At 61.9% G+C, this 51,820-nt stretch overlaps 7 protein-coding genes across 7 annotated transcripts; 4 read left to right on the top strand and 3 right to left on the bottom strand.

Moving 5' to 3' along the window:
• The first annotated feature begins 158 nt into the window (after positions 1 to 158).
• On the top strand, positions 159 to 2,050 carry CHLRE_04g217977v5 (uncharacterized protein). Its single transcript, XM_043061814.1, has 4 exons — positions 159 to 531; positions 610 to 858; positions 974 to 1,456; positions 1,545 to 2,050. Exons 1-4 carry the CDS (start codon positions 298 to 300, stop codon positions 1,650 to 1,652), a joined length of 1,074 nt encoding a protein of 357 aa, XP_042925069.1. The 5' UTR covers positions 159 to 297; the 3' UTR covers positions 1,653 to 2,050.
• Positions 2,051 to 5,368: 3,318 nt separating this feature from the next.
• CHLRE_04g217978v5 (uncharacterized protein) lies at positions 5,369 to 10,860 on the top strand. Its single transcript, XM_043061815.1, has 2 exons — positions 5,369 to 7,569; positions 9,712 to 10,860. The coding sequence occupies exons 1-2, from the start codon at positions 5,930 to 5,932 to the stop codon at positions 10,667 to 10,669; spliced, it is 2,598 nt and encodes an 865-aa protein (XP_042925070.1). The 5' UTR covers positions 5,369 to 5,929; the 3' UTR covers positions 10,670 to 10,860.
• Positions 10,861 to 22,270: 11,410 nt separating this feature from the next.
• CHLRE_04g217979v5 (uncharacterized protein) lies at positions 22,271 to 26,088 on the bottom strand. Its single transcript, XM_043061816.1, has 3 exons — positions 24,280 to 26,088; positions 23,396 to 24,099; positions 22,271 to 22,822 (listed from the first exon to the last, which is right to left on the bottom strand). The coding sequence occupies exons 1-2, from the start codon at positions 25,987 to 25,989 to the stop codon at positions 23,644 to 23,646; spliced, it is 2,166 nt and encodes a 721-aa protein (XP_042925071.1). The 5' UTR covers positions 25,990 to 26,088; the 3' UTR covers positions 22,271 to 22,822; positions 23,396 to 23,643.
• A 112-nt stretch (positions 26,089 to 26,200) lies between these two features.
• CHLRE_04g217980v5 (uncharacterized protein) lies at positions 26,201 to 30,910 on the top strand. The gene is made up of 3 exons (XM_043061817.1): positions 26,201 to 26,373; positions 26,568 to 26,882; positions 27,851 to 30,910. Exons 1-3 carry the CDS (start codon positions 26,243 to 26,245, stop codon positions 28,050 to 28,052), a joined length of 648 nt encoding a protein of 215 aa, XP_042925072.1. The 5' UTR covers positions 26,201 to 26,242; the 3' UTR covers positions 28,053 to 30,910.
• Positions 30,911 to 30,968: 58 nt separating this feature from the next.
• On the bottom strand, positions 30,969 to 34,318 carry CHLRE_04g217981v5 (uncharacterized protein). Its single transcript, XM_043061818.1, has 3 exons — positions 33,787 to 34,318; positions 33,635 to 33,672; positions 30,969 to 33,405 (listed from the first exon to the last, which is right to left on the bottom strand). The coding sequence occupies exons 2-3, from the start codon at positions 33,652 to 33,654 to the stop codon at positions 33,204 to 33,206; spliced, it is 222 nt and encodes a 73-aa protein (XP_042925073.1). The 5' UTR covers positions 33,655 to 33,672; positions 33,787 to 34,318; the 3' UTR covers positions 30,969 to 33,203.
• Positions 34,319 to 34,438: 120 nt separating this feature from the next.
• Positions 34,439 to 36,633, top strand: CHLRE_04g217982v5 (uncharacterized protein). The gene has a single exon (XM_043061819.1). The coding sequence runs from the start codon at positions 34,779 to 34,781 to the stop codon at positions 35,091 to 35,093; it is 315 nt and encodes a 104-aa protein (XP_042925074.1). The 5' UTR covers positions 34,439 to 34,778; the 3' UTR covers positions 35,094 to 36,633.
• Positions 36,634 to 36,662: 29 nt separating this feature from the next.
• CHLRE_04g217983v5 (uncharacterized protein) lies at positions 36,663 to 41,188 on the bottom strand. Its single transcript, XM_043061820.1, has 2 exons — positions 40,363 to 41,188; positions 36,663 to 39,782 (listed from the first exon to the last, which is right to left on the bottom strand). The coding sequence occupies exons 1-2, from the start codon at positions 40,407 to 40,409 to the stop codon at positions 39,662 to 39,664; spliced, it is 168 nt and encodes a 55-aa protein (XP_042925075.1). The 5' UTR covers positions 40,410 to 41,188; the 3' UTR covers positions 36,663 to 39,661.
• Between the last annotated feature and the right edge of the window lie 10,632 nt (positions 41,189 to 51,820).

The following is a 51,820-nucleotide window of genomic DNA, read 5'->3' on the forward strand; positions in this document are numbered from 1 at the left end:
AGCTACTCGGCATTAGGTGAGGTGTGCGCATCAGGGGATAAAGAATTCGAGGTGTACGCGATGAACGGAAAACCCACCGGGGTCGATGGGTTTTTTTCGTTTCGCACACAAGCCGTATTCCTCAATTCTTATTGTCTGTACCACTTTATAGAGCCAAACTGTATTCGTTTGTCATCAACAATGCATCCAACACCAGCCGCAGACTGTGCGAGGAGGGATTGATTTCGAACTTAGCTGGCAGACCTCACTAGAATGACTGTCTTCTCCCAGTTCGGTTGCCTTGGGAACCCCACTCAAATGCTACATGAGCTTGGTCGGGCAGTGGAGCGTGCGCGGCATTGGAAGTCCACTTTCAAGCGGCAATTCTTCCTCGCGGCAGTTTCGCTGGGGAAGTGTGAGCTCGGCAGCCAGCTGGTGGTCTACAAGGATGGTGTGGAGTACATCGGCACCCTGCCCGCAACAGCAAAGCCGTTCCTGCTCTTCGGCATGACGTTTGTCCCCAGCAGGCCGCGGGGGGCGCCGGCGCCCGAGGTGGGCAGCAGAGGACACTGTGACCAGTCCAGCTGCAGACACTTAGGCACCCCCTTCAATGTACTGCTGTTTACGCAGAACCCCCCCGTGCCAGTGACCTTGATGGAGCTCACGGGGTCCAAGTCAAAGCCCGAGCGGGCATGCGACTACGTGCGGGTGCAGGAAATCATGGCGGGGCGAGAGGGGTGGCTGCAGGCAGACCTGAGCGGCAAGGCAAGAATGCTGCTGGAGATTGCCGCACTGGAGGGCGCTCCCACACCGGGCACCCTCGCAGCAAACAACCCCACGTACAACTACGCGGTCCGCGCTTTTGAGGATGCCGCACAGGTGCGAAAGGCTTCCCGGTGATTACAGGTGCTGCCCAACTACCGCCATGTTGTACTGCTCCTGACCCACGTCCTCCGATAGATTATAATGGCCACTCACACACTTAACCATGCAGGAGCTGACCAACAAGGCCGTGGCGCAGCAGCTGGCAGAGGCGCAGGCGCAGCAGCTGGCAGAGGCGCAGGCGCAGGCGCAGGCGCAGCAGCTGGCAGAGGCGCAGGCGCAGGCGCAGCAGCTGGCAGAGGCGCAGGCGCAGGCGCCGGTGGTACTGGGGTGGTCACCCGAAGACCAACAGCCTGGCGGCTCGGCTGGGCCCGCGGAGTACGTGCCGGCTACAGAGCTCACTGAGGCGGGCAGTGATGCCGGCACCGACACGACACAGGACACAAAGCAGCTCGGCGCCGCCAGTACCCGCACCAGCGAGCCGCCTGCACGTCGCGTACCTGCTTCTTTGACCCAGCAGCGTATGGCTGGGGAGGTCAGCAACAGCGGCGCAAGTGGTGACACATGTGGGCGCACGGTAGCAGTCAGCGGCATAGATGGCAGCTCGAGTGGGCGCGCAGGGGCCAGCAGCGGCGCAGCCAGTGGCTCGCTGCCAGTGAGTGGTCATATGATGTGTGGGTGCACGGGGCGAGGATCCGGTAGCATGCATGCACTAACTGCACGATCCGCTCTCATGCATACAGGCACCACCGGCCAGGGCAGCGCAGAGGAGCAGTGCGCGGTTGGCCGCACCGCGTGGTCAACGCAACGTAACTGGACCGGTGAGAGGGCATGCATCCCCTGACAGCTAGAACGGCGGGCGGGGCCGGGTGGCGGGGCGGCCACATTGGGAAGGTGAATATGCTTGTCAATTAGGTTGTGTGGGAAATAGAACAGGTTCATCAGTGTGGCGGCAAGACAAACCAAGTTGACACGCGCTGTCACTCGTCTGGGTTCTGTCTGTGTTGCACCCTAGCATTCTTACGGCTTCGTCCAGTCCAGAAGTTCCCGGTTCTAATTAAGCCTAATTTTTGATGGTAGTTGCGACATCATTATCTGACACCGTGCGGAAGTGAAGGTGGGGGTGGGTGGGGGCAGCAGTTGTTTGTTTGCTGCAATCGCACGTCCATTGACGCAACTCTAAACTGCTGGTTCTACGGACTGAGACTGTGTGAGAATCAAGAAGCCACTAGAAAAGCTTAAAGTTACAGGAATTACTATGTTGGCGGGCGGCCCTCCTTTGGGCCGGCCATCCGAATCAATCGGCCTGTCCGAAATGGGCCGCCCAGGCCTCTGGGCTGGGCGCCCAGACTGCCCCTCCCATCCGAACCTCCCGGTCCGAACTTTTCGGACCGGCTTCGGACGTCACCCCGGTTTCGGACGCCTTGGTTTTCCCCGAGTGACATTCGCAACCCAGACAAACGCGCTGAAAAAGCCCAACAACACCTGGAACTTAAGCAGATGCTGGAACAGGCGGGCTGGACAGTGCACTACTCCGCCGACGAGAGCCTAGCCCTGGGGGCCACGAGGGCCATCCCCAAGAACCTGACCCCAACCCTAACCAAACACCTGGGAGTAACCCCCGCTGCAGCCCGTGCCTGTGGAGAAAAGCTACACACCCACGCTGTCAGCAGCGCAGGCGGCATTATCAAAATGCGCCGGGTGGCGGAACGCGAGCTCCAACCGAGACGAGGGTAGGCACCTGCTGTCCACCCTCACACCCCTTGATTGGTGTGAGTGCGTGGTGAGATGGCAGCGTGAGGGGGGCGGGCCCCCTTGCCCTAGCCATCTTGCCCCGATAATCCACGCCAGGCCCTACGGGCCGGCGTTTGCTTATTATTATTGGTGGGATAGCCACCCGCCTGCAGCACCAAATCGGTGCGACCGTGGAAAGCACCCCACACAGGGCCCCCTACCATCTTGACCGTGACGGTGTAGGTGCCCGGAATGATGGGCCGGGTGTCCACTGGCACGTGAACCGTGAGAACAGCCTGACCGCGCTGGAGCGGTACCGCCAGCGGCGACTTGCGCATGAGCTCCGCTGTGAAGGCTGCTTTGCTGGCGCTGGTCGCGCGCCGGCTGAAGGCCAGCCCCGCAAACGTGCAGGAGGGGCGGCCTGTGCTGTGCAGAGAGTGGCCCTGCAAGAGCTGTGGCTGGTTGCCCTGCCGGCACATGGTGTCCAGCACTGACAGGGCAGCACTGGTCACTTCCCGGACGCCGGCTGAGGACAGCTGCTCGCCCTCTGGGAGCCCCGTGGTGGCACCCACCAGAAGGACTGGGTAGGTAGGCAGGCTGGGGCCCTGAGGCTGCGTTGTCAGGCCGCACCTCCGGCTCCGGCCCGCCCCGCAGCCATGCCGTGCCCGGCGCCAACACAGCAGGCGGGGGGTTCGGGGACCCAGCCGGCGGCACAGTCGCGGCTGGCGGAGTGGGAGGCGGCGTGGCAGCATGCAGCGGCGCAGCTGACCACCACGACGGCGCAGCATTTCCACAATAACCCGGTGGCTCTGGACCCCTGGCTCCACCGCACCTCTGCGGCAGCCGGGCTGCAGAACACGCCGGCGAGAGAACTGCAGTCGTATGCGTCCCCGTCCCCGTCCCAGCAGTCAGGTGAGGGGCCGCGGCGGTCCGCGCGGCTGCAGGAGCAGGCGGTGGGAGGGGCGGGACCTAGCACGGGGCCTGCCACGGCGGCGGCGGCAGCAGCGGCGGCGGTGGAGGGCGACCCTCGCATGCCGCCCCCGGATGCGTCCCTTCTGTGGGGTACGTGGCGGAGGCTGTGGGACAGCCACGCCAGTCGGGGGGCAAAGGTGCTGGTGTACTGGCTGCAACATGCTTACCTGCCTTGCGGGCTGTACAGGGCGGGCAAGGGCATTCGGCCACGGGTGACCACGGGGTGCGGGGGGTTGGGGGCGCACTGTCCTCACCCCGCCTGCGGGCCACCTGGCCCGCGGGCGTGGGCCAGCCTGACGCACATCTTCCTGGAGTGTCCAGCTTATGCGCAGGCGAGGACGTGGCTGCAGCAGCTGTGGGCCTGCGTTGCGCCCCAGGCAGCGGCGCCGCCAGTGATGGACGCAAGCTTCATGCTGGGGGACCGCATGGGTATGTGGGCCTCAGGCCCGCGGGGGGCGGGCGCGCTGCTGTGGAGCACTTTGCGGGCCACCTTCTTGTACGCCGTCTGGTGTGCGTACTGGTCCCGTGAGCCTGCTAAGCAGACGTCGGAGCATGTGGTTCGGGAGGTTGTCAGCGAGCTGCGCAGGGTGATGCAGCTGCGTTTCACTGCCGCCACGCTAACCCCTGAAACCCTGTCGGCTCTGCCCACTCAGCTTCTCACCGCTCAGCTCAAGGCGGCTAAGCTGGAGCACTTTGTTGCCATCTGGTCGGCGGGTGGCGCGCTTTGTGAAGTGGAGGAGGTTCAGGGTGGGTCACCGAAGTTGCTCCACCGCACCTTTTGAGGAATCATCCTTACAAGGTTGAACAGGGGCAGACGCGCTGCGCCCCTGCTGCCTGAAAGCAGCCTGGTCCCCGAGACCAGAACCCTGACAGGGCAAGAAGAGAAGAAAAGAGAAGAAAACAGAAAACAAACACCTTGAAAACCGCCACCAACCACCCCCATCCATCCCACCCCACCCCACCCCGACCCGGCAGACAGAGCAGGAGGCTGGCCCCCCCGCCCCCCGGGAGGGGTAGCAAAAAAACACCGCCAGACCTAACCCAAGCACCAACCTACACCACAGCCTAACCGCAAGAACCACCACCACCGCGCGCCAGAAAAGAAAACACCAGCGCTACGCACTCGCCCTGCCCAAACCCACCCCACCCCCACAAGTCGGTTGCTTAAGCAACACCCCAGGAGAACCGGCAGAGGAGACACAAGCAGAAAACTAAACGGGCCAGATGTGGCGCTGACTAATATAAGCGGGCTCCAGCCCGCTGCAAGACGCGCTGTGCAGGAACGCACGCCACGGCAGGGTGGGCAGCACCGCCTCACCACCGCTGTGGGTCATCCAGATGCAGCCACTGACGTCCTTTCTGCGGCGGCAGGTGGAGCAAGGGGCACTGTGCACGCCCCTGTTACCCAGCGGCGAGCAGGCGCCACCGGCTGCCCACCATGCTGACGACACGACCCTCACGGCGCGCGACCCAGCGGTGGACGGGCCGGTCCTGATGGCGGCAGTACAGCTGTTCTGCCGCACGTCCAATGCCTGTGTCCATCCGGACAAGAGCAAGGCCATGGGCCTTGGCAGGTTTGCGCACCTGACGGGCCCTTGCCCACACACGGGGGTGCCATTTACCACTGGCGCCGTGACGCACCTGGGTGTGCCCCTGTCGTGGGACTCAGATGCGGCTGCAGCTGACTTGTACACCCGGCGGGCTCGCGGCATGGCGTTTGTGGCGGCCGTGGCGGACAAGCCTGCTTTCTTTGCCGGGCTGCATCCCCACCTGGCCACGGACAGGGTGCTTGTTGTCGGTGGGGACTGGAACTGTGTCACCGATGCCACTTTACTCTCTTCTCTTGCTATTCTTGCATCCTATCTTCCTTCTGCACAGCTTTGAAACAGTCGACATCATTTCTCTCGCGCTGGTTGACTTGCTTCCTTTTGTTTTAGGCTTCTTAAGGCCTACGAACCACTGTGAAGCAGTTTGCATTTGTGGGCGTCCTCATTTTTCGTCAGTCCACTTTGCAGCTGTAGCGCGACACTCCCTCTCCAGCGCCCTTCAGCCTATGCCGGCTTGTGCTTTGGAACTCGACACTGCTATGGAATAGGATTCTGGCGGTTCAGGAGCGTCGCTGTGGAGTTGGCAACATTTTGCTTGTCGGCATTTTAACATCTCGGCGAGCACCACACCTTTTTTTTTGAGGAATCATCCTTACACCTCACCAGCTTGGAGCAGGCGGCGTATCAACCTTTGTGGTTGGTCATTTGCATCCGCGCGTGCAGCAGGGTGCTTTGGGTGTGGCAGTCGGGGGAGCCCTGCAGCACTTGGCTGTTTTTTTGGGGTGTGGCTCGTCTTTGTGCCCTTGTTGCCTGGTGCCTGGATGCCTGGCGCACGCCCTGCTGTGATGCCCTGTGAGTGCTGATCCTGGGTAGCTATGCAGTTGCTGGGTGATCCTGGTCGGTTCCGCCTGGTGTCTCAGCGCAGCCAAGACACCAGGGGCCAACACCAGCCATACAGCACACCCGCACACGGCGCGGCCACAGCAGCACATGCCGTGCCGTGTGGGGGGCCTGCATTTGGGCATCACCGCCCACTGCCAGGCTTGGCAGCGGACAGCACCCCTGCAGGTGGGGGCAACACTGCCAGCCCGTTCTTCAGCCCCGGGCTGCAGCTCCACCTTGCCCTGTCCACGCATAGCCTGGCGCACGGCGTGCAGGACCTGACGACGCAGCCTCAGGGCCCCAGCCTGCCTACCTACCCAGTCCTTCTGGTGGGTGCCACCACGGGGCTCCCAGAGGGCGAGCAGCTATCCTCAGCCGGCGTCCGGGAAGTGACCAGTGCTGCCCTGTCAGTGCTGGACACCATGTGCCGGCAGGGCAACCAGCCGCAGCTCTTGCAGGGCCACTCTCTGCACAGCACAGGCCGCCCCTCCTGCACGTTTGCGGGGCTGGCCTTCAGCCGGCGCGCGACCAGCACCAGCAAAGCAGCCTTCACAGTGGAGCTCATGTGCAAGTCGCCGCTGGCGGTACCACTCCAGCGCGGTCAGGCTGTCCTCACGGTTCACGTGCCAGTGGACACCCGGCCCATCATTCCGGGCACCTACACCGTCACGGTCAAGATGGTAGGGGGCCCTGTGTGGGGGGCTTTCCGCGGTCGCACCGATTTGGTGCTGCAGGCGGGTGGCTATCCCACCACCTCGGACCCCTCTAACCTGGCGTGTGCTTATGTGGTCTCAGAGCAGTGCGCCAAATCGGTGGGCCCCAAGGGGGAGCCCCAGGCCCCCGCAGGCCAGGGCATCACCAACCACATCTTTGCCTGTGTGCGGGGCCCAGTCTGGGACCCGCAGCTCTCTCACCTGCATTGTGCCAAGTTTGAGATGCCCGGTGAGGAGCCCATGCAGGTGGAGGTCCGTGGCGCCCCCCAGGCGGCTGAGACGGCCACGACAGCTGCGGCAGGCAGCCCTGCTCTGGCTGCAGCCGGGGTCGCCGACCTGGGTGGCAACACCTTGGGTGTGGCGAGGCCCATGGCTGCCATGGCGACCGCAGCGGACATTGTTGACCATGTGGGGGACGTGCAGATGCAGGAGGCGGCGGGTTTGGGTGACGCGGCGGCTGCAGCTGGTGGCGCCAGCGGGCCACACAGCGGGGCCCCGCCCCCGCTGCCAGTTCTGGTGGCGGGGGGAAGCAACCGTGCTGCTGCGGCTGCCCTGAGGGCCGAGCGACAGCAGCAGCCCTCTTCACAGCAGCGGGTGGCAGCGGGAGGGCTTAGCGGGGTCCAGCCGGCGGCAGGCGTGGGGGGGCCGCAGGCGGCCAGGCCTCGCCCTGCCGGTGCTGGGCCGGCTGGCGTGCAGCAGCAGCACAGTGGCGCTCCCGCGCCACGGCCGCCCTTGGATCAGCGGGCAGCCACCGGGCAGGATCAGGAGCAGACCGCTGTGATGCAGCGGTACTTGGCCGAGCTGGCGGACCTCAATCTCCAGCAGAAACGGCGGGTACAGCAACAGCAGCAGCAGGAGCTGCAGCGCCAGGGGCAGTCGCCCAGGACCCGGACCGGCTCCCAGGTTGTGGTCCTGGCCACGTGGGGGGGGCAGGACGGGGCGGGCGGTGGCACTGGCACGGCGGCGTCACGGCGTGGGCAACGTGTTGTATGGCATAGTTGACCACGTGGGGGACGTGCAGATGCAGGAGGCGGCGGGTGTGGGTGACACAGCGACTGCCGCTGGTGGCGCCAGCGGACCACCCGCCGTGGCCTCGCCCTCGCTGCCAGCTCTGGTGGCGGGGGGAAGCACCCGTGCTGCTGCAGATCCCCTGAGGGCCGAGCGACAGCAGCAGCCCTCTTCACAGCAGCGGGTGGCAGCGGGAGGGCTTAGCGGGGGGCAGCCATCGGCAGGCGTGGGGGGGCCACCGGCGGCCAGGCGTCCTACTGCCGGTGTTGGGCCGGCTGGCGCAAAGCAGCAGCCCAGTGGGGCTCCCGCGCCACAGCCGCCCTTTGATCAGCGGGCAGCCGCCAGGCAGGATAAGAAGCTGGCAGCGGTACTTGGCCTACATGGCGGACCTCCATCTCCAGCAGCAACGGCGGGTACAGCAACATCAGCAGCAGGAGCAGCAGCGCCAGGTGCAGCCACCCAGGCCCCAGACCGGCTCCCGGTTTGAGGTCCTGGCCACGCTGGGGGGACAGGACGGGCGGGCGATGGCGCTGCCACGGCGTTGTCCGGGCGTGGGCGACGGGTGCAACCAGCCGCGCACACACCGCCGCCACCGCCACAGCAACAAACCCGCTCCAAAGGGCGCGGTGGCCCCGCCCAGCTCCCGCAGCAGAGGGCAGGGCGCTTGGGCGGCGGGCTGCCTCCCCCGCAGGACGGTGCTAGCTTGCCGCCGCACGTGCCCACTGGGCGGCCGGCCGGGGGACAGCAGGCTGGTGGGGGCAGCGGGTTGGGGCGCCAGGGTGGAGGAGCGGGGCGGGCAGGGACCCAGCCGCCGCCCCAGGCGGGGCCGCCACGGCAGACGTCACAACCGGCGGGTGGTGGTAAGGGCAGGGGTAGGGGCCTGGGCGCGCCGGCTGGGGTTTTGGCCGACACGGCTGGGCGCGCTGGTGGGGGTGCGGGCAGTGAGGCGGAGTACGAGGCCGTTTGCCTGACCCGGGACACGTGTGTTGCCATCGGCTCTGACCTCGTGACGCACCAGATGTGCAGGGATTTGAGTGGGAGCAGCTGGGCCACGACGCGCTTGGTGTCCGCCTCCTCGCCTACCTCCGTGACCAGGGCGCCACCGTACCGGACTGGGCCGTCTGCCGCGTGCAGGCCGGCCGTACCGCCGTCCTGGCACAGCTGCGCAACGAGTTCACTGGCTGGTGGCGCCTATACTCAGCCCAGCCTGCAGACACGCCCCTGCCTTCCGACATGACGGAGCAGCTGCTAAAAAAAAAAGCTAGATGACGCCGCGCAGCAGGTGCAGACGGCCTACATGGACTACGTGCTCCTAGACGCCCGCACCCTGCGGTCCGCTAAGCGTGGGCCGCCGGACCCCGGCGGGGCCAGCGGGCCCAGCCGCCGGCAACGCCAGCACCGCAGCCGCAGTACCTCCAGCCTCATGAGCCTGGGCAGCACTCCATTGCACCCCGGCGGCGCCAGCTCAGGTGCCGCTAGAATGAGCACCAGCAGCGGCGGCGCGCCCCCCAGCCAGGGTGGCGCCCGCCACGGCAAACACCACAGCAGCAACAGCAACCGCAACTGCCACGGCGCTGCCGTGGCCGGCGGGGGCTCATAATGCGGCCACCAGTGGGAGCGGTGAACCTTCGGCTGCTGACAGTGAATGTCAATGGCCTGGGCTCGCCGTTCAAGGCGCGGGCGCTGGTCTCACACCTGCAGCAAGTTGGGGCGGATGTGGCGATGGTGCAGGAGACCCACGCTACTGACACGACGGTGCTGGAGTCTTGCCTCGGTGCCGCGCAGGGGGCGTGCCTTCCGTGGCGCCACTGCCTCGCTGCCAGCCCGGCAGCGTCGCCCCGCTCCTGTGGGACGGCTATCCTGGCGCGGAGTCGGCTGTCCCTTCCAGGCTGCGTACTGCAGCCGCCGTCAACGGATGCGGCGGGCCGTGTGGTATGTTGGGATTGGGACGTGGGTCACCTGCGCCTGCGCTTCGTGTGTGTGTATGCGCCCACGGCCGTGGCGGACAAGCCTGCTTTCTTTGCCGGGCTGCATCCCCACCTGGCCACGGACAGGGTGCTTGTTGTTGGTGGGGACTGGAACTGTGTCACCGATGCCAGTCAGGAGGCGGCCTCTAGCCCGTCACGTGCTGCAGGGGCCCCGCAACTGGCCAGCCTCCTCGCCCAGTTCAGTCTGGTGGACCCTTGGGCGAGCAAGTGTGGCGGCGCCAAGGGCTACACGCATCCGGCCACGCCCAAGCCGGCCACTCCCGCACGCCTGGATCGGTGGTATGTCAGTGCCACCGCGGCGCCGTGGGTGGTGGATGTCGCTCGCACGTATGGGGCGCCTGGGGACCACAACGGTGTGCTGCTCACCCTGTCCTTGCCCGACCTGCCACATGCGCACCGGGAGCAGTGGCGCTTGCCCACATACCTGCTGTTTCACCCCTCGCTGCGTTTGGAGCTCGAGCAGCGCTTGGAGGCGCACGTTGCCGCAAATCCCGTGGCCAGTACAGGTGACGGCGCTTGCACGCAATGGGAGGCGGACAAGTTCTTCTTGCGGGAGGCCGCCACCAGCATCCACCGTCGGCATGCACGCCAGACCCGGGACGGGCTGCATGGCGTGGTGCTGGCCGCAGACGCGGCCGCTGCCCTGGCCGACCGGCCGGGTGCCAGCGCCGCGCAGCATCAGGCTGCGGCCATGGCCAACTTGGCGGTGCGGGAGGAGCGGGCAGCTGCCGCAGCAGCCAGCCACAATGCCCGCGCTGCACTGATGGAGGAGCATGGGGAGCGGGGCACTCGCTGGTTCCATCGGCAGGCTGACGAACCAGCAGCCGGCGCGCAGGAGCCCATCACGCACTTGAAGGTGCCGGGGCAACCGGCACCTGTGGCGCTCACGGGGCCGGGCACGCGCAACACTGTCTCTGCAGCCGCCGCAGCCATGTACAGCAGCACCAGCCCCACCGGCCTGTTCCGCGTGCAGCCTGTCAACTCTGCCCACTCAGCTTCTCACCGCTCAGCTCAAGGCGGCTAAGCTGGAGCACTTTGTTGCCATCTGGTCGGCGGGTGGCGCGCTTTGTGAAGTGGAGGAGGTTCAGGGTGGGTCACCGAAGTTGAACTTGCGGCTGACGCTTGCATCACCTGTGCAGGCCCCCTAGGTTTCCTTTTGCGCGGCGGTTCTTTCCAGGCGCTGGTGTGGCGTATTATCGTCATCAGCTTATCTGGCGCCCATGTGTTTTAGCTCTGGCTGGCGTCGCAGCACCTGGGCGGCGTTTTTTTTTTGAGGAATCATCCTTACAAGGTTGAACAGGGGCAGACGCGCTGCCCCCCTGCTGCCTGAAAGCAGCCTGGTCCCCGAGACCAGAACCCTGACAGGGCAAGAAGAGAAGAAAAGAGAAGAAAAACAGAAAGCAAACACCTCGAAAACCGCCACCAAACACCCCCATCCATCCCACCCCACCCCACCCCGACCCGGCAGACAGAGCAGGAGGCTGGCCCCCCCGCCCCCCGGGAGGGGTTGCACAAAAACACCGCCAGACCTAACCCAAGCACCCACCTACACCACAGCCTAACCGCAAGAACCACCACCACCGCGCGCCAGAAAAGAAAACACCTGCGCTACGCACTCGCCCCGCCCAAACCCACCCCACCCCCACAAGTCGGTTGCTTAAGCAACACCCCAGGAGAACCCGCAGAGGAGACACAAGCAGAAAACTAAATGGGCCAGATGTGGCGCTGACTAAGCGGGCTCCAGTCCGCTGCAAGACGCGCTGTGCAGGAAGTCCCACAGCCGCCCAGGCGCTGCCACTCCAGCCAGAGCTAGTACTCATGGGCGCCAGATAGACAAGCTGATGACGATAATACGCCATGCCAGCGCCTGGAAAGAACCGCCGCCCAAAGGGAAATCTAGGGGGCCTGCACAGGTGAAGAAAGCGTCAGCCGCAAGTTCAACTTCGGTGACCCACCCTGAACCTCCTCCACTTCACAAAGCGCGCCACCCGTCGTCCAGATGGCAACAAAGTGCTCCAGCTTAGCCGCCTTGAGCTGTGCGGTGAGAAGCCATGCGGTCCCCCAGCATGAAGCCCGCGTCCGTCACTGGCGGCGCCGCTGCCTGGGGCGCAACGCAGGCCCACAGCTGCTGCAGCCACGTCCTCGCCTGTGAATAATAATAATATCTACGCAGGGCACAGGTGCCCGCGTGTCTTAAGGAGGAGTGAGGCAAGCTCACCCCACCATCGGAAAACTTGATTTCCCTACCCCGGCATCACCGGATCGCTAACTCAGTTAGCGATTTGACTCGTCCTTACGGCAGAAGGGACCCGGGTACGAACCCGGATAAAAGCCCAATTATGCAAAAGGCGAAAGATTGGTGCGAAACCGATTGGTGATCCCATGAACGATAGGTAATTGCCCTCAGTGGCAATTGCGGGCTTATGCCGGCTGCAACCTAGAAAGGTCGTGGTGCAGAAGTCCGATTTAGTGGCGAGGTCCAAGGTTCAAGACAAGGCTCAAGATCCAAGGCTCGAGGAGGAGCGCCATGGCTCCTCGGTTTGCACGAACTGGCAGTGCTCCACTACTATAACGCGGCGTTTCCCTAGCACGATATGTTAGGTGTGCAGGCTCGGATGTAGTGGACTTTGAAGAGCGGCCTAGGAATTGGAGGTTGTAGTTTCGGAGGTTGTGACTCTTTCGTGGTGAGGCGTCAGCGTGAGGGGGGTGGGCCCTCTCACCCTAGTCACCTTGCCCCGTTAATCCATGCCAGGCCCTATGGGCCGGCGTTGTAATTATTATTATTATTATTATTATTATTATTATTATTATTATTATCCCTACCCCGGCTCCCCTGCGCGGGGGCCGCCATTGGCGGTCCCCTGGGTGCGGCCTCCTGGGCGGCATCGGGTGTTGGCAATGCCCATCTCTCACCCTACCGTTCCAGCCCCCATTAAACCATCGGTAAATCACCGGTTACCTGGTGGTTATCCCCGTGAGAATGACGGCTTTGTCACCTCGGTTACCATCAGTCTAATTGGACTAGAGACGGCAGACCGACGGTCTATAGACCACTTCACTGGTTACCGTCGGTTAACAGAAGGCATGGTAACCAGCGGCTGACCGACCAGTTACCGTTCAGTGACCGGCGGTAACCGATCAAGTAAGTGCTGCCGCCCAGGCCTGCCCAGCAGCCGCCCCAGCCCCTGGCGCCCGGCTGCCGCCCCAGCACCTGGCGCCCAGCTGCTGCCCAAGCCCCAGGCTGCTGCCCCAGCCCCCGGCTGCTGCCCCAGCCCCCGGCTGCTGCGCCAGTCCCGCAGTCACGCTACAACCCCCGCCCCGTCCATGAGAGAGGCACAGTAGGCATCCAACAGCTATTACAAGACCGCAGTGGTCATGCCCTGCCTTGCCCTTCACAAGACCAGAGGGATAAAGTCCCTTGCAGCTGGGAAGTCCACACGCAGCCTACCTCCACGCTGATTCACACAAGTGACTAGGCATGGTCTGGCCTCCACAATCCATAGCAGCCACCTGAGCACTAAGCAGCACCGTCATGGACACCATGCGCCAACATCGCAGCATATGTCCTAGCTCACTCCACCATCCATCCCTGCAGCAGCAATGCGGTGCAATATGTGAGACGGAATTGAAGGGATGGGCCCATCCCTTGCCTCAAAGCTGCCCTCCCTGTCCCCGGGACCATGCCACTGCCTTGCAAACTTACGGCTTGACTGCAGTCCTCGCGCCACCTGCGGCCTTGACACCATCCAGCCGCGGGAAAGGGCGCGAGCATGGTGGGCCGTAACCTGATTGCGATGCCATAGCAACTGTAGCCAGCTCCATGCCCTGTGGGGAACAAATAATGCTTAGCCAAACCTCTGTACCAACCCTTGTAAGCTCGTCGCTAGGAAATATGTGGAAAATGGTTGCTCGGCGAAAGGTGGAGCGAAAGACCGCAGGTATCTGTGTTCTGCTATGCTTTGCACTCTGCATGCTGACAACCAACGCAACCACGGCTGGGAAAGGGGCTGGACCTGCCGCGGCCGAACGCTGGTTTGACTGGGGACCGCCCCGGCGAGCCAGTGCTTTCGTGCACTTAGGCAACCAGCGAACTCCCCATGACCATATGTGGTTTGCATATCCGTCTCGAACGGATGTAAACGAGCTCTCTCTGAGGGAGAGGATTTCGCATGGCTACAGCTTCCCCGCGAACGCGACGCTATCGTCGCATCGCTGCTCTCAGACAGGCATACTTGATGCCAGTATCCTGCACACAACGTGCTACACAGCTAGCAAGCTTGCTGGCACCGGGCCCCTCGGCATGTCGCAAATGAGACCCTCGCAAAGCCCAGCTGCTGCAAAGCACCCGCATATTGAGGGGCTTATAAGCTCCAAGCACATACCAGTTGCCTCAGAGCCGCTCGCCAACGACGTCCCAGAAAGGGGCCGAGCCGAACCTCCAGTATTTACAGCTAATTCCCAGCTCTATGAAAATGCGAGTTTGCTCACAGAACCACCACCGACAAGCTCCGAACGAAGGCAATACCGAAGCCCTAGCGGACTCCTGTCGCGCGCAAAGGTTAAGCCCAAGCCTGGATGCACCAACATACGCAATGCGATGATAACGGCTTTGCAGCCGGTAGGGGAGGGGCTCCTTTCTACCAATCTGAAAATAGCACAGGCATGCAGAAATGGCGTGACAAAATTATGCACAGCGGAGGGAGCATACCGTTCATATGCGACTAAGACAATCAGGCTGCTTGCAGAGAGCCTATTGACGAGTGTGCTTGCGCTGGGCGACCTGGGCAATCGGCATGGAGGAACCCTGCTGCGCTCCGGTGCTTCGGCACTGCACTCCATGGCAGAAACAGCCTACGGGCCGCAACCGACCCTTAACTGTAGCGCCCCCTGGGAAAGATCACCACTCCTTCGCCTGCACCTTACACTCGTCGTCCACTTCCACTGGGCTGGAGCAGGGCATGTGCGGGCAGCCATGCACAGCCATACAATTGCCAACAGAGTAGCCGCACATCTTGCTACCCGGTCTAGACTCGCCATCTACCAAACAGCCGCCCAGACTGGCAAAGCCCTACACACCATACTTGACAAAGCCATTGTCAGCCTCACAATCATGGCCGCGACAGGGGCCATGTATACGCTCTGGACCCACCTCCTGCATGCCGAAACCCGCACTGCCTCAGTCAACTCAGAAATCTGTACAAACGGTGCAATCCTCAGCCTGCTACTATGGGGTCCCACACTCACCACTCTCGCTCTCTCCCCTCTGTGTGTAATAGCGCTTGCCCTCGGGATAACCGCCATCCCCGCAGCCCTCGGTCTCCTGTTCGCACTGACAGTGACATCCATCCTTGCCGTCCTCTGTCTCCCAGCTCTCCTCAAACATGTGGTCCAAGTGACACGGCAGATAGCCTCTGCAACCTGGGCCCGGCGGAAGCTCCTACTCTGGGGAACTGCCATGGTCATTATCCTGCGAAACCTGTACCTCACACTGCCGGACCCTTGCAGTGTGCAACCGGCACAGCTGACACTCTGGGGGCCAGCACTGGCCACCGGCCTACTTACTGCTAGCCAGGCAACCACTCTCCTCACGCTTACATATGCAGTAAACCGGACACACACGGTGGCCTACGTCAAGCCAACACTGCGAGGTGCGCTGCCCACAGGCCCGACAGCCCCGCCGGCGCCCGCCGACCCTCGCATTCATGCGGCAGTGAACACCCAACCACCAGCCGCGCTGCACTGGCCGCCCCGGTCCAATGCAACATACCGTGAAACACAGCGGCAACACTTCTGCAGTGTCCACGCCCTCAACAACTCTTTGGGGCTCGCATGGCTCGACCCTCTAGATGTCCTCTCTTATGCTAAACGAGTGCACGCTCACCTTACAGCCGCGCAGGATCCGAATGCCCTGTTCTGGAAAGAATGCTACTGCCCCAACAGTGGCGCCTTCAGCGAACTTCTCCTGAACCACTACCTGTACCACAATGCCACCATCAGCAACATATTTGCCTACCCCAACAGGAAGCTGATTATGCGCCGAACCCACTTTCCCCGACTCAATGGCGACATCAGCAAAGAAAAGGTCCTAGAGAACCTTCCGGTAGCCGCCCGAACTCGCGGCTTTACCGTCCACCAATACACTGTGCGACACACAATTGCTGTGCGTTACAAAGCAGGACAATGGAGAGTAATAGACTCGGTGAACAGCCCTATCCACAACACGGTCTTACACGACAACACTTGGAACACACTTGATGGGGAGGTCTGGTGCCTTGACGCGGTGCGTGCATCTGACACGGCAACACTTCAGGACACACTTGGGCAACTCCGTGAGATCGTCCCGCCACCACGCCCGCCACCCCACATGGAGGCCACCAGACCCGTGCAGACAGGGCCCGCCGCCACAGGAAGGCCGGCACCAGAGCCCGCTCAACATGCCCAAGACAACTCACCGCTGCGGGCAGCACACAGGGCGCCACAGCATGCAGCACCCCACACTACCGCACCCGCGCAGCCACACAATGCAAATGCTGGCATAGCACCCCGACTCAACACGACAGGCACCCGACAAACTATCCTTAACTGGCTAGTACGGCCCACTGCACGCAACCATGCCCACATGGAACCCAACCAGGCACACACAAACACGCGACCCCCCAGCAGCAACACCACCCTACACATCGTGACCCACAATGTACGGGGACTGCTCTCAGAAATTTTGTCCACCGGCCAACCCGGCAACCTCAGCTTCACCCTCTGCAACCTAGCCCAGTGGAAAGCCGACATAGTTGTCCTAACTGAGACAAAACTGACAGGGAAGACTGACTCTATCAAGCGAGCCTTCCGAAATGAAGGATACCGCCTCTACTGTAGCACTACTCCCCGCGTGGCCACAGCGCGCGGTAGCGCTGGCGTAGCGGTGGCCATCTCCGCCCGGTACAGTGACCTCGGCTGTGTCACACACCACACGCCCCCACCAACACTCCATGGCTATGTGTCACACGTTCAAATTAAGACCCCGGGGAGCACGCCTCTCACTGTACTGGGCATCTACGCACCAGAGGACATGCAAACCCGCAAGGCAATCTACACATACTGTCAGCAGGTGGTAGGCCGGGCGGACGCGTGCGGACACCACCTAGTCACCGCGGGAGACTTTAACGCCGTCGCCCGAGCACATGAGCGGGACAGCCCCATCGACACGGCGGACCGGGCCCACCAGCGGTTCCTTGCCGATAGTGGCCTGTGCCCTATCCGCGGAGACACCACTACCACTGCCGAATGGTCATATGAACAATCACGCCCGGGCATGGCCCCATACCACAGTCGCATCGATGACATCCTCCTATGCCCTGCCACGCGCGCTGCATGCACAGAAGCGCGTGAATACACCAGTACAGTTGCAGGCAACTTTGACCACAAACCAGTCCACGCAGAGTTACTAGCCGCGGACCTACAGCTATGGCCGGCACCACAGGCCGGCGCCCGGAACCCAGCCCCCCAGCAGCAGACCCAACAACGATGGGCCGAGGTCGCCCTGCCCGTCACACAAAAGCAACTGGCCGCCGCAGCTATCCGCCTTGAGGAAGCCTTGGTGGAAGCAACAGCCGACCTACATTCCGCAACAAGGCAGGCAACGCAATCAATTGAACATGCACTCACGAGGCACAGCATGGACCCCACAGGCTACCCCGCCAGCGTCATGCACCGAGACCTTGCGCAGGACACGAGCATCCAGAAGGCCGATATCAACCAACTTGCAGAACAACTTGCCTCCGCACTGGACACCGGGCTAACATGCCTCCTTGAAGAGTGCACCCGGAAAGCCCCCTTCACTGGCAAACACCACGCATCACGCTCCACCGCACGGGTGCTAAAGCCCCTATGGGACAAGGAAGTGGCCCTGAAGACACAACTGACAAACCTCACGCAAGGGCCCCAGGCCCTACCTGAGGTAGACGCCGCCAATGCAGCAGCAAAGCTGCGGAACGAAATAAAGGCCTGCCAGGCCGAGCACCGCCAGCTAGTGGCGGACCGCGCCAAAGCCCAGCGAGAGGCCGCTGCCACAGCGCTGCAACATACCCTGGCCACGCGCCCTGCACAGGGGCACAAGAGAATCTTTCAGAAGGAAGACATGGAACGGGGTCTCCCAGCGGTCCGGAACCCAGAAACTGGGGAGGTGACGACTGACTCCACCAGCATCCTCGCCATACTCGAAACCCACTTCCGAAAGCTGTCCGCCCCACCACGCGGCACCCGCACTGGGGACTTCCGACTACCCAGCAACGCCACACGCGGCTACCCATTTGAGAAAGCCGACGCAACAGATCAATTCACACTGGACCGCAACCGGCACCCTGACACACACTCCATGCTCCCCAGCATGGCAGACACGGCAAATTTTGAACAGTGCATTTCTCACCTCTCCAGAAACAAGGCGACAGGCCCTGATGGCATACCAAACGAACTGCTCCGTATCCTGCCATCGGGCATGAAGCGTAACCTCCACTGTATCCTGCAAATCATGTACGTCAAATCACAAATACCTGAAACCTGGGCCGCATCGGAGACCGTGCTACTCCCCAAACCTGGAGACGCCCTGGACATAAAAAACAAACGGCCCATTGCGCTCGCAAACACCTGCTACAAGCTGTACACGTCCATGCTTACCTTGGGCATTGGTGAACTGGCTGGCCCCCTCCAGCTATTCAGTGAAGCACAGGAAGGCTTCCGTGCCTACTGCAACACCGAAAGGCAGGTCCTAAATTTAGTACATGCCCTTGAGGATGCCGCACTGTTTGGAAAAGATGTCTATGCGGTATACGTGGACTATAGCTCCGCGTTTAACACAATCGACCAGGACCGATTACTACAAATTATGTTTGACCTTGGGCTGCCAACGGACCTGATCCGCGCAGTCCGCAACCTATATGCACATGCGACCACCCACATCCGCACCGAACACGGAAGCACATCCGCCATTCCTATAGAGCGAGGCACCGTGCAAGGTGATACACTCTCACCTGTGCTCTTTATTCTGTTCATGGAACCTCTTGTCCGCTGGCTCCATGCGGGCGGACGGGGCTACCACTACGGCTGCCTGACCCCGAGCGAAAACCTGCAATACCATTGCAGTGCCGCCGCGTACGCAGACGACCTGGCGGCGCTCACCAACTCGCTCGACGACCTGCAGGTTCAATGTGACAAAATCGCATCTTACGCCGAGTGGGCGAGCCTGCGTGTCAATCACACCAAGTGTGCCACCACCGCCATCTGGCACGACAAATCTCGCTCGGACCCCAACCTTGACGGGCCCACAGGAAAAGCTACCCTCGCCGCCATGCGCCGCAACATGACCAACACAATTAAGATTGGCACGACCCCTGTCCCGTACTTCCCCCCGACCCAGCCGTACAAGTACCTGGGAGTGCAGCTCACGTTCTCGCTGGACTGGTCGGCACATGTCGCAAGAGTCACCGAGATTGTGAAGGACAAGGGCACAGCCATTGCCACATCCCTGGCGACACCGGCACAACGCCTGCGCATGATACAACAGTGCGTGCACACCACAGTTGCATATGGATTCGCAGCAATGCCCTTCACAAAACAGGACATAACAACGCTCGACACTACCCTGGCTGGTTTTGCAAAGCGCTGCTACGGACTCCCCCGCAGCTTCCCCACCCGGACCTCCCTCCTGCCCGCCGACGAATACGGCTTGGGCCTGGGCTCCCTCCTGCCGCAATACGCGCGCGTGGCCCAGCGAGCCCTGGTCCTTGCCCTAAATGACTCGAGCCGTCTTGGGATAGTAACCCGAGCCCTTCTGCCGCGCCAGGCAAGCATAGCTGGCCCCACACAGGCCCACCTTCTCCCAGCCCATAGGTCACACCACCTTACGACGCTGAAACAGATGACCCTGGCAAAAGAGTACGGTGTCACACTGTACCAAAATGGGTCTGCCTTTACTGCGCCTACCTGGTCCATTGCCGCTGCCCTTGAGGCAGAAGCTGAGGCCCGGGGCGTCGAACCTCTCCCCATTGAATACGTCCTCCCTCTTGCGGACCTGAGGCTCGAACTGAGCCACCTGGTGGACCGCAACACAGGCAAACACCTGATTACTAGCTCGGACCTCGAGAAGCACATGGGAGCGAGCCGGGTCCGGCACAAGCACAAGGTAGCCCTGAACAGGCTTAGCCTTGCTCTCAGTATGGCTGCACGTGCAGGGGAAAACGCTCCAGCCCACGGCAGCCCTGCCCCCCTGACCACCGCACAGCGTGCACTGCCTGACGTGGCCGCAATCGTGGCCTTAGCCATGAGGGCGGACCCCCTCCCTCTCGGAATGGCCAACCCCCTCGACCGGTACCTGCAGCCCCTCACGGAGGCGCCCCCCGTCCAAGCAAACACCACGCAAGCCCCCGCCGACCTAGCCCCCCCCTCCCCAGCAGGGGCGGCCCAGGCCCATCCCGGCGCACAAGGTGCTGCTGCACCGGAAGTCCCCGCTGATGGGGCAACGCAACCCTCCCTACGGCCACCGGCCAGAGCCCGCAAGCCGGCTACAACACGCCGGCCACAGAACCAAACACGCGCACGGCGCGTTACAAAACATGCAGCGCAACGCGCACGCATTGCAGAAACTACACGCACTACCCCTGAGGACCTACTCACCGGGGACCGCGCCGCCATCAACCATGCCCTGCGGCTCACCAACGGCAATGAGAGCCTGCCGGTGGGCACGCGGGGGTACGAAACGGCATGCTCGGTATTCCAAGCGCTCGCCAAAGACATGACAGGACACATGCGGATCTGCCACCCACACCCACAAGACCCACCCTCCCTTGCACATGCTGTCGAACCACGCCAACAGCGCCGTGGGCTACCACCCGCCCTCACATCCCGCCTCACGGCGAATGCCGCCAACCCCGAACCCAACGCCATAAGCGAGTATCTGAACAACACAGGATTGCCGATGGAAGTCAACCAGGCTGCCGCTCACAACGACCCCATGGACGCCGATAGCCCGACGCCGCCCCTGACCGCCCCGGCAGCGCAAGCTGCGGGAGGCCACGGGGCCCGTCCCAGCTGGCGACTGGCCCGCGCCAGGATCACACACGATCTAGTCCCACGGCCCGCCGACAACCGCACTAACGGTGACACTCAACTCACCTACGACCTGGACAATGACGGACAGGAACTGGCACAGGTCCTGCACAGCGAAAACAAACAAACTGTCACGGACAAAGAACTGACACGGAAGCGCAAGGCCAGAGAGGACACCTCTGGGACACGTGAAAAATACTGGAAGGTGCAGTGGAAGCCGTCCATTTGCCCTGCCGGCATTGTCTCTGCTTTTGTTCGCATGGGCTACGCAACTATCCAGAACGCCAGGTGCTACAAGCACCCTCTTGCGACGCGCCCAGGCCCACAACCTGCGCAGACCGAGGCTGAGCCTCCGGCTGAAACCCAAGCCCACGCAATCTCACCTGAAGAGCCTGCCCAAGCTGCAGAGCCGGCAGCACCGCAGCCCACTGGGGCCCCCCTATTCTCGTCCTGGACGACCAAACTCCTGCGACATGTCACGTGGGCGCCGAGCACGGACCGTGAACGGGACCTAAAGCACAGTCCACAATGGGAGGAGTTACTGGAGGAGTGCAAAACCCGGCTAGCAAACGGTACCAACCAAGGCCCGCGGCCCCGAACAGTGCGCCCCGCACCTGATCGGAACCTTACCGCCAGACAGCGCCAAGGCCGCCACGACGCCGAGCCCCTGCATACCGCATCCCGCGCGCGTGACATCCGCACGACCACCACCATCACCACAAGCCCGTGCAACCCCTACAAGGACATCGTGGCCCCCGGAGCATACACAATTACCACCACTGGTGGCACCCGCCGTGACCCAGCTGAGGCACACGTCCATGAACCCAGTGGCCGCTGGCTGGGCACCATCACCTACCCCCGCCTCCTTACCCTGTGGGAGCGCTTCAGGCACACCGGCAACCAGCGGCCCAACGCCTTTGAGGAAGCGGTCGCTGCCCTCATCATGCGCTACCGCTATGACCCGGCGCAGCAGGACCGCAAGGCCATGCCAATGCACCAGGTGTCGCTGCCGGCAGGCACAGTAGCAGCCATCGTCCAATGCCTGCGGGTCACACAAGCAGTACACATTCGGGAAATGTTTGCGTCCCCACTAAACTCCTCCACTGCAGCCCACGAATACTGGACACGAGACCCTGCTGATGGGGCCTTTGGCGCACTGCACGATGCCTACCAGACCGCATGGACCGGCTTGCAATATGCCCACCCCCCCTCTACCCCCCACGATGCACGGAAGGCGCTCATGTGGGCCCTCGCATGCGCCGAGGCTATGCGTGACTCACAGGAACCAACCCTTACTGTATTGGTGCTCCCCAAAGCGGCCACTTTCCCCCACACGCAGTGGCTTCAACACCCACTTTGCCACGAGCTGGCCAACTGGTCCGCGGGCACCGCGGGCCTTGACACAGGACTTGGCACCAACACCCAGGCTGAACGCCAGAAGGGGCTCCGACTGGTCATTGTTGGGAACCCCGCCGGACTCCAGTGCTTTGCCCCCCGCCTGAAACGGCTCGTGGACACACTGAAATAATAATAATAATAATTACAACGCCGGCCCATAGGGCCTGGCATGGATTAACGGGGCAAGGTGACTAGGGCGAGAGGGCCCGCCCCCCTCACGCTGACGCCTCACCACGAAAGAGTCACAACCTCCGAAACTACAACCTCCAAGTCCTAGGCCGCTCTTCAAAGTCCACTACATCCAAGCCTGCACACCTAGCATATCGAGCTAGGGAAACGCCGCGTTATAGTAGTGGAGCACTGCCAGTTCGTGCAAACCGAGGAGCCATGGCGCTCCTCCTCGAGCCTTGGATCTTGAGCCTTGTCTTGAACCTTGGACCTCGCCACTAAATCGGACTTCTGCACCACGACCTTTCTAGGTTGCAGCGGGCACAAGCCCGCAATTGCCACTAAGGGCAATTACCTATCGTTCGTGGGATCACCAATCGGTTTCGCACCAATCTTTCGCCTTTTGCATAATTGGGCTTTTATCCGGATTCGTACCCGGGTCCCTTCTGCCGTAAGGACGAGTCAAATCGCTAACCAGCTAGGCCGGGGGCCTGATTGTGCACACCCTCCTCCTCTGGGCGCGAGGCGGGGGAGGGGGTGGGTGTGGGATGCCCCGCGGCACGTATGGTCAAGGTGTTGGGATAGGGAGGACGCAGGCCGGCGACGAGGTTTGCTGCATGTATACTGCCGCCATGCAGCAGCCAAGACCTTCGTTGAAGGGCGGCGTGCATGTGTGTGTGTGTGTGTGTGTGTGTGTGTGTGCGTGTGTGTGTAATGCACGGTATGTGCGTGTTCGTGTGTGTGTGTGTGCCTGAAAGGTTTGTCAGCCGTACAGGCATTGATTGGTGCAAAGTAAGCAAGGAGTGTTCACCAGTGCCATCACCAACAAAACTGATTAACGGGCTGTGTCATGATGGTTTGCAAGTCAAGAGCGCTCATATCTTACGAAGGCAGGGGCGGCGTCAGTGGCCGAATTCCTTAAAATAGCTTGGTTTAGTTGACGAAACAGGCTGCCGCTGCTTCACGCCCCTGACTCGTACTCCTTGCTGCGTTCCGCCGACGTAACCTGACTCTCCCGTCAGGGGAATCCCTGTCTCCCGCCGTCCACACTCAACATGCATAGATACAGCCGTTTGAGCCTTCTTACGATATGCCACCAATTCTAGCGCGCGACCAAGGCAAATGTAACGACCGCCCCCAACATCATTAGCGCTTCTATGGTGGTGTCCATTCGTGAGGCAGACTCTGAACACACGCAACAGTGCAACAACAACAGCTATAACAAACCACCTCAGCGCTTGTGATGATCTGTGGTCAACAGCCGTCATTGATGTGTGAGGCCTACGTCTCCCTTGTTGCAAGTCGTGGTGCAGATGCAAGCAGAGCTGGCCTGGCTTAGGGCACGTGCGCTAGTACCCACGCAAGCTGATACGGGAGCACGTTGATCACGTCGGGTGGTGCGCCATGGCGAGAGTGCATCATGTGCAGCAGAGCAGCATGCAGGCGCCGCCATTCATCTACGGAAACGGGCGCGTGCCAGGCCTCCCACAGGTGCACGACTTCGAATCCGTGGCCGTACACGCTCCACGCCACGTCAGACGTGTTGGTGATGGTGGGAGGACCAGGAGTGGGTGCAAGTGCATTGCCGGGCGCGGTGGGAGTGGTTGGCTGGAGAACGTTGAATGCTGCAACGGCCATGCCGTCGGGCGTGGCGCGCAGGACGCGCAGGGTTGGCAGGTTGCAGGCCCAGAGTGCGAAATTCGCGGCACTGGAGAAACTGGAGGGAGCGTCAGGTGGGCCCAGGAGAATGGCACCGGTCCATGCGCCGGTAGACTGCACTTGTTGGTGCCCCTGCGTAGGGTGGGGGATGGCGGATTGGAGTGGAGGTGTGGGCGTGCAGTGGAAGGCATGGGGCCGCAGCAGGTTTTGGATGCGGCAGGTAGAGGGCGGGAGGTACGGTGGACACCTAGACTCCTAGGCACGACGCTGCTGCCGTGCGAGCCCCTGCCGCACCCGGACACGTGCCCGCACCTGCTGTAGGAGTAGGTCGTATGCCCATTGCATAGCGTGTTCGCTGCCGGCCATGGCGATGGCGTCAAGGTCGATGCGAGCGCCACGGTCATGGAGGAGCTGCAGGATGGGCAGGGGTGCGCCATTGCGGGCCGCGGAGGTGAAAGCCGAGTTGTATGCCCAGGTGTCCTGCGGATGGGCAGGCGGTACGGCTGCAGCCACCATGGCAACTGTGTCCCAGGAGGAGATCTGTGCAACCATGTGCAAGTCGTGCGCTGTTATGCTGAAACCGCGGCGTAGGAATGCTTCTGCTTGTGGGCGGTTGTCTCTAAGCCGGATGACGCCCTCGTCGCGGGTCGAGGAGAAGAGCGTACAGCCTGCGTTGCAGTGGCGCGCGGCCATTTCGCCCATGTGGAGGACTGTGTCTGCAGCTTCGTCAGGGGTGCCATGCTGTAGAAGCAGGCGGTTGCGTAGGTCCTGCGGCACAGCCACGCCGGCTGCGGCCAGCGTTGCTAGGACCGCGGGAATGTTTCTGAGGTTCGGGTCGCGCAGGAACGTGTCAGAGCTCAGGAGGTCTGTTGCAACAGCCTGCCAGCCTTGCGGTGCGCGCAGCAGCAGCAGCTGGATGCTGTCTGTGTTGGGCACAGGCAGTTGAGACGCCGCGAGTGTGATGCTGCGGCAGACGCGCAGCACGACTGACGGATCGGGTGGCTGAGGTGCTGGTGGCTGCGGCAAGGCTTCTTGAATGGCTGGCTGTTGTGGTGGTGGCGCAGGCGCTGCTGGCGGAGCCACGGCTGGGAAGGCAGGTGGCTGTTGTGCTGCCGGCGCGTCCACCGCGGGCGGTTCTGCTGCTGGGTCCGCAGGCAGTGGCAGCGGCAAGCTGTGCGGCCACTCAGGAATGTAGGTGGTGAGCACGTGGTTCAGGAACTGGGTGGAGCAGCCTGCTGCGATGCCGTCCATGATTTTGGCTCGCCAGTACGCGCCGTACCAGCTGTACGGCGGGGCATGCTGCAGGGCGCGCTCGACTAGGGCTGTGTGTCCGCGTGCAGCCGCTGCCTTGATGCTGCTTGCTGGAAGGGTGTGCCAGGCGTCGTGCTGTGCGAATCGGGCGTTAAGGAAGTCTAGCACACTGCTGTGGCCGCCGATGCAAGCGCCCTGTTGCGTGCTGGTGTACAGCTCTTGCCAGTCTTGAGGGTCTGCGTGTGCTACCGTGTCGAAGAGGAGCGTGAGGACATCAAGGTGCCCGGCGCTGCCGGCGGCCACGAATGCTGAGCAGGTGAGCGCGCAGCCGTGGCTGATGAGCTGTTGGCAGAGGTGCAGCAAGCCAGCCTGCGCGGCGGATGCCAGTACCTCTGTGTTCATTGCAACGCCGCTGTACTGGATTGCTGCAGTGGCGCTGGCTGCGTGCCCTGACGCCGCTGCGAGGCATGCGAGCCGGCGTCGTTGCGGCAGGGACAGGTGGGCCCAGGCGGCTGCGGTGGCGAAGTTCTCCTGGAATGCGCGGCCGGGCCAGCCCGGTGGTGGCACGTGCGTGTCAAGCCGCCGAGGTCGCAAGTATCCAGGGTACGTGTGCGGGCCGGCGAGAAACACGCGGCGGTGCTGAGGCGCGGAAAGGCTGTTGCGCAGGAAGCGCGAGGTGCGCCGGAGCGCAGTGGCCCCATCAGCGGTGTTAAGGAAGGTTGCGATATGGAGCCAAAGGTCGGCGGGCAGGTTCTGCCAGTCCGGGGCCATGTCGGTGCTAAAGTTGAGGCGCGTGCAACTAGAGTGCCGGATTTGACTAGGCGCTGGATATAGCGGGCGTGATGTTGGATATGTACTGTTATATTTGGTTTCAGCCTTTGTGTTCAGCGTAGGCGTGAGTGTGATCGAGATGATGGGCGACTCGCGGATTGCCGGTCGCAAAGGTTGCCGGATGGTTTAATTATATAGACCTTGTGGTTTCCTTATATAGACTTGGAAGCCTCGTGGTTTATTTATATGAGGAATGAGTCGGGTTCGGTGCGAGGCCGATTTGGAGAGCGCGCGCAAGAAGCCGCGGCAGGACGCGAATGATGTGCTGATCGTCCCGTTCGGGCCGATGTCTGTGGAGGCAGGCGAGGCGGCTCAAGCGCAGCGGTAGGTAACAGCGCCGGGAATCGGATAAGCCTGGCGGCTCAGCGCTCGGGCGCGCGATGAAGCTGGGCAGTGGCTTTTTTGCGGGTGCTGACAGCAGGGATGTGGATGGGTGCATGGCAAAGGCGGAGCGGCAACGTTGGAAGGCGTTTAAGTGATTGCGTGGGAATGTGCTGCGCTCGCCGCTGCAAATGCAGATCGGAGCGCGCCAAGGCCGACGCACAGCTGGGCGCCAACATGCTGCTGCCGCCGTATCAGGGCCGGCTGGTGGTCGGGAGCACGGGCGTGATCGCGCGCACGATGGCGCATCTGCGCGCGCGGTACGCCTTTGTTCCGATCCCGGGCCAGACCAAGCTTCGCAAGGTGTACGCGTGCGAGACTCCGGCCTGCAACGCTCGTATGGAGTGGGTTGCCAAGGATGCTACCGCCAAGGCCTGGCTCGTTTCGCATAGCCCGCACAGCCATGCGGCAGCCGCGCCGACGCCTACGGCGACACCCGGCCAGCTGACAAGGTGTGTTTGATGGAGTGGGACCACGCGTGTTGGTGTGCGCGTGTGCGTGCGGGGTGGGGGTGGGGGTAGGGGTAGGGGGGTAGGCGGAATCGGGGCCAGGCAAGCGGGCGAGGGGTACAGGAGCTCGCAGTGGGCGCGAGGTACATAGGACCGCACAGGGGTGCTTTGTGGGGCGCTGTTTTGAGCGGGCCTTTGCGCACGTATTGTGTATATACAGGCAAGCGCTGCGCAACAAGAACTTCTGCATCGCCAAGACTTGGGTGGAGACGTTCAAGCGTACACTGGTCGCCGCTTAGCTGAGCAGGTGCAGTAGCGGGATTTCTCAGCACAGCAACGGCAGGGCACCAGCGTACTGAGATCGGACAGGTCTGCTGCGCGTGCGGCATGACTCCCCCGGTGCGGGGGATTCAGGCGAAGCGCTGGCCGCTTGCGGCAGGCGTGGCTGCCGACGCTGTCGTCGGCAGCACCAGGCTCTGCATCGCCCCCGTTGTGTGGGGCCCGCATCCTGGGTAGTGCAGCGTTGGCAGGGGGGTAGTTGCGCGGGAGTAGTTGCTTGTGGGAAGTGGAGGGAGGTGCATGCGCAAGATCTGTTGCAGCAGTGGCATGATTCCCCCGGTGCGGGGGACGTAGTCATTGTTTGCAGCAGCAGGCTCTGCGCTGCTCCCGTTGTGTGGGGCTTGCATCCTGGGGAGTGGGGTGTAGGCGTGGGCATGGGTGGGCGCCTTGCATGGGTGATTCACACTGACCATTGTGCCTGCAATTGTGTGTTCTGTGCATGGAGGCGCGAGGAGGGTGCTGCGTCAGCGGAAGCTGCGCAGGAGCTGCTTGTGCAAGGCGTGGCCAGCAGCATCGGGTGGGTTCGCTTGTATGTGCGGCTGTGGGCAGGGCAGGCAGGGACAGTGCATGCCAACTGCTGCAAGGCACTCTGCTGACGCTGTGCACATGTTTGGATACCCGCATGGTTGCAGGGAGGGGCAGTGGTGCAAGCTGCGCCCGGATCTGGACGCGCTCGGCGTGAAGCTCGACGCCAACGGCATCGTCACGCACCTCAAGTACGCCCTCGCGCCGCCCAAGCCGCCCAGCGCACACCTCGTGGAGGTGATGCAGGCTGGTGCCATCCGCGACATCCTGATGGGCATGGGCTGGGCCGCGCTGCCGGAGCAGCAGTAGTGCGCAGCACGCAGGAGTGGACACACGAGCGGCTGGCTGCAGCACAGCAACGCATGCATGATTACGACCTAGGCGGGCAGTACGCCGCACAGGCACTCGCGCAGGCGCAGGGAGCAGTGCAGCAGCAGCTGCTGCTTTACAACAGCGGCACTGCAGCAGTGACAGCGAAGCTGGTGCTCATCTCGCCATTGGCGGTTACCACAGCCGCCCCAGAGGTGCAGGGCGTCTGGCCCGATGCAGCGAACCCTGGTGCAGAGCCGCCGTACGTGCTTTGCCCGGAGGACTCGCAGCCGACGCCTGAAGACACAGCGCGGTTATGGAACCTCAGCGATGACCAGCAGCAGGCGTTCATGCTGTACGCGCAGCTCCTGCTAGCAGAGGCCGCCGGCGTCCGTCAGCCCCCCGTGTGCTCGGTGCTCACGGGCAAAGCCGGCAGCGGCAAGTCGCGGGTGCTGCAGGCATTGCTGTGGTTTGCATATCAGCACCGCTGCGAGTCTCTCATTGCCCTCGTGAGCTACACGTGGCGCGCTGCGCTGCATGTGAGTTGTGTGTGGGGTGTGTGGGGTGTGTGGTGCAAGAGGGGTTCAGTTCGGAGGTGAAGTGTGGCGGTGGTGGACTGGTTTAGCAGCCAGGGAGCCTTACATGATCATGCTGTTGACTTCGGCCGCTGCCATCACGGTCCATTTACAGGACTCTACGCCAGGCGTGCTCGGCACCAGCACCACGTCCTTCTTTGCGACTGCTGGCACCTTTGGTCCGCCTCACCGCGATCGAGTCGAGCGCAACCTCAATGGTGTGCGCTTCATTTTCCTAGATGAGTTTAGCACGTGTGGGCTGTCCCACTGGGCGCGCATTTGCATGCATGTGCACGCGGCACGGAGGCACGTGGGTATAGACAGCACGCACCTATATCACGGGCCGCTGTCAGATCTGCATGGCCTGCTTGTTGGCGACTTGCGTCAGTTGCCACAGCCACGGCACGTGCCGCTATATAGCGGTGCTGCGGAGGAGAGCTTGCGGCAGCTGCTGGCGCCGGGCGCGGGGGACGGCGGGGCCATGGAGCGCCAGATCCGGCAGCTGGAGCATCCGGAGGGCAGCATGAACCTCATGGGGCGGGAGCTGTGGAATATGGTGCCGTTCGCGTTCGTTCTCACTCACCAGCATCGGCAGCAAGCAGGCGTAGGTGACAACAACGAACCTCTCTTCATGCTAGCGGAGAAGTTTGGTGGCGTGCAGGAAATCTCTCAGGCAGATCTGGATACAGCGTGCCAGCAGCTCAACGCGCGTGTTTGGCAGCCCCCGAAGCCAGGGATTGACCCCGTGCCCCAGCCCTTTGCAGTTGTCCAGCGCCATGTTGTGCGGGTTCCACTGGCATTGCAGCTCGTGCAGCTGCATGCGCTCGCGCAGCGTCAGCAGCTGCTGCTATGGCGTAGCGCGGACTTGTCGCCGGACGGGAGCAGCTTACCTATTTCGCATGTGCATCAATTAGAGGCGCTTGGCGGGGCCGAGGATGATAGCGGTGTGCCCGCTGTGTGCGCATTCTTTGCTGGCATTCGTTACGTGTTTACATCAAATGAGCATGTGCGTCTGTATCACATCAACAACAACAGTGCCACAGGCACCGGCATTGTTCTGCATCCCAACGAGCCACCATTGCCAGATGCAAGCATTGCCCCCGTGCATGTCCTCAAGTTCGTGCCCTCGGCTGTAATGGTGCGCCCCGACGGGCCTGATGCGGGTCGGGTGTCTGTCGATCAGGCCCTGGATGTCGGGGAGATTCCTGTTTTACCGTGCAGTGCTATGTTCACATCGCAGCATGCAACCCTGCGGTTGCCTGTGATGCGCTGGGGCTTTCGTGTGGAGCTTGCGTATGCAGTCACCGATTACTTTGCGCAGGGGCAAACTCTGCCAGCGCACGAACTGTGGCTGGTGGATATGTGCAAACCGCAGCACGGCAGTTGGCGGCGGGCTTCAATTTACGTAATGCTCACCAGGTTTCGTGGGTTGCATGCCTTACATTTAGTGCGTCCGCTGTGGGCCTCGCGGGCCGAAGAGCGCCGGCTTAAAAAGGCGCTGCGTACCATGCTAACGCCCGAGGCAGATCTAGCCGCGGAATGGCAGCGGCTATTGAGGCTCTCGCAGAGCACAGCAGTAGCAGTGCCAGGTATGATTGTGCGCATTCAGGCCAGCATGGCTGCCTCATAACCAAGGCTTTCAATGCATGCAGTAGTGTTTTTAACATGCGCGAGGTGTACTGACAGATGACCTGGAAGCGTGGAGTACCTTGTGGGTGGTGAGTGCTGACTGCAATTTACAGCAGTGACTTTCTTGTTGGTGTTTGGTGTGGTGACCATCATGCTTGGCTTCGCTGGCTGGACGTATGTCACTGAGCTACGTTCGGGTTTAGTTTCTACCTGTCCTGTCTCTGCGTGAAGCCGGGGTATTGTTTATCTGCTTGCTTGTCGTGCGTTGGATTGTTGTGTGTTTACAACAGGTTGATGTGTGGCGTGGTTAATCCCTTGCACTTTGAGGAGGTTATTGTTAGCCAGCTGGTGTTCGCACAGGAGGTTGGTGGTCGATGAACAGTCGACCGACAGATGGATCGCGGGATTTGTTTTTGGCATTTACCGCTTGGATTCTATTCGCAACGTAGCTCGGAATACACGCTTAATATGCATAGTTAGAAGACTTCGGGGACGCAAATCGCTCGGAAATGGAGGAGGGTCTCAATATGCTCGGCTCGCGATGTCGCGCTCTTGAGCTTGTATTATGCACTGTGCGCAATGCGCGTTCAGCATGCATATTCTTACGAACAACTAGGGACTTGAGTGACGCGGTGTGAAAATCAGTCGGGGTCTCGACATGCTTGGCTCGCCATTTCGCGCTCCCGAGCTCGTTGTGTGTGTTCCGAACAATGCACGCTCAGAATTACATGTTCAATATGTCCGTCGCGATGTTCGAGCTTGAAAACCGACAAGCATGGTGTATAGATACACCTGGTAGCCTGAATTCCTGTGTTTTTGGTGTATTTTGTTGATGTTGCATCACGCCGTGCCTTGTCACATTCATGTTTTTTGTACCGGCGTGGCCTTGTTTGTAAATTTCGCGGCGCCCTGATCTTATCTACTTCTTCGCTGTGATCTGGCAAAAAAAACTGTTCTTGACGGGATTCGAACCTGTGACAGCATCTCACTAAGCGCCATAATCAGACCCTCCAGAGGAGGGTGTGCACTGAGTTAGCGATCCGGTGATGTCGTGGACACACTGAAACGGGGGGCGAACGCACCCACGCACATCAGCGACCCGCGCACGTGGACACACACGGCCACGGCCCCAACCTGCCCGGCCCTCCCAAACTCATTTCTAAAGCAAGCCAAATACCAGCACGCTAACCCAAAGACGATACACGCCATGGCTGACGAAGCACGACGCTTTCCTAACGCGCGATTCCAGACCCACCATGCTCTGGCCCACGACGTGAATGGCACTGTCTGGACAGATGGTTCGGTAAGCAAAATCAAAACTGACAATGGCAAAGAAGTCCAGGTTGCCGGCGCCTGCGCCTGGTTCAGCGATTCTCGCGTTGTCTACGTGAATCCAAATGGCGATGGGTGCACAAACACTATTACGAGAGCTGAACTGGCAGCAATTCGTGCTGCCCTCGCAGAATTTGGTGGCGAAGGTAAAGAATTTGCAACTAAGAAGCTCACTATTGCATCAGATTCTGTTGCAAGCTTGTACCTAATCAAACGAGCAATTAACGAGCCTCGGCGACTGCATCTGAGTAAGCACCGTGACCTCCTGGATTCAATCATGGCATTGCTCCATGCACGCCACGCTCGGGGAGCACCCACCGCTCTGATTAAAGTGATCTCGCACACCGGGCTACACGGCAACGAGGAAGCCGATAAAGGGGCGGCTGCCGTCGCCACCCAGGAAAAACCCGCCGATGTATCCGAACCGGCCGACAACGACCCGCTCGCCCGGCACTGGTGGCCGACCTTCACGGTCACCAGGGACGACGATAGCACAGCCACGCACTACGTGTCGGACCTAAACCGGGGCCTCACCAGGGCAATGGCCCCCAGCTGCCGTGGTGGATACGCCAACAAAACCCTGTACACTGAGAAATGGGCCGAGGCAGCACCCAGCCTTGACCCACGCGCCAGTAACGCGTACATGACGAACTCGGACGCCAGCCACGGCCTACGCCGGTTCATACAGAATGCTCGTCAGGGAGGCCTCATCTGCCCGGCCCGGCTGGCTTTGTTTAAACTACGAGACAGCGACAAATGTGGTCTCTGTGCCCACACCCAGCGCAGCCGCGGATCTGACCCAGAGCGTGGCACCGCAGGTCACATTGCCGGCCACTGCGCGCACCCCCAACTCGTTGGCGCTAGGATAGCCAAACACAACACTGCAGTGCGGACGATTGCCGAATGCCTACACCATGGTCACAACGGTGGTGGCTACATGATAATGGATGCCACCTCCCGAGCTGAACTGCCTGAGTACTGTGCGGGCATGCGGCCGCCGTCATGGCTCTGCCCGCAAGTGCCCGCTGCAGACCTCAACAGGATGCGGCCTGACATTCTGTTTATCCCGAACCTTCCCCGGTCCGAAGCAGAACGCTTCATGACATCCCCACCAGCCAACAAAGGGGCCTACCCAGTGTACGTCCTTGAAGTTGGATACACCTCTGACCTGCACCACAGCGAGAAGCTCATTCAAAAACAAGCACAGCACGCCACCCTTGCCACTGCCATGCGAGCTGCAGGGTGGACTGTGCACTACGATACTAAACACGTTATTACACTGGGCCACGGTGGCACTGTCCCCCGTACCCTTGAAACCCTCCTCAAAGACCTAGGAGCCAAACCGCAGGCAGCCAAGGCCTGCTGCACACGTCTCCACATGCATAGCGTCACCACACTCCGGGGCACCGCAAACCTGTACTACCGGCTAGAGCGAGAGATGGGCATTGCCAACACCCGATGCCGCCCGGGAGGCCGCACCCAGGGGACCGCCAATGGCGGCCCCCGCGCAGGGGAGCCGGGGTAGGGAAATCAAGTTTTCCGATGGTGGGGTGAGCTTGTCTCACTCCTCCTTAAGACACGCGGGCACCTGTGCCCTGCGTAGATATTATTATTATTATTGCCCTGTGGGCTTGACACCATCCAGCCGCGGGAAAGGGCGCGAGCATGGTGGGCCGTAACCTGATTGTGACGCCATAGCAGCTGTAGCCAGCTCCATGCCCTGCGGGCTTGACACCATCCAGCCACGGGAAAGGGCGCGAGCACGGCGGGCCTTAACCTGATTGCGATGCCATAGCAACTGTAGCCAGCTCCATGCCCTGCGGGCTTGACACCATCCAGCCACGGGAAAGGGCGCGAGCACGGCGGGCCTTAACCTGATTGTGATGCCATAGCAACTGTAGCCAGCTCCATGCCCTGCGGGCTTGACACCATCCAGCCGCGGGAAAGGGCGCGAGCACGGCGGGCATTGAGACTGACCGTGCGCCATCAGCTCGCAGCCCAACCTGCAACCTTGACACCACGAAAACGGGCCCATGCACGGCGGACCTGGAGCTAATGTACGCCATTGCGCCTGGCTCAGCGACCTGCGGGCGTCAAGCGGCGCGAATGTTGACTTGTGGACCCACACATTCTGTCCACAAAACAAACTCCTGGCATTGTCTCAGTGCAATGCACATGTTACCCGAGCCAGCAATCACATGGTACTACGCCGGGCCCTTTGCAGACTGGAAAAGCCCCGGTCAATGCGCGGTTGCCTTTGTTTACCGGTGAGCTTGTTATGCCAGCTCGTTATCATGAGCCAGCTTCATTACTACATTCATGTTTTGCATTGTTTTGATACTGTCGCTGCATATAGTCGACAAGTAAGGCATCCACCGCTCAAGCACAGTCGTCCCAGAATAAGAGCGACGCGAATAATGGTTGGTTCATTGTATAGCTTGCTGTAGTTTATGTATTATAGAGGCATATGCGTGAACGCAGACTGCAGAGAAATGAAGTGAACTCCTGAAATGCCCCATGCCGCCGACATTGCATGGCAAGCCAGCAGGGCCCCGGGCAATGTTGTGTTTTGTACTGGGAAAGATGTCAGCTTCTAACTTAGTGTACTAGGAAGGATGTAAGATGGAGACAACGGCCTCAACCCGGTGATGTAAAGTACTCTGCACTCCTGGACGGCTTTGGGTGTTGGGGTTGATTGATTTATATAGGCATTAGTCAATATGCTTTGTGGCCAAGTTCAAATACACAACTCGACGAGTTGACGAACATGGGTTTGCGTCCCCCGGCCGGGGGACGCGCGACCACTTTCCCTAAGACTCCCGAAAAGCCCAAACTTCTGCGACAAGTACTCTGAGTGCATAACAGACTATTGATATCAACCGCTAAAGCCATGCACCAGTGACAGCAGTGACCGGGGGGGTTCATTGCTGCCTCGGTCGACACAACCAGCTGCTCAGCTGCATTCCTATGCTCAGGAAGCATACACTACATGCAACTACATTACTAAAGTAAGTTTACAGCTCAGGAAGCGCGGCGGTCTCAGCTTGGCCGTCAGCGACTGCCTGAGTTTACTGGGGGGTTCAGGGGCGCGGCAGGTGCGAGGTTGCCCCAAGGATCCCACAGGCCTCGCCCCAGACTTCTCGCCCCTATGTTCCCAACGTGGTCTGCTAGCCTAACACCCCCAGCCGCCATGGCTAAAGGCACGGCCGCGGCCAGAGCTGCACGCGTCTACTTTGGGGGCAGGCCCTGGCCAGGCTGGGTGGGCCTGGGTGGCAGCTGGGCGAGCCTGGGCGGCAGCTGGGCGGCCCTGGGCGGCAGCTGGGCGGGCCTGGGCGGCAGCTGGGCGGGGGCTGAGCGAGCCTGGGCAGAGCCTGGACAAGGGCCTGGACAAGGGCTGGAAAGGAGCCAAATACCAATGGGTTACCGGGAAGTGACCATTTTACCAACGTTAACCGATGTTTTACCGTGTGGCCAACCCCTACCAATCGAAACCGATGCTGACTGACGCTGACCATTGGTTTATCAGGGTGACCGCCCGGTTACCGCCCCCATACCGATCGGTTTAATAGGGGCTGGAACGGTAGGGTCACTCTAGCCGGTAGTACAGGTTTGCGGTGCCCCGGAGTGTGGTGACGCTATGCATGTGGAGACGTGTGCAGCAGGCCTTGGCTGCCTGCGGTTTGGCTCCTAGGTCTTTGAGGAGAGTTTCAAGGGTACGGGGGACAGTGCCACCGTGGCCCAGTGTAATAACGTGTTTAGTATCGTAGTGCACAGTCCACCCTGCAGCTCGCATGGCAGTGGCAAGGGTGGCGTGCTGTGCTTGTTTTTGAATGAGCTTCTCGCTGTGGTGCAGGTCAGAGGTGTATCCAACTTCAAGGATGTACACTGGGTAGGCCCCTTTGTTGGCTGGTGGGGATGTCATGAAGCATTCTGCTTCGGACCGGGGAAGGTTCGGGATAAACAGGATGTCAGGCCGCATCCTGTTGAGGTCTGCAGCGGGCACTTGCGGGCAGAGCCAGGACGGCGGCCGCATGCCCGCACAGTACTCAGGCAGTTCAGCTCGGGAGGTGGCATCCATTATCATGTAGCCACCACCGTTGTGACCATGGTGTAGGCATTCGGCAATCGTCCGCACTGCAGTGTTGTGTTTGGCTATCCTAGCGCCAACGAGTTGGGGGTGCGCGCAGTGGCCAGCAAGGTGACCTGCGGTGCCACGCTCTGGGTCAGATCCGCGGCTGCGCTGGGTGTGGGCACAGAGACCACATTTGTCGCTGTCGCGTAGTTTAAACAAAGCCAGCTGGGCCGGGCAGATGAGGCCTCCCTGACGAGCATTCTGTATGAACCGGCGTAGGCCGTGGCTGGCGTCCGAATTCGTCATGTACGCATTACTGGCGCGTGGGTCAAGGCTGGGTGCTGCCTCGGCCCATTTCTCAGTGTACAGAGTTTTGTTGGCGTGTCCACCACGGCAGCTGGGGGCCATTGCCCTGGTGAGGCCCCGGTTTAGGTCCGACACGTAGTGCGTGGCTGTGCTGTCGTCGTCCCTGGTGACCGTGAAGGTCGGCCACCAGTGCCGGGCGTGCGGGTCGTTGTTGGCCGGTTCGGATACATCGGCGGGTTTTTCCTGGGTGGCGACGGCAGCCGCCCCTTTATCGGCTTCCTCGTTGCCGTGTAGCCTGGTGTGCGAGATCACTTTAATCAGAGCGGTGGGTGCGCCCCGGGCGTGGCGTGCATGGAGCAATGCCACGATTGAATCCAGGAGGTCCCGATGTTTACTCAGATGCAGTCGCCGAGGCTCGTTAATTGCTCGTTTGATTAGGTACAAGGCAAGGGCATTCGTCCACGAATGACCACGGGGTGCGGGGGGTTGGGGGATGGCTCCTGCCCCTCTCAGGACTAAAATGCCCGAGTAGCTGTGAACAGCGGTGTGAACTTTCCTGCCACAGGAACATACCATACTTCCCTGCAGATCTACTTGGGCCACACACAGGGGAGTGTGTAGGTGAATCCCAAGACCTTTGTAATGTGTGATGTAACAGTGTTTCACAGCCTTGGGCCCCAGCTCCTACAGACTACTACAACTATTACCAGCCAACACTATCAACAAGCAGTTGCCCAGACACTATTTGCACGTCAACCCCCATCAAACAAGGGCACCACAAGTCCTGCTTTACTATCTGCTAGCTCTACTTCAAAAGCTTTTATATGCTTGATGGGAGAACATTTCGCTTGAGTACCATGTATGGCCCCTGACACAGTAATTCACCAGGCATCTGACGAACCTGACACTTTCCACAACAGCAATACACTTTCCACAACAGCAATACGACAGCTCCTTTGATACAAGACATTTGTCTCTATCTCACAGTAGTTCTTATGCTCAGGGCTGCGTTAGCTGAATGAGGGTGTTCGGGCCCCCTTCAACTACTCTCCCACTTGTATCCCTTGTTGCCCCCTGCTACCCCTGCCCTGTTACTCTAGTTACCCCCCAATCCCCTCACCCGCCCCCTCACATGTCCCCTCAAATGTCCCCTCACATGTCAAGTGATAGCTTCCGCCCTTGACTTGTAATCCTTCACTCAGCACCCTCAAGGTCCTCCCCTACATTGCAAGCAGGCCTCTTGCACCAACCAATTTACACCAGCCTTGACTACCTTCACATCGAGCCTGGTGTCAACCCCACTGATCCCAAACTTATTCTACTTATTCCCCACCAACACCACGCCTCCTGGGTAATCCACCTAAAGAGCCGCCGCAGGTCCTGCAGCCACATACAGCAGTTATTGCATGCACACAGCACAGAACCAAGCCATTCATGCCCACCCGGCCCCGCCGCCCAGCCCGCCACCTGCCTAGCGGTGCAAGCCCGGGTCGCAGCCTCAGGACATTCAGTGGCATGCCTGGGTGCGTGTGGCGGAGTGCCACGACACGGCGGCACCCAGGTAGCATCGCAGGTGGTGATACGGTTCGTGCCGTCCGCCCCCAGCCCACACCCCCACCCACCCGCCCCGCCATGGCGCCCACACGCCTGCGCAACCTGCCTTGACGGTGCAAGCCCACGCAGCAGCCTCAAGACAATCATTGGAATGCCTGGGTGCCTGTGGCGGTGTGCCCCGACACGGCGGCACCCAGGTAGCATCGCAGGTGGTGATACGGTTCGTGCAGACCGCCCCCCAGCCCCCAGCCCCACCCAGCCGCCTCGCCATGGCGCCCACACGCCTGCGCAACCTGCCTTGACGGTGCAAGCCCACGCAGCAGCCTCAGGAAATCAAGCGGCATGCCTGGGAGCCTGTGGCGGCTTGCCCCGACTCGGGTGCGCCAAGGTAGCATCTCATGGTGACACGGTTGGTGCTGTCCGCCCCCAGCCCCCACCCCCACCCAGCCCCGCCGCCTGCCACCTGCCTTGCGGTGCAAGCCCGGGTCGCAGCCTCAGGACATTCAGTGGCATGCCTGGGTGCATGTGGCGGTGTGCCCCGACACGGTGGCACCCAGGTAGCATCGCAGGTGGTGATACGGTTCGTGCCGTCCGCCCCAGCCCACACCCCCACCCGCCCCGCCATGGGGAGCCCATGCGCCTGCGCCGCCTGCCTTGACGGTGCAAGCCCACCAAGCAGCATCAGGACATCGAGGTGCATGCCTGAATGCCTATGGCGGCGTGCACCGACACGGATGCGCCTAGGTAGCATCGCAGGTGGTGATACGGTTCGTGCAGACCGCCCGCCCCACCCCCCACCCCCACCCCCACCCGTCCCCGCCACAGCGCCCACATGCCTGCGCCACCTGCCTTGACGATGCAAGTCCACGCAGCAGCCTCAAGACATCAAGCGGCATGCCGGGTGCCTACAGTGGTGTGCCCTGACGCGGGTGCGCCCAGGTAGCATCGCAGGTGGTGATAATGACGAGTGTGGTGGGAACGAATGCGTACGTAGACCAGAGCGGACGGCGGAGTGGGCTTGCAGGCGGCACGAGAGTAGGCAGTCAGTAGCGCAAGTTGCGAATTCACATGTTACCTCGTAACCGACGATAAACGCTGTGGACGGTCGCGCCCATGGCTGGCTGACAGAAAGCGGCTGCTGTATTGGGATGGCTGGGCTGGACGACGGCGGCCGGGCGTTGCTTGGGACTACCAGAAAGGATGCGCCCGAGACCCCCGATACGGTTCGTGCTGTCCGCCCCCAGCCCCGACCCCCACACCCTCCCGGCCCCGCCACGGCACCCACACGCCTGCACAACCTGCCTTGACGGTGCAAGCCCGGGTCGCAGCTTCAGGACATCAAGCGTCATGCCGGGGTGCCTACAGTGGTGTGCCCTGACGCGGGTGCGCCCAGGTAGCATCGCAGGTGGCGATACAGTGCGTGCTGTCCGCCCGCAGCCCCGACCCCCAACGCCCACCCGGCCCCGCCACGGCACCCACGCGCCTGCGCCACCTGCCTTGCGGGACAAGCCCGAATCGCAGCCTTAGGACAACCAGTGACATGCCTGGGTGTCTGTGGTGGCTTGCCCTGACTCGGGTGCGCCAGATAGCATCGCATGTGGTGACACCGGTTCGTGATGTTCGCCCCCAGCCCCCAGCCCCACCCACGGCGCCAGCACGCCTGCGCCACCAGCCTTGACTGTGCAAGCCCACGCATCAGCCTCAAGACATCCAGTAGCATGTCTGGGTGCCTGTGGCAGCGTGCCCCGACGCTAACATGCCCAGGTAGCATCGCCGGTGGTGACACCGATTCGTGCCGTCGGCCCCCAGCCCCCACCCCCAGCCCCCACCCCCACCGCCCCCACCCCAACACCCACCCGCCCCTGCCACGGCGCCCATACGCCTGCACAACCTGCCTTGACGGTGCAAGTCCACGCAGCAGCCTCAAAACATCAAGCGGCATGACGGGTTGCCTGTGGCGGCGTGCCCCGACGCGAACACGCCCAGGTAGCATCACAGGTGGCGATACGGTTCGTGCTGTCCACCCCCAGCCCCTACCCCCACCCACCGCTTCACCCACGCCGCCCATACGCCTGCACAACCTGCCTTGAGGTGCAAGTCCACGCAGCAGCCTCAAAACATCAAGCGGCATGCCGGGGTGCCTACTGTGGTGTGCCCTGACGCGGGTGCGCCCAGGTAGCATCGCAGGTGGTGATACGGTTCGTGCTGTCCGCCCCCAGCCCCCAGCCCCACCCACGGCGCCAGCACGCCTGCAGAACCAGCCTTGACGGTGCAAGCCCACGCAGCAGCCTCAGGACATCAAGCGGCATGCCGGGGTGCCTACGGCGGTGTGCCCTGACGCGGGTGCGACCAGGTAGCATCGCAGGTGGTGATACGGTTCGTGCTGTCCGCCCCCAGCCCCGACCCCCACCCCCACCCGGCCCCGCAACGGCACCCACACGCCTGCACAACCTGCCTTGACGGTGCAAGCCCGGGTCGCAGCCTCAGGACATTCAGCTGCATGCCTGGGTGCCTGTGGCGGTGTGCCCCGACACGGCGGCACCCAGGTAGCATCGCAGGTGGTGATACGGTTCGTGCCGTCCGCCCCCAGCCCACACCCCCACCCCCACCCGGCCCCGCCACGGCACCCACACGCCTGCGCCACCTGCCTTGACGGTGCAAGCCCGGGTCGCAGCCTCAGGACATTCAGCTGCATGCCTGGGTGCCTGTGGCGGTGTGCCCCGACACGGCGGCACCCAGGTAGCATCGCAGGTGGTGATACGGTTCATGCCTCCCGCCCCCCGCCCACACCCGCCCACACCCACTGACCCCGCCACGGTGCCCGTGAGCCTGCGCAACCTGCCTTGACGGTGCAAGCCCGCCCAGCAGCATCAGGACATCGAGGTGCATGACTGGGTGCCTGTGGTGGCGTGGGCGCACCCAGGTACCTATCGCAGGTGGTGATACTGTTCGGGTCGTCCGCCCCGCCTATCTACGATTTAGCGACCGCTCATGAGCCATCATCTAAGATAAACATCAGGAGACAAGCAACGTTCTACAAAGCTGCAAAATGCCTTCAGTGAAAGCCACACGAAAAATGGTGCCGGCGACGCTCATATAATGCAGCAGGAGCCCACACTAGTCATTGTTCTATGCTCCATAAGCTAATGCCTGAACAGGGGAGGGTAACATTGCGCATGTGCTGTGAAACCTTCTTCAATTGCATTTGGACGGGAAGCTTTCCCGTCTGGACGGGAAGCCATCCCGTCTAGACGGGATGGGTTCCCGTCTAGACGGGATGGGTTCCCGTCTAGACGGGATGGGTTCCCGTCTAGACGGGATGGGTTCCCGTCTAGACGGGATGGCTTCCCGTCCAGACGGGAAGCCTTCCCGTCTGGACGGGTTGGAGTCCCGTCTAAACGGGATCCCAGGAATGTTTTTTTCTTCTGCAAGATAATTATGTATTCTGCAGGGTACAAATGTCATGCAGGTAACGGCGGTATCCTGTCAGGGTCGCGTCCGCAGTTCCCTGACAGGGCTGAAATGGTCTGCAGAGGACTACGTATCCCTGCAAACATATAAATGTTCCTGTGCGTATCGTCTGGACGGGACTCCAACCCGTCCAGACGGGAAGCCTTCCCGTCCAAATGCAATTGAAGAAGGTTTCACTGCGCATGCATAGAGTTACCCTCCCCCATTCAGGCAATCACTTATGGAGCATATAACAATGACTATTGTGGGCTCCTGCTACATTATATGAGCGTCGCTGGCACCATTTTTCGTGTGGCTTTCACTGAAGGCATTTTGCAGCTTTGTAGAACGTTGCTTGTCTCCTGATGTTTATCTTAGATGATGGCTCATGAGCGGTCGCTAAATCGTAGATAGGCGGGGCGGACGACCCGAACAGTATCACCACCTGCGATGCTACCTGGGCGCGCCCGCGTCGGGGCAAGCCGCCACAGGCTCCCAGGCATGCCCCTTGATTTCCTGATGCTTGCACTGTCAAGGCAGGTGGCGCAGGCGCACGGGCTCCCCGTGGCCAAGGGGCTCCATGGCGGGGCGGGTGGGGGTGTGGGCGGGGGGCGGGAGGCACAAACCGTATCACCACCTGCGATGCTATCTGGGTGCCGCCGTGTCAGGGCACACTGCCACAGGCACCCAGGTATGCCACTGAATGTCCTGAGGCTGCAACCTAGGCTTGAACCGTCAAGGCAGGTGGCGCAGGCACCCTGGCGCCGTGGCGGTGGGGGTGGGGCCGGGGGCTGGGGGCCAACGCCATGACAGCAGTCTCACCACATGCCATGCGACCTGGGCGCACCCGACCTGGGCGCACCCATGTCGAAGCACACCCCCACAGGCACCCAGGCCTGCCGCTAGATGTCCTGAGGCTGCTGCGAGGGGTTTCACCTCAAAGCAGGTGGCGCAGGCACGCTGGGGCTATGGCGGGGCAGGTGGGGGTGGGGCTGGGGGCTGGGGGCTGGGGGCTGGGGGCTGGGGGCTGGGGGCTGGGGGCTGGGGGCTGGGGGCTGGGGGCTGGGGGCTGGGGGCTGGGGGCTGGGGGCTGGGGGCTGGGGGCTGGGGGCTGGGGGCTGGGGGCTGGGGGCTGGGGGCTGGGGGCTGGGGGCTGGCGGCTGGCGGCTGGCGGCTGGCGGCACTAACCATATCACCACCAGTGCTCGTATCTTAAGAAGGCAGGTGCGGTGCCAGTGACAGATTTCCGAAATAGGGCATCTTTAATTTTCAGAAACCAGCTGCCGCAGCATCCATCTTTCATCCCAAAACGTTTCCGGGGGCTCCGCCCCCGACCTATGCACGGTTCGTGTCAAGCCAGGGGTGTGGCAGGCAGTGTCAGCAATCTCTCAATCTCCCATTCGTGCCGTGCATCCATCTCAAAACAGAAACTCCACACAAACACACAGCTTGGTACACATGGCTGGTACTGGGCATCTGGTGCAAACAAGCTTGTCCTGTTACAGCGTGCAGGGTGAGGTTGCTGTTGCCCCCAGCCCACGTTTCGGCTCCGGCACAGCAAATAAAATATTCCGCCGCACGGGATGTGCCCCTGTTACAGCGTGCAGTGTGAGGTTGCTGTTGCCCCCAGCCCACGTTTCGGCTCCGGCACAGCAAAATATTCTGCCCCACGGGATGTGCCCCTGTTACAGCGTGCAGTGTGAGGTTGCTGTTGCCCCCAGCCCACGTTTCGGCTCCAGCACAGCAAAATATTCCGCCGCACCGCATGTGCCGCTGTCACAGCATGCAGGGTGAGGTTGCTGTTGCCCCCAGCCCACGTTTCGGCTCCGGCACAGCAATATATTCCGCCGCACCGCATGTGCCGCAGTCACAGCATGCAGGGTGAGGTTGCTGTTGTCCCCAGCCCATGTTTCGGCTCCGGCACAGCAAAATATTCCGCCGCACCGCATGTGCCGCAGTCACAGCGTGCAGGGTGAGGTTGCTGTTGCCCCCAGCCCATGTTTCGGCTCCGGCACAGCAAAATATTCCGCCGCACCGCATGTGCCCCTGTTACAGCGTGCAGGGTGAGGTTGCTGTTGCCCCCAGCCCACGTTTCGGCTCCGGCACAGCAAAATATTCCGCCGCACGGAATGTGCCCCTGTTACAGCGTGCGGGGTGAGGTCTGTTGCCTTCGTTGCTGAAAAAGCACCGGCTCTATGGCTCCATGGCAAAACGTGGCCCATCCCCACGCCAAACCCCAGCGCCCTCTCCCACGCTCACCACGCTCACCCACCCACGTAATGACTCCCCTACCTAGTAGAAGGCTGCCCTATCTTGGTGTGCCCCCACGGTGCCAGCAGGACACGGCCGTAGATAGAGTTTCCTGGGGAACCTCATCAGTCACCCTTGCCTTGGGCCCGGACAAGTGACAGAAACACCATAAAATGTCTTCTGCGAATCTCAGAAAGACCCCGCCAAACCTGAAGCGTTTCCACAGATTTTTGGCCACGCACAAGAGTCAAAAATTTCTTCCGCCGGAGGCATTTTGGGGCAAATTTCTGTCGAAAAGAAGGAAGATACGAGCACTGATCACCACCTGCGATGCTACCTGGGCGTGGGGGCACGCAGCCACAGGCTCCCAGGCATGCCCCTTGATGTCCTGAGGCTGCTGCGTGGGCTTGCACTGTCAAGGCAGGTGGCGCATGCAGGCGCACGGGCTCCCCGTGGCCCAGGGGCTCCATGGCTGGGCGGGGGGGTGTGTGGGCTGGGGGCGGACGGCACGACATGTGTCACCACCTGCGATGCTACCTGGGTGCACCCGAGTTGGGGCACGCCGCCACAGGCACCCAGGCATGCCACTGAATGTATGTCCTGAGGCTTCGACCCAGGCTTGCACCGCAAGGCAGGTGGCGGGCCGGGAGGCAGGGCCGGGTGGGGGTCGGGGTTGTAGATACCATCCCAAACTAAACCAAACCCAATGCAGTAGGGCGAGGAGGAGAGCGTGGCAATGGAGTGGCACACGGGGGCTGGGGGCGGACGCGCGCGCACTGCAAGTGTATTCCGTGAGATGTCATATCGGTTCTCTGTATCCCAACATTATTACCACAACTCCTACCATGCAGGCTCACATTCTGCGCACTACCTTCAGACTCCACGCTGTACCGGCACTTGGTATGTTGCTTTTTTGTGATCTTCGATCGCTGTATGGCCTGCCCCTCATGCGTGCCTATGGCTGCTGCTGCAGGAGGGATTCTCAGCTATATCCCGCCCGCGGCCCCTCTGAGTGGCCCACCTGGGATGGATGTCGCGCAAAGCCAGGTACGTCACAGTCACAGCGCAGTCACAGTCACAACCACGTCACAACTGGGCTATGCAACCCTCACTATGCACTATGCACTGACATCCACCCTCCCTCCACCCTCTCAATCACTTGCTTGTCCTTTTACTCTTACCCTTCCCCAACATCACACTGTTGCGCATGCACAGCTACGCAGTTTCTTCACTGCTGTGGTGCTACTTCGCAGCAGATGTATGTGTGGACAGGCAAGTCAGGGATGTCGGATGGCAGATTCCTTGAGATCCTGAAAGTCTAGAAAGCCTTACCTGACAGTACATACATTCCTTCATTTCTGTAATCCATTATGTCTGCAGGACTACCCTGCGGAACGCCAAGCTTGTGCCATCCGGGGAGCCCTGGCTGGAAGCCCCCTTGGAAACGGCCGCTTCCATCAAACTTTGTTGAGGCATCTGACTGATATAATCGGTACAATAAGGACAAAAGGCGTGAAACCTGGATCGCCTAAGAGACTGTTGTGCTGTTGTGTGTGGTTACAAGGTGGTGAGCACGACGTGCATTCCTGTCCTTGTAGAAACCTAGGCCCGGGCCGGGGGGCCCTTATAACGCCTGCAACACTTACATATGCAGCTAGTTTGGTCCCCGAATGGGGGTGTTTATGCTCCTGTGCTCCCAAATGGAATCTAGTAACGCGGCTAACCTGGCCGGGTCCGCATTCTGCATGACGGCCTGCATTCCGCCTGTAAAATCGATCTCGCTACCCAAACGCAACTGGTCGTAGGCCGTACACCGCATGAGCACATGATTCTCATCTTCGACTTCATTTGCAACACATAGCGGGCAAATCCTCTCCTCCCTAGGTCGTCCATAGGCGCGGTTGGCAGTAAGCGGCCAGCAGCATAGGCGGAACCTCATCAAGGCCTTGTGGTGCGCAACTGGTATAAATGCTCTACTGTGCCCTTGCATGGTCAGTGGTGCCGCTCCTTCCGCACACAGCCCCATCCAATGCTTGTACTTGCTCATCTGCACGCCTGGTTGCTTGTTGTCTGATGGGAAAGTGCTTGGCTCAGACTGCAGCCGCTCGTGCTTCCACGCCTTCATTAGACTCTCTCGAAAGGCGGATACTATTTGCCCTTCAGGCAGCGGGCTACCTGCTCGGCTCTCCTCCCTAAGAGACTGGTAAGCCTAAGAGACTGGTTGTCTTGGCCTACTAGTATATCAGAGTAATGCATATGTGTATTGGGGGGAGGTGCCATTCATGATATATATAGGGCAAAGAACCTCACCAGAACCAGACATCAGTCTGTGGGGTGCGTTGATGTGGGGTGTGTTGATGTGGGCACAACCAAGGTTTGCCCCTTTGCTATGACCTTTGCTATGACTGTGTGCATAGGTATATACGGTGTGCATAGTAGCAGAGTTGTTGCTTATGTTGCAGCAGTTGTCAGAGTATGGAGTTCTAGGGAGTCTGCTAGTTCTGCCTGCACACTGCTGTGATGGATAAGAGGAGCTAGAGGAGCCTGGTCTTACAAAAAGAGCTATCTTAGCCATGTAGTAGTTGTGCTTGAGTAGTTGGGGAACGTGTCTTCCGCTGTCATGAGCCTTGGGAACATTTATGAACATTAATTGACAATGTACCCCTAGTACCACTATGGTTTGACGCTGCACTGCAGTGTTTGGACAATCCAGGAAAGGGCCCTGACAGGGACACTATAGCCAGGGCTAAGTTGCCTCTACAGGAGCAAACTGGGGCTCAGGAATCCACCGAACCTGCTCACAGCTATTCCGTCCTGAGAGCCAGGAGCCATCCCTCTAGGGGCGCACTGTCCTCACCCTGCCTGCGGGCCACCTGGCCCGCGGGCGTGGGCCAGCCTGACGCACATCTTCCTGGAGTGTCCAGCTTATGCGCAGGCGAGGACGTGGCTGCAGCAGCTGTGGGCCTGCGTTGCACCCCAGGCAGCAGCGCCGCCAGTGACAGACGCGGGCTTCATGCTGGGGGACCGCATCATCACCGGATCGCTAACTCAGTTAGTGATTTGACTCGTCCTTACGGCAGAAGGGACCCGGGTACGAATCCGGATAAAAGCCCAATTATGCAAAAGGCGAAAGATTGGTGCGAAACCGATTGGTGATCCCATGAACGATAGGTAATTGCCCTTAGTGGCAATTGCGGGCTTATGCCCGCTGCAACCTAGAAAGGTCGTGGTGCAGAAGTCCGATTAAGTGGCGAGGTCCAAGGTTCAAGACAAGGCTCAAGATCCAAGGCTAGAGGAGGAGCGCCATGGCTCCTCGGTTTGCATGAACTGGCAGTGCTCCACTACTATAACGCGGCGTTTCCCTAGCTCGATATGCTAGGTGTGCAGGCTTGGATGTAGTGGACTTTGAAGAGCGGCCTAGGAGTTGGAGGTTGTAGTTTCGGAGCAACGCCAGCAAAGAAAACACCAGCGCTACGCACTCGCCCCGCCCAAACCCACCCCACCCCCACAAGTCGGTTGCTTAAGCAACACCCCAGGAGAACCCGCAGAGGAGACACAAGCAGAAAACTAAACGGGCCAGATGTGGCGCTGACTAATATAAGCGGGCTCCAGCCCGCTGCAAGACGCGCTGTGCAGGAAGTCCCACAGCCGCCCAGGCGCTGCGACGCCAGCCAGAGCTAAAACACATGGGCGCCAGATAAGCTGATGATGATAAACGCCACGCCAGCGCCTGGAACGAAACGCCGCCCAAAAGGAAACCTAGGGGGCCTGCACAGGTGATGCAAGCGTCAGCCGCAAGTTCAACTTCGGTGACCCACCCTGAACCTCCTCCACTTCACAAAGCGCGCCACCCGCCGACCAGATGGCAACAAAGTGCTCCAGCTTAGCCGCCTTGAGCTGTGCGGTGAGAAGCTGTGTGGGCAGAGCCGACAGGGTTTCAGGGGTTAGCGTGGCGGCAGTGAAACGCAGCTGCATCACCCTGCGCAGCTCGCTGACAACCTCCCGAACCACATGCTCCGACGTCTGCTTAGCAGGCTCGCGGGACCAGTACGCACACCAGACGGCGTACAAGAAGGTGGCCCGCAAAGTGCTCCACAGCAGCGCGCCCGCCCCCCGCGGGCTTGAGGCCCACATACCCATGCGGTCCCCCAGCATGAAGCTTGCGTCCATCACTGGCGGCGCCGCTGCCTGGGGCGCAACGCAGGCCCACAGCTGCTGCAGCCACGTCCTCGCCTGCGCATAAGCTGGACACTCCAGGAAGATGTGCGTCAGGCTGGCCCACGCCCGCGGGCCAGGTGGCCCGCAGGCGGGGTGAGGACAGTGTGCCCCCAACCCCCCGCACCCCGTGGTCACCCGTGGCCGAATGCCCTTGCCCGCCCTGTACAGCCCGCAAGGCAGGCTGGTGCTGCTGTACATGGCTGCGGCGGCTGCGGAGACAGTGTTGCGCGTGCCCGGCCCCGTGAGCGCCACAGGCGCCGGTTGCCCTGGCACCTTCAAGTGCGTGATGGGCTCCTGCGCGCTGGCTGCTGGCTCGTCAGCCTGCCGATGGAACCAGTGAGTGCCCCGCTCCCCATGCTCCTCCATCAGTGCAGCGCGGGCATTGTGGCTGGCCGCTGCGGCAGCTGCCTGCTCCTCCCGCACCGCCAAGATGGCCATGGCCGCAGGCTGACACTGCGCGGCGTTGGCACCCGGCCGGTCGGCCAGGGCAGCGGCCGTGTCTGCGGCCAGCACCACGCCATGCAGCCCATCCCGGGTCTGGCATGCATGCCGACGGTGGATGCTAGTGGCGGCCTCCCGCAAGAGGAACTTGTCCGCCTCCCATTGCGTGCAAGCGCCGTCACCTGTACTGGCCACGGGATTTGCGGCAACGTGCGCCTCCAAGCACTGCTCGAGCTCCAGACGCAGCGAGGGGTGAAACAGCAGGTATGTGGGGAAGCGCCACTGCTCCCGGTGTGCATGTGGCAGGTCGGGCAAGGACAGGGTGAGCAGCACACCATTGTGGTCCCCAGGTGCCCCATACGTGCGAGCGACATCCACCACCCACGGCGCCGCGGTGGCACTGACATACCACCGATCCCGCCTTGGAGGTACAGCGCGTTGTCTCCAATCCAGCGGCCGGTGATGAACGCGGTCTGCAGCTCATCCACAACTGCATCCAGGGCGGGCTGCAGGCGGGCGCTGACGGCCTTGGACACCATCTTGAAGTCGCAGTTGAGCAGCGTGATGGGCCGGTAGGACGCCAGCTCGGCGCGGTCCAGGCTTTTGCCCTTGTAGATGAGGGTGATGATGCCCTCCCGCCAGGAGGCGGGCAGCGCCGCCGCCATTTTTTTGAGGAATCATCCTTACAAGGTTGACCAGGGGCAGACGCGCTGCCCCCCTGCTGCCTGAAGACAGCCTGGTCCCCGAGACCAGAACCCTGACAGGGCAAGAAGAGAAGAAAAGAGAAGAAAACAAAATGGCGGCCGCGCCTGGGGCGGCGGCTGGGGCACTGCCTGCCCCGCTCCTCCACCCTGGCGCCCCGACCCGCTGCCCCCACCAGCCTGCTGTCCCCCGGCCGGCCGCCCAGTGGGCACGCGCGGCGGCGAGCTAGCACCGTCCTGTGGGGGAGGCAGCCCGCCGCCCAAGCGCCCTGCCCTCTGCTGCGGGAGCTGGGCAGACCCACCGCGCCCTTTGGAGCGGGGCTGTTGCTGCGGCGGCGGCGGCGGTGCGTGCGCGGCTGGTTGCACCCGTCGCCCACGCCCGGGCGCCGCCGTGGCAGCCGTCGCCCACGCCCGGGCGCCGCCGCAGGACGGTGATAGCTCGCCGCCGCACGTGCCCACTGGGCGGCCGGCCGGGGGACAGCAGGCTGGTGGGGGCAGCGGGTCGGGGCGCCAGGGTGGAGGAGCGGGGCGGGCAGTGCCCCAGGCGCCGCCCCAGGCGGGGCCGCCACTGCAGACGTCACAACCGGCGGGTGGTGGTAAGGACAGGGGCAGGGGCCTGGGCGCGCCGGCTGGGGTCTCGGCTGACACGGCTGGGCGCGCTGGTGGGGGTGCGGGCAGTGAGGCGGAGTACGGGGCCGTTTGCCTGACCAGGGACACGTGTGTTGCCATCGGCTCTGACCTCGTGACGCACCAGAACCGCTGCGCAGATGTGCAGGGGTATGAGTGGACGCAGCTGGGCCACGACACGCTTGGTGGCCGCCTCCTCGCCTACCTCCGTGACCAGGGCGCCACCGTACCGGACTGGGCCGTCTGCCGCGTGCCGGCCGGCCGTACCGCCGTCCTGGCACAGCTGCACGACGAGTTCACTGGCTGGTGGCGCCTATACTCAGCCCAGCCTGCAGACACGCCCCTGCCTTCCGACGTGACGGAGCAGCTGGATGACGCCGCGCAGCAGGTGCAGACGGCCTACATGGACTACGTGCTCCTAGACGCCCGCACCCTGCGGTCCGCTAAGCGTGGGCCGGCGGACCCCGGCGGGGCCAGCGGGCCCAGCCGCCGGCAACGCCAGCACCGCAGCCGCAGTACCTCCAGCCTCATGAGCCTGGGCAGCGCTCCATTGCGCCCCGGCGGCGCCAGCTCAGGCGCCGCTAGCATGAGCACCAGCAGCGGCGGCGCGCCCCCCAGCCAGGGTGGCGCCCCCCGCCGCAAACGCCACAGCAGCAACAGCAACCGCAACCGCCACGGCGCTGCCGTGGCCGGCGGGGGCTCATAATGCGGCCACCAGTGGGAGCGGCGAACCTTCGGCTGCTGACAGTGAATGTCAACGGCCTGGGCTCGCCGCTCAAGGCGCGGGCGCTGGTCTCGCACCTGCAGCAAGTTGGGGCGGATGTGGCGATGGGGCAGGAGACCCACGCTACTGACACGACGGCGCTTGAGTCTTGCCTTCGTGCCGCGCAGGGGGCGTGCCTTCCATGGCGCCACTGCCTCGCTGCCAGCCCGGCAGCGTCGCCCCACTCCTGTGGGGCGGCTATCCTGGCGCGGAGTCGGCTGTCCCTTCCAGGCTGCGTACTGCAGCCGCCGTCAACGGATGCGGCAGGCCGTGTGGTATGTTGGGATTGGGACGTGGGTCACTTGCGCCTGCGCTTCGTGTGTGTGTATGCGCCCACGGCCGTGGCGGACAAGCCTGCTTTCTTTGCCGGGCTGCATCCCCACCTGGCCACGGACAGGGTGCTTGTTGTCGGTGGGGACTGGAACTGTGTCACCGATGCCAGTCAGGAGGCGGCCCCTAGCCCGTCACGTGCTGCAGGTGCCCCGCAACTTGCCAGCCTCCTCGCCCAGTTCAGTCTGGTGGACCCTTGGGCGAGCAAGCGTGGCGGTGCCAAGGGCTACACGCATCCGGCCACGCCCAAGCCGGCCACTCCTGCACGCCTGGATCGGTGGTATGTCAGTGCCACCGCGGCGCCGTGGGTGGTGGATGTCGCTCGCACGTATGGGGCGCCTGGGGACCACAACGGTGTGCTGCTCACCCTGTCCTTGCCCGACCTGCCACATGCGCACCGGGAGCAGTGGCGCTTCCCCACATACCTGCTGTTTCACCCCTCGCTGTGTTTGGAGCTCGAGCAGTGCTTGGAGGCGCACGTTGCCGCAAATCCCGTGGTCAGTACAGGTGACGGCGCTTTTTTTTTTTTTTTGAGGAATCATCCTTACAAGGTTGAACAGGGGCAGACGCGCTGCCCCCCTACTGCCCGAAAGCAGCCTGGTCCCCGAGACCAGAACCCTGACAGGGCAAGAAGAGAAGAAAAGAGAAGAAAAACAGAAAACAAACACCTCGAAAACCGCCACCAACCACCCCCAACCATCCCACCCCACCCCACCCCGACCCGGCAGACAGAGCAGAAGGCTGGCCCCCCCGCCCCCCGGGAGGGGTTGCACAAAAACACCGCCAGACCTAACCCAAGCACCAGCCTACACCACAGCCTAACCGCAAGAACCACCACCACCGCGCGCCAGAAGAGGAAACACCAGCGCTACGCACTCGCCCCGCCCAAACCCACCCCACCCCCACAAGTCGGTTGCTTAAGCAACACCCCAGGAGAACCGGCAGAGGAGACACAAGCAGAAAACTAAACGGGCCAGATGTGGCGCTGACTAGGCGGGCTCCAGCCCGCTGCAAGACGCGCTGTGCAGGAAGACCCACAGCAGCTGTGGGCCTGCGTTGCGCCCCAGGCAGCGGCGCCGCCAGTGACGGACGCGGGTTTCATGCTGGGGGACCGCATGGGTATGTGGGCCTCAGGCCCGCGGGGGGCGGGCGCGCTGCTGTGGAGCACTTTGCGGGCCACCTTCTTGTACGCCGTCTGGTGTGCGTACTGGTCCCGCGAGCCTGCTAAGCAGACATCGGAGCATGTGGTTCGGGAGGTGGTCAGCGAGCTGCGCAGGGTGATGCAGCTGCGTTTCACTGCCGCCACGCTAACCCCTGAAACCCTGTCGGCTCTGCCCACACAGCTTCTCACCGCGCAGCTCAAGGCGGCTAAGCTGGAGCACTTTGTTGCCATCTGGACGGCGGGTGGCGCGCTTTGTGAAGTGGAGGAGGTTCAGGGTGGGTCACCGAAGTTGAACTTGCGGCTGACGCTACGACCACCCATGTGGGCCGGGAGGTTTTCCTTTTGGGCGGCGTTTCTT

The sequence above is a fragment of the Chlamydomonas reinhardtii genome, chromosome 4, assembly GCF_000002595.2.
Source record: "Chlamydomonas reinhardtii strain CC-503 cw92 mt+ chromosome 4, whole genome shotgun sequence".
Lineage (NCBI taxonomy): Eukaryota > Viridiplantae > Chlorophyta > Chlorophyceae > Chlamydomonadales > Chlamydomonadaceae > Chlamydomonas > Chlamydomonas reinhardtii.

Excerpts from the sequence above, each read along its gene's own strand:
- CHLRE_04g217977v5 (XM_043061814.1), top strand. The coding sequence starts at position 298 with ATGCTACATGAGCTTGGTCGGGCAGTGGAGCGTGCGCGGCATTGGAAG. Across the intron at positions 532-609 it reads GGGGGGCGCCGGCGCCCGAG|AACCCCCCCGTGCCAGTGAC; the intron begins GTGGGCAGCAGA and ends CTGTTTACGCAG. Across the intron at positions 859-973 it reads CTTTTGAGGATGCCGCACAG|GAGCTGACCAACAAGGCCGT; the intron begins GTGCGAAAGGCT and ends TTAACCATGCAG.
- CHLRE_04g217978v5 (XM_043061815.1), top strand. The coding sequence starts at position 5,930 with ATGCAGTTGCTGGGTGATCCTGGTCGGTTCCGCCTGGTGTCTCAGCGC. Across the intron at positions 7,570-9,711 it reads CAGGTTGTGGTCCTGGCCAC|GGTGCTTGTTGTTGGTGGGG; the intron begins GTGGGGGGGGCA and ends GGCCACGGACAG.
- CHLRE_04g217979v5 (XM_043061816.1), bottom strand. The coding sequence starts at position 25,989 with ATGGCCCCGGACTGGCAGAACCTGCCCGCCGACCTTTGGCTCCATATC. Across the intron at positions 24,100-24,279 it reads ACGACCTACTCCTACAGCAG|GGGCACCAACAAGTGCAGTC; the intron begins GTGCGGGCACGT and ends CACCCTACGCAG.
- CHLRE_04g217980v5 (XM_043061817.1), top strand. The coding sequence starts at position 26,243 with ATGAGTCGGGTTCGGTGCGAGGCCGATTTGGAGAGCGCGCGCAAGAAG. Across the intron at positions 26,374-26,567 it reads GAGGCGGCTCAAGCGCAGCG|ATCGGAGCGCGCCAAGGCCG; the intron begins GTAGGTAACAGC and ends CTGCAAATGCAG. Across the intron at positions 26,883-27,850 it reads ACACCCGGCCAGCTGACAAG|GGAGGGGCAGTGGTGCAAGC; the intron begins GTGTGTTTGATG and ends GCATGGTTGCAG.
- CHLRE_04g217981v5 (XM_043061818.1), bottom strand. The coding sequence starts at position 33,654 with ATGGCGTACATTAGCTCCAG. Across the intron at positions 33,406-33,634 it reads ATGGCGTACATTAGCTCCAG|GGCATGGAGCTGGCTACAGT; the intron begins GTCCGCCGTGCA and ends TCAAGCCCGCAG.
- CHLRE_04g217982v5 (XM_043061819.1), top strand. The coding sequence starts at position 34,779 with ATGGCTAAAGGCACGGCCGCGGCCAGAGCTGCACGCGTCTACTTTGGG.
- CHLRE_04g217983v5 (XM_043061820.1), bottom strand. The coding sequence starts at position 40,409 with ATGCACCTCGATGTCCTGATGCTGCTGGGCGGGCTTGCACCGTCAAG. Across the intron at positions 39,783-40,362 it reads GGCGGGCTTGCACCGTCAAG|GCTGGTTCTGCAGGCGTGCT; the intron begins GCAGGTTGCGCA and ends TGCACCGTCAAG.